The 72,089-nt window shown below is 44.1% G+C and overlaps 2 protein-coding genes across 7 annotated transcripts; one reads left to right on the forward strand and one right to left on the reverse strand.

Annotated features, from left to right (window-relative positions):
• Nucleotides 1-6,506: 6,506 nt before the first annotated feature.
• LOC115548206 (uncharacterized) lies at nt 6,507-59,925 on the reverse strand. Of its 4 annotated transcripts, none has more exons than XM_030362676.1 (4): nt 59,658-59,728; nt 11,530-11,600; nt 9,705-9,775; nt 6,507-9,402 (listed from the first exon to the last, which is right to left on the reverse strand). In XM_030362676.1, exon 4 carries the CDS (start codon nt 9,239-9,241, stop codon nt 7,523-7,525), a length of 1,719 nt encoding a protein of 572 aa, XP_030218536.1. In that variant the 5' UTR covers nt 9,242-9,402; nt 9,705-9,775; nt 11,530-11,600; nt 59,658-59,728; the 3' UTR covers nt 6,507-7,522. The 4 variants fall into 4 exon arrangements, with proteins under 4 accessions (XP_030218536.1, XP_030218537.1, XP_030218538.1 ...); XM_030362677.1 differs by lacking the exon at nt 59,658-59,728 and adding an exon at nt 11,767-11,785; XM_030362678.1 differs by lacking the exon at nt 9,705-9,775.
• LOC115548212 (uncharacterized) lies at nt 19,241-27,294 on the forward strand. Of its 3 annotated transcripts, XM_030362687.1 has the most exons (5): nt 19,241-19,397; nt 19,578-19,648; nt 23,377-23,462; nt 23,740-23,772; nt 24,617-27,294. In XM_030362687.1, exon 5 carries the CDS (start codon nt 24,753-24,755, stop codon nt 26,436-26,438), a length of 1,686 nt encoding a protein of 561 aa, XP_030218547.1. In that variant the 5' UTR covers nt 19,241-19,397; nt 19,578-19,648; nt 23,377-23,462; nt 23,740-23,772; nt 24,617-24,752; the 3' UTR covers nt 26,439-27,294. The 3 variants fall into 3 exon arrangements, with proteins under 3 accessions (XP_030218547.1, XP_030218546.1, XP_030218548.1); XM_030362686.1 differs by lacking the exon at nt 23,740-23,772; XM_030362688.1 differs by lacking the exons at nt 19,241-19,397; nt 23,377-23,462; nt 23,740-23,772.
• Nucleotides 59,926-72,089: the final 12,164 nt, after the last annotated feature.

The following is a 72,089-nucleotide window of genomic DNA, read 5'->3' on the forward strand; positions in this document are numbered from 1 at the left end:
ACTCGTCTCCACACCGGTATTACCGAGTATAAACGGTATACACTTTGAAACTAGGTCAACCGCCACACAAGCATCGGTTTTTAGACCCTTCTCGTCCTTCAGTTGCCGCCAACGTTCGAAAGCAGCGCCTAGGATTATTCTTGATTTCAGTTTTTCTCTTTCAGCGTTTTTATTATCAATTACTCTCTGAAAAAGAGTTTTCCTTCTCTTTGCTGGTGGTGGTGGTGGTGGTGGGGATGGTGGCGTCTTGTCTGCCATGGAAATTGTCTTCTACTGCTAGGTCCAAATGTGGATTAACTAGTTCCAGTAGCTACCGCAGGATAACAACAAACAGGAGCTTGCTCTGGGTCACGAGCTCTGGGTCACGAGTACTGCACGAAGGGGTCGCGCGCGGGGCGCGGGGGAGGGGGAGTGCAGTACGACCGTTTGATTGACGTACTTACTGTCCAATGCAACTCGGTGGCAATGGAAATGATTGGCTGGAGTTTTTCGAGCCCTGCCCGTTCCACAGATGATTGACTTGTTTAATTTTCATGTCAGTACTTCTAACTCAGTGGCTGTAAGCGGGTTATGATAAGGATTTCAAGTAATTTTGCAAAAATGGCCAAAAAAGCAAATCACCTATACAACCTTTAAGGTTTTGGACCTTTTGGATTGGTTCCATGTTTTGTTTTATGTTAACACTATTCAACATCCCCACAGCACACTTTCCACTGCCCATATAGGCTAGTCGAAAGAATTGTGTGTTTGGTCAGTAGTTCAGTTGGTTGGTCACATGTTGGTTTGCTGTTCAGGTTTGGTTTGTTGCATTTTGTTTGGGTATTTCCAACATGGTAAAGATGGTTTGTTGTTCCCAGTATTTGTTTTGTCTGTCTGGGTAAGTTTCCTCCGTTCTGGCTCGGTCGGTCCTTGTGATTTTGGTACTGGTTTTCTGTCCAAACCATATAATCGCACATTTCTAATCTTCCATACTCTACTAATCCCTTTACAGATTTCATGATACTTACTTTATTCTAATAAATAATTGTATCCCTTATCATGTGTGGATCCCGATCTTTGCTCTGACCCGAGCCTCGTCTTAATGCAGCCAAGGAGATGGATATCAACACAATGGGAGAGTATTATCAATAATTATTCGATGATTGTGTTGTACAATAAAACACAGTGAAGATTCAATATGAATGGCAAAATAAAGAATAAGAATAAAATATGTGTTGGGCAAATTATACAGAAGATGAGATTATAGATTTCATATCAAAAGGTGAAGGGCTGAAAAAATTTAAGAAATATATTTAAGAAATATAGGCCTACTCAAAGCCCAAATCATTAATATCATAACCTATCCAATATTAAAGAAATTTGAATTTGAATGGTAACAATTCCGTCTGGTGTTAAATCCTCGTTCTCGTTTTGAACGTCTCACTCATGGCCGATCACAGTGTGTTCTTTCTGATTAGCTCTTATTGAGATCACCTGCCACGCACCCCTTTATTAAAGCTGAACGCAATGGGTTTGGTTTACTTTGCATCGGCCTGTGTCAATCGAGGTTGAGTTTAGGGAGTGTTGAAAGTTTTCGATCTAGTTTGCAGATCAGAAGCATGCGTTGTTGCGTGTTTGTTTTTGTGGGCATTTGACTGAGCAGCCCAGACCAATATTGCTACCAGCATGGCACTTCGAAACAGACCACCGCAGTGAGTAAAAGTTATTTTCCTTTATTAAATGTTGAAGTTTTTGGGCTGTCTCCTCGGACACAAGCCATCAGTAACCCTGCTCTCTGCACCTTGACATGCATGTTGCCGCTGTTTGTTAACCTAGCTTTGCTGATTTGTATCTTGTGATGTGTGTGTGTTTTTCTTAACAGGTGTTGAATGACTGACTGACAAGAGCTATGGGGGGGCCCCCTTTGGGCCCCCCCATACCAACTTAGTCTTCAAAGGAATCTAGTACCATGGGACTCCAGTGTCTTCAAAACATCCTCGGAATACATGTGTATGAATGGTCCACCGAAGGGTTGATCTGGAAGCCGTCTTTCGGTCTTGGTCAGGATTTGTTACAGTTGCCCTTCAATGTAGCAGGCTACGGGTTTCTGAAGAAGCCTGCTTTACGTAGCATTGGAGTACAAATATTGCGCAAAATGCTCATGTAATTGCACTAGCACTAGTAACTGTAGATTAGCTTAGTTTAACGTCATTCCGTGCTGTCTCTGTCAAATGTGTGGCTTACTTTAAGTCCACAAGGCCCTCTGGTAAACCACGTTGGAACACCCCTGGACAAGGTGATTAGTCACTGGGTGTGTGCTAAAGTTTTGTTCCATTTTTCACTAGTTGGTTAAGGTTTGGTAGAATTGTTTAGATGCTAGCGACGTGATGGCGTATGTACAAGAGCCTACCGTGGCCAGGCCACAGTTACGACGGTCACGGCCAGATGGCCTAGTGTGAGTGCAACCTTGATTGCATATGTATACTGTTTACCATTGGATGTTTATGCAATTTGGCTTAATTCATCCGCAGTAAAGCTGCATTTGACTATTCCAGGGTCGTTTTGTGCAGGCTTTCAATTGACCATGTTGACTAGTTTGTGGTTATTTTTTTTTTTTTTTACCCTTGCTTACAATCCAACGGTTGTGACCACTTATGCAACTGGGCTGTGAACCTTGCAATTCTAGTTGCATATTTCTACACGCAAGCTTGTCCATTTCTATCGCCATCACAAACACTAGCTTCAGCATTTCCTTGTAGGCCATTAGCTGACTTGTGTATTGGAGCGATGATTTGTGTATTTTAAGATGCTTGAAAGCCTAAAATAAAGCTAAATGCGTGTCTGGTGTGCAAGAGCCAATTTGTTGGCTTGCAGTAGTCGAGGAGTTGCCGTAGGTCGTAAGCCATCTGGAGGTTGTGGCAATGGAGGCTTGTGGTAGATCTGCCATCCAAGAGAGGTTAATTCTTCTGAAGCATGATTAATAGTTTAGTAAATTGAATCTATTCATATAGAACTATAAAATCCAAGACTGCAGCCAGTAACTTGGATCGCAATATGTGGAAAATATTAGTCTTCATTTGTAACAGAATAATTAACATGACTAACTGGGTTTCTTCCATTTTCTAACTAGGGGGACTTGACTGGTGAGTCTACTGGATTAATCAGTAGCGGTACTTTGCCCAACAGATTTGATGGCATGACTACAGGGTGACAAAGACAATTATTCTCTGCCTATCAAAAGAGACTTCTAAAACATATCTGCTAGAACAGTTCCTATACTTTTTGTATAATTTGGTCATGCTGCAAATTTACTTTTTGAAGTTGCTCCATATTTAGTTCTTTGACAGCCTCGCCTGCTAGAAAAGTCTATTCAAATCGGCTAAATATAATGAACTAAATTAATAGCCATGAAATGTTGTCACTCATACTAATGGAAAATCCCCTCTTTCAGTTGGTGGTTCAACACTGATGTCTCTCTAGGCTTGAGGGAGAGCTCACAAGGAAATTACACAAATGTCCTGGAGCAATTGGGAATACACTTTTATTTAGTCTACCTGACCAGGGACATCTTTGAACTATAGGTCACCTAACCCAAACTTTTCACTCTTGTTTGGTTGTCCTTTTCTCTTGTTTTTAACCCGAAAGGGCTGAAATATAAACATTTCAGGTATCCTTTTTGGATAATGTGCAAAACTTGTGGCTTCACTAATAAAAAAAATTAACGAATGTATTTTTCTTAATGTGGCTAAACTATTTAAAGATTTGTATGCAAAATATTTCTTTGTGGTCAATGAAAATCTGAAATTTTTTAATTTGATAAAACAGAACTATGGGTTAAAGGTATTTGCTTTGGGCATCTTTTGATATTTTTAGAATCTAGCTCCATTGCCGTTAGAAATGGTGTCTCAGTACTGCAAAGTGCTTCCACAAGTTTAAAAAAGAATGAGCAGAAAAGGAACTGCCAACTATATCTATTTAACATGGGTAGAAAGTTTCCATGGAAGCGCTTGGCTGCTGGTTCCCAACACAGCTCCACTGTTAGCCTGTGACCTCGTTTAACTTTTTTCGACTTTTGGTGACTTTCACAAAAGAGAAATGAACTGGTTAATACAATAAACAAGACATTTCATGGTACCATTTTGAACTGTTTGTGGATATTGCATTAAATCCATATGCTTGAAACTTTTCAATAATGCATATCAACGAAACAATGGAATGAAATAAATAGTTCAAGCAATTTGTGGGACTTGGCTGTTTTACACTATTACTCATTTTGGGGGTTATTTCAGTCTCCAACCTGCAGGTCGTGCGAAGAATCATGTGAATGGGAATATTCTGTAAATGTCATATCATCTTTCGTCTCAACACTTCTGCTGCAGCCGCTGTTGAAGCGTATGAGTCCTTTGAGACCCCCTTTGATAAAAGGGGTTCTTTTATCAAAGGGGGCGCCTGTAAATCACTTCTGTATGTTACCCTGCGCCACTGAGCAGTTTGTATAGGAATGAATGGGCGGCCATTTTCCAGTCTGTGGTCCATCCTTTATGTCCATGTTCGATCCACACTTCAGGATTAGCCCGTTTTGAGTACTGCATCCGGGTCCTTGAAGTATACTTCTTTTCGCCGGATCTTACTCAAATTTTGGCTAGTAAGTACGGACAGTACGGGTATGGGAACACGGCACAGGTTCGAGCGTGTGCATGGGTTGAATTGCGTGTGTCTCACGCCGAATGCATGAGACATGAGAGCCCTGTACTTACGTGACACAAACCAGCACCGCAAACGTTCTCTCCCGCTTGAGATGACGTCTTTCTTTATAGGTTCATGGGTCTGATTCGCCGATTTCCCATGCTGATATCCCCGAAGATTCTCGGGCATCTTCGACAATTTGGCTATAGATTGTCTCATTACAAGCTAAATAATATAATTATAGCCTAATTATATATATAGCCTATACATATATATAGGCAATATATATAATTAGGCAATATACACATAGGCTAGCATTTGTGGTTTTGGCATAAACATAACTAGGGTGCACTGTACTATCTGCGCACACCCTTTCTGAAGCCTCTCTCTCGCTCTCTCTCTCTGTCCCTCCCTCTCTCTCTCTCTCTCTCGTACCGTTTTGTGGAGCACGTTAATTGTCTTAGAACACTCCCATTCAGAATGCATTGGTTTACATTTCGTTCTGTGTAACACGCAAAAAGTCGGACTATCGTGCTCTGGAACACGCTTCAATAGATTAACGTTTGTGCGCAGGAGCACGCAATCACGTGATACCGGGTTGTATCAGCAGCTCGTGGATTTCACTTTCTCTCAAGTTAACTGCTCATGATCATATCGCTGCGTTGTCTCTGTGGAGACAGCGCAACCCAACCCCACTGCCCAAGCCCCCCCCCCCCCACCCTGGAACCGCGGAGCCATCGCATTTACAACAGAAAGAAACCCAATAAACCATCAATGTGTGCAGGGTCCTCCGGGAGGGTAAATCGGGCCCGGGGTTCTAGCTCAAGCAGGATATTTACCTCGGGGAGTGTATACGCGCGGACCGTGCCGCAAAAAAGGCGTGCGTAAAACGGCCTATTTGGTAGTGTAAAAACGCTCAGTGAGAGAGGGCTGTATCTGAGTAGAATGGCTCCAAATAAGCAACAAAGTCAGTTAAAGGGTAATTCCGGTGTAAAATGGATTTGAGATATGTTTTGTATGATAACGAGTTGAAACGTTCGTTTTGGAGCACAAAAACCGCATATAGACGCTTTCTTCAGTTGGCTGTTTTTAGCCAAATCTATCAAAACGCTATAAACTTGGAACTATGTGGCAGTGGTTATGGCAAAAACTGAATCGCTATTTTAAACCACTTAAAAGGCTAGAAGTAGCCCGACACTTCTTTGGTAGTATGATAAGGGTCTTAACATATGAAACGAGCTATTGAGAACTTTGTAAGTGTACAGATTGTTTATTAAAAATGACATTTTATACACACAATACCATCAGATCACCCGTCTACATCATTTTGTTTTCAAGACTCGATAGGTAGATTGACAACAAAGAGATTGTGACAGCTGTCGGCAACACGCAAGTTCTGTGTTTGCCAATCTACTTATCGAGTCTTAAAAACAAGCGATTTAGTTTTTGCCATGACCAATAATCAATTAAATCAAAACCAAAACGTATTGAGCCTTCTTTTTATGTCCATGATTGAGCCCCGTTTATAAACAACCCTTCTGGGTTTGTCCGTTGGCTTGTGTCGATACTTCAAGTGTCGATACGTCATCTGTAAGCGCAGGACCTGGCAGCCGAGTCAATCTGACACCCTATGCTGACACCCACAACGGTACAGATGTCCTAGTGGGTGTGCCTTTATACAGAGTTAACACAAAACCCTCTCTGACTGTCGCCCCCTGCTGGTGGTTTCATGACCTCACTAAAACTGACCAGAAGGGGCAGCCTGCAAAGGATAACTTTAAACAAATATTGGAGAATATACAATGGGCATCAATCAAATAAAAAGGTTTAAAGTCAAAACAGATAATTGTAATCATCTTTAATTCTTTTAGGTAACGCATGATTCAACATGATTATACTTTAGTAAATATTGTTTTAGAGCCTTGGTTCTTGTCCTCTAATACAGGGGTTCTAAACATTTTCACTTCAAGACCAAAAGGAGAAATATGTGTCTCCCGGGACCCAAACTTATAAATATTGCATCATGAATTGCCATAACATCTACATTGATAAACTACTGATGAAGAACGCAACAAACCATGAATTAAAAAATAATGAGAAATGTATTAATCTCATGACAAAAGTACATCACAGTCATAATCCAATGTGCTGAAGTGTGTGTTACGTACACATACGAATTTGCACAATTAACTTGAAAAATTAGGACACAGAAGCACTAAATCAATACACTTAGTGACTCAGTTTTCCAGCTGGAGTGGAGTATGTGGCCAAGCATATAAAGTACACAGAACAACAGAAAGGAAATCAAAATCATGGTAATAAACTCAAAAATAGGGGAATAAAATCAGGGGAATACATTTATTTGTTCATTTCAACATCGCGATCTAGACTGAGCGAATCACAGAAGTCTCGCTTCAATGTAACCTCAGCCAGAGAGTGAACAGGTTGTGGGGGGGCTCCAAACCCAGCATCTAGGCTAAACAAACCAGTGAAGCAAGGAAGAACGCTCCTCTATCTGAATTAGGAAAATGCATTCACACATCAATTTACAAAATACCCAATAAGAAAGACAGATTAAAAACATTTCTATAAATTTCATTACTCAGTTAATTCTCATCAAGAGCATCCATGTAATTAAATCAAATTGAGTATAGATTATCGGAAAATAAGCCCTCACAGGGCTAACCCGACACCGACGCGGTAAATTGCCAAAAAATAATTGACCGCCGGAAGTCGGGAAGGCCCATGCAAGTGAACAGAACATTCTACAGCATTGACAAGAGCTGCGTATTAAGAGCCTATATTAACTTCTTTTTTGGGGGTTTGTGCTGGGAGAGTTACTAACCAGTGGACTGTCCTACCGCAAAATTGAGTCGGCCGTGGCCCCACTAGCAACCTCCCCCGTGGTAATGGCCTTTTTCTTCAGCTCCATGAGTTTACAGATGCGCTCCAGGTAGCCAGGCTTGGCCTCTGACTTCTCTCCCTCTATCAGCAGGTCGATGTATTCAGGTGTTGAGATTGGATCGGGCCTCAGAGCGATCTCCTTCAGGGTGTTGAGACACTTGGCTGAGCGCTCCATCAGCCCGACCACCTCATCCTCTAGGTGGTCGTACTCCAGCTCCATCTGTTTGATGATGTCACCAACGGACATGGCTTTCTTAGAGGCCCTCTCATACTGTTTGTTCAGCTCCTCGTAGGTTCGTTTTTCTTTCACCGTCTCGGAACCCCAGTAGAAAGCCTCCAGGGCATGCTTCGTTGTAGGGCACTCGCCTTTGCATTCTTTGCATTTACCAGCCCAGGTAAAGATCTCACAAAAATAATTTGTCACGGGAGTTGGAATTGTGGGAAGAAACGTTACCACAGTCTTAACCAGGTCGATACCCTGCCTTACCCAGCATGATTTGTGACAAGTGACGTTACATTCCTCACAGTTCATTGAGTATTCTTCGGTTTTAACTTTAACAGGCCTTGTGACGCTGACCTCATAATCAAATTCCTTACTGTCTGCGATAGCTGACTCGTGTGCTTGGAGAATTTGAGATTCTTTTTTAATCTCCTCAAGTTTAGTTAAGGCCAATTTCACCTTATTCTCGATATTATCAATGGAGATCTCCAGCTGAGCTCTCTGTCTGAGCACCTCCTTGGTTAAGGTCAAGCTCTTGGTCTCAATGACTTTCAGATCAGAAAATAAGTTTTTCATGTTTTTGGTTCCCATGTCCCAACACTTTTTAAGGCCTTCTTCTCCCTCATCATCATCATCATCCTCATCATTGTTTCCATCTTCTTCAATGTCACCCCCCTCATTTTCGTTGTATGCACCAGGTATAGAGTTATTGAATTTGAAGTGAATTGGTAAACCATTTTTCGTTTTAGGACATGGGACCCCGAATTCATTGATCGCCCCGAGAACCAGAGGTTTTGTGTTATCTGCAAATGTCACCAGAATCCGGATGTTCTCTGCCACATCTTTGCCAAATATGCGGAGCACCGAATCAAAGACGTATTTCTGTGTAGTTGTAAGCCGAGCTAGAGACGCTTGGGCCACGAAGCAGATGGCATCAATCTCGCTGATTCCACCTTTAGCCGAGAATAAATTTTCTAGCTGACTCATAATCAACTTATCTCTCTCTATGCCTCTCGTGTCTCCAAAACCCGGCGTGTCCACAATAGTCAGGGAGTAGTCGATCTGGAAGCCCTCTCGGTGGTTGAGCTTGTACACGGTGACTTCAGAGGTCTGGCTGTGAGCCTGAGACTTGGCCGTGCCTTCGTCTACCAACTTGAATCTAAAGGTATCGTCCCCTGTGACACCCAAGATGTAGTTGATCATCCTGTTGACCAGGGTGGACTTGCCCGCCCCAGTGGCTCCTAGAACCATGATGGTGCGGTTCTTTCTACCAAAGTCTTTTCCAAACATGAAGCATTTGCATCCCTCTATCTCCATGGACTGGGCTTCCAGAGGAAGAGTGTAAACGTCCAGAGTACCTGAACGTCCTTTAATCTTCTTGCCTTCTATCTTAACAGCTTCTGCCAACCGCATAGGGCGGGGCAAAACCACTGTTTTAAAAGGATTAAACATTGTAGCAATATTTGTTAACTTCTCAGAATTCTGACCAATTCAAACGGTTGTAAGATCTTCTGAGGAGTTGAGAAGATAGCAGGAATGTCAGCCCTGACAATCAACAGTTTGTTCCCCGTCTGAAACCAGATTGATCCTCGTAGAAATATCCCTGATGTGATCTGAAAATGAGACACAAACAGGTCAGGAAAACCTCTGCATGTTTGTGTGTGTGTGTGTGTGTGTGTGTGTGTGTGTGTGTGTGTGTGTGTGTGTGTGTGTGTGTGTGTGTGTGTGTGTGTGTGTGTGTGTGTGTGTGTGTGTGTGTGTGTGTGTGTGTTAAACAAAATGTAATGTTCCAAAACGAATGTTAACTTAAATACATATAGGCCTAACTGTTTTAATCTGGTGCTGTAGCAGGTCAATAAAGGTTTAATCATGGCAGCTGTGAGGTGGCCTATACTTTACAATGACGTGAACGCACCTGCTTGTATCGGTCTGGCCCAGGCCCAGGTTCAGCCTTCAACACAGAGATAAGACCAGCTCCGGGTAGACCTAATGAAATGCTCAGTGTTAAATACCGCAATTGTTATAATATGAATCACAATGAAACGCCCATCCATTCCGTCCACTCGAGTGATAACGTTCCAAACAGGGTCACCAAATCAGTACCACCCGCAACAACTTTATTGTGTTAGGTGTCAATATAACTGATCAAAGCACGTTTCTGTCCTACCTTGGCTGTCCCGGCTGAGAGCAGGATGAGAGCTCAGTCTCTCTACGGTGCCTCTTAAAGCTGAGCTGGGTGGGCTACACCCAGGAGGGGGGTGGCTAGCTCATTATTTGATGTCACACCATTTCTAAGAAATGCTCCGATTACTTTCCCCCCACACACTGTAGATGAACCAGGCAAGTGCATAAAAGCTGGAGTCGGTACCTGAACGCTTCACTGTGACTGTCTAATGGGTTCATGCAGAATTGTGCATTCTCCACGGGGCTCAATAAAGTGTGATCTTCTTAATCCCCCAAATAATGTTAAATATGACATGCAATGCAAATGGATTAGCCTATAAGCCTTCATGTTTATACGCACATCCTCTCTCTCTCTCTCTCTCTCTCTCTCTCTCTCTCTCTCTCTCAGCCTCTCTCTCTCTCTCTCTCTCTCTCTCTCTCTCTCTCTCTCTCTCTCTCTCTCCAAACACGTACACACACAGAGACACACAGAGACAGTTCACAGGCGCAACATATACACGCATGTATCATAGGTAGCAAATTCATGTTTTGGTTTGTATATTTGTCCACATAGCGGTATTTCTATATCTCATATTTTTTTGGAGAAAGAGTTCAGTTACAGTACACACACTTATTTCACACATGCGTTACATACAAACTCTCTCTCACACAAACACACACACAGAGAGACACACACACACACACACACACACACACACACACCCACCGACAGCACAGCTCACAGACATTTTGTACGCCCTAAACAGTATAGTGGCCTGCGAAACTATTAAGTCCACGTGAGCGCGAATATTCATGATACGTATATCTCTGAACCAATCAGAAGGCAGGATTTTACTGGGAAAAAAAGATTTGCAGCCCGGTTTATGTTCATGTTATTCTAGGTTTGTTGATAGATATGACAGTGTATATTCAGAACTATCTGTATACTTAATTCTATATGTTATGTTTATACTGCAACCAGGTCTGGTTATTGGAAACCTATTTTACGACAACACCCTAAATGTACTCTCCACGGTGATTTGAATACTCCCATCATGCCTTGAAATCATTTAACTTTCATTTAGTGATACAGCTCTGACTTTGAGCTGACAAATCTGTACCTAAAAGTTTTAACCCTTCTTTTATTGTGCAACATTCATTTTTAGATTTAAATACTTTTGACGCCGGCACATGCATGGGCACTAATGTCCTTGTGCGTGAAGGTGCATATAGACCTATTGTCCGGTGAACCGGACAGCATGCATCTAGAGATAGTTTGACTTCAAATAATGAAAGAGCCAGTAGAGAGTGAGTGAGTGTGTGTGTGTGTGTGTGTTTGTGTGTGTGTGTGTGTGTGTGTGTGTGTGTGTGTGTGTGTGTGTGTGTGTGTGTGTGTGTGTGTGTGTGTGTGTGTGTGTGTGTGTGTGTGTGTGTGTAACAAAACGTAATGTTCCAAAACTAATGTTAACTTAAATACATATAACTGTTTTATTCTGGTGCTGTAGCAGGTCGATAAAGGTTTAATCATAGCAGTTGTGAGGTGGCCTATTCTTTACAATACAATGACGTGAACGCACCTGGTTGTATCGGTCTGGCCCAGGTCCAGGTTCAGCCTTCAACACAGAGATAAGACCAGCTCCGGGTAGACCTAATGAAATGCTCAGTTGTTATAATATGAATCACTATGAAACGCCCATCCATTCCGTCCACTCGAGTGATAACGTTCCAAACGGGGGCACCAAATCAGTATCTCCCGCAACAACTTTATGGTATTCGGTGTCAATATAACTGATCAAAGCACGTTTCTGTCCTACCTTGGCTGTCCCGGCTGAGAGCAGGATGAGAGCTCAGTCTCTCTACGGCGCCTCTTAAAGCTGAGCTGGGTGGGCTACACCCAGGAGGGGGGGTGGCTAGCTCATTATTTGAAGTCACACCATTTCTAAGAAATGCTCCGGTTTCCCCCCCACCCTGTGGATGAACAAGGTAAGTGCACAAGAGCTGGAGTCGGTACCTGAACGCTTCACTGTGACTGTCTGATGGGTTCATGCAGAATCGTGCATTTCTCCACGGGGCTCAATAAAGTATCTTCTTCTTAATCCCCTTAATAATGTTAAATATGACATGCATATGGATTAGCCTATAAGCCTTCATGTTTATACACACATCCCCTCTCTCTCTCTCTCTCTCTCTTTCTCTCTCTCCAAACACACACACACACACACACACACACACACACACACACACACACACACACACACACACACACACACACACACACACACACACACACACACACACACACACACACACACACACAGTTCACATGCGCAACATATACACGCATGTACCGTAGGTAGCAAATTCATGTTTTGGTTTGTATACTTTTCCACATAGATATTATTTCACAAATGCGCTACATACAAACTCTCTCCCTCACAAACACACACACACACACACTGGCAGTGATATGCGTACAATACTTTCTCGATTGCATGTCATATTTAACATTATTAGGAGGATTAGGAGGAAAGAAACAGGCCTTCCTAAACTTCCCCGAGGCCCCTGCTGTCTCTGGACCGCCAATCAGGAGCCTCATAATAGACCCCACAGAGTGGTTGTTATGAGGTCCCTGACCAATCAGGAGCCTCAGGATCTCTGGACCGTCCAATCAGAGTGGGTGTTATGAGGTCCCAGTGACCAATAGGAGCCTCAGGATTTTCAGGTCGTAAAATTGCAGAAGTAATTTAAGTATTTTGTTTTAGATAAAATGTAATTTAAAAGTTGCTTTTTTAGTGGAGATGATAGATGATAAAATATGTAAGTTGTTGTTCACTAATAAACTAGGCAATCACGATGGAAAATTAAGTTGAAAGTTGAAATAATAACAATTCCTAGTTGTTTAAAATAGATCTATTTTGACGCCCACCTCCAGCATTTAATGAACCCGGGGTCAAGCAATGGTCACGAGTTGTGGTGGGGGTGACATGGCAGAGTCAGGATCCGAGGTGGAGATGGATAGGGACCCCTTATCAGGGCCAGTCTGTCAGCCTGGGGTCCGAGGTGGAGATGGTAGGGACACCTTATCAGGGCCAGTCTGTCAGCCTGGGGTCACAGTTCAGCAGGGCCATCATGCTATCAGAGGCTGGGATCGAATGTGTGGAAGGAAGGATTAATGGGTTACACTCCTCCAGCCTTCACTTGATATATGATATATATATAAGATTATACAACGGGGGACCTAAATCCAGCGATCTGATTGGTTCCCAACTGTTGTATAATGAGCGTATACATAACTGCTATGACGCCCGATCATTTTGTGAAAGTTTGCATATCACTCCACGCCTGGAAAAAACAGTTACAAAGTAAAACATGTGTTGGATGATGGAGAGGGTGTAAATGTTGTTACTCCGGGAGTGAGCAAGGCGATGGAGAGACTAACGATAGCTTAGGCACACGGCGAGTGAACTGCTCCATGGGATAAATTGCCGGCGAACCGCTCTATCGGAGCCTTCTCTCGGAGGGACGCTAAAGTGTGTTGCATAGCGACCGTCGATGCATAGCGGCAGCCAGGAGGGACTACTTTTTTGTATTCTTTAATAAAACGGCTACTTTGACTTTCTTTGTTTCTTTTTAAATGTCTTAACAGTGGTATAATGACGCCTTATCATTTTGTGAAAGTATCACTCCGCGCCTTGAAGTGGAAAGTGTCAAAGAATACAACCGTATTTTTACTAGTGTGTGTGTGTGAAGTCATTTAAGGGGGTCGCCGGCCCTCCGCTGCGCGTCGGGGCCGGACAACGCCCCTTAATAACAGTGGTATAATGAGCACATACCACAGCCTGGCGTGATCTATTGCTTAAGTATATATCCTTGGAATAGAATAGATGAATGGATAGCTAGCTGGGCAAATTAATAGATAAATAAATAAATAAATAAATACATATGTAAATAAAAATGAAAGTACATACTGTGATGGAAAGTCTACATGTTACGTTTTTCTTTATGAACTCAGGGTTTGTATATCTGGTTAACAAAGGCTTTTGGTTTATTGGGGGCCCGCTGCCCTCAAGGATCCGATCTAAGTGTATAAAAACTCCTGACTTTAGTCACTCAGAGGACTTTGCCGAGCGTACCTTTAGAGTATGAAGTAAGACGCAGGGCGAACTCCCATCTGAGGCCTCAGATTATTGTAGTGTATGCCTGTTATGTTGTTTGTTGATGCATGTTGTGATGCATCTTTGTTCGTACTTTTATTACAAATATATATGACCACCAATTGTCTACAGGTATTGTGTGCTTATTGCATCTAAATATCTCATCTGTCTTAGACGCAAATTCTGATAGAGAAATTGCCACGACAATACAAAAGTACATGCGTTGAGGATTTAAAACTGCCTTTTTGTAAGCCTTCTAAATGTTGCTTTTTTTTTATTGTTCAGCTCTTCTGCGTGACCTGTTGGTTAACCAACAAATCCTGATGGACCAGCAAAAGACCAAGATACGCATGATCCCAGTCCCCCACAGACCCACCAGGGAGCTCAGAGGACGTCCACCACCTCAAGGCATACTGCCTGTTGTCATGATCCCAGACCCCCACAGACCCACCAGGGAGCTCAGAGGACGTCCACCACCTCAAGGCATACTGCCTGTTGTCATGATCCCAGTCCCCCACAGACCCATGGAGCTCAGAGGACGTCCACCACCTCAAGGCATACTGCCTGTTGTCATGATCCCAGACCCCCACAGACCCACCAGGGAGCTCAGAGGACGTCCACCACCTCAAGGCATACTGCCTGTTGTCATGATCCCAGTCCCCCACAGACCCATGGAGCTCAGAGGACGTCCACCACCTCAAGGCATACTGCCTGTTGTCATGATCCCAGTCCCCTACAGACCCACCAGGGAGGTCAGAGGACGTCCACCACCTCAAGGCATACTGCCTGTTCTCCTCTAGGGGATAAACTGTCTCTGGAGGTCCTGGAGGGCGACCTGGCGAGCCAGCGGGACCTTCGTCAGGAAGTGGTGTGCTGCTTTTGATTTCCTTTGTTTCCCATACATAGACCAATGTGTGGCGCAGCGCCACAGGATCAACACCGAGCGCCAAATTGATTCTCTCTCTCTCCCCAAACCGGATGTAAGCTTGCTCTGAAAGCCCCCTAACAGACCTAACCTCTTACAGCATTTCGTGGAAATGGTTTGACTTCAAATAATGAAAGAGCCAGCAGAGTGTGTGTGTGTGCGTGCGTGCGTGCGTGCGTGCGTGCGTGCGTGCGTGCGTGCGTGCGACCTGACCGGGCTTTATGGCCTGTTGCATATTTGAAAATAAACTCGTCGAATATGAACTCTCATGTAACGAGAGGGTCTGTTTATAGGTCGGAAATTGGCGCACGTGACTTTCCACGCCAAGGTTCTGATCTATAAATAACTAACTTGACGGGAGAATGTGTGCAGCCCTAAGAAAACTCTGACCAATGCGTACACACACACACACACACACACACACACACACACACACACACACACACACACACACACACACACACTGCTGGTTCTTTCATTATTTGAAATCAAACCATTTCCAAGAAATGCTGTTGCCATCCCATCTCAGCTTTAAGAGGCGTGGTAGAGAGTGTGTCTAAAGTATGTCAATCTAAAGATGAATGTTACACAATAAAAGATGCGTTAAGCTTATAAGTACCGATTTGTCAGGTCAAAGTCAGAGTTTTACCACTAAATGAAAGTTAAATGATTTCAAGGCGTTATGGGAGCAATGAAATCACCGTGGAGAGTCCATTTAGGGTGTTGTCGTAAAATAGGTTTCCAATAACCAGACCTGGTTGCAGTATAAGCATAAAAATATATAATTAAGTATACAGATAGTTCTTAATATACACACCCTCTGTCATATCTATCAACAAACCTAGAATAACATAAACATAAGGATGTGTTTGTGTGTGTGTGTGTGTGTGTGTGTGTGTGTGTGTGTGTGTGTGTGTGTGTGTGTGTGTGTGTGTGTGTGTGTGTGTAGCGCATGTGTGAAATAAGGATGTGTACTGTAAGTGAACTCTTTGTCAAGAAAAATATACAAACCAAAACATGAATTTGCTACCTACGGTACATGCGTGTATATGCTGCGCATGTGAACTGTTTGTGGGGAAAATGGGCGAGGGGCAACACGCGAACACACCAACTTGTATAGACCAATTCACACAACACAACTTACACTCACAAACGTTCACCGGAAAAAACACAAATTTACATAAACACACTGACACACACCCACACGTGTGTACGAACACATAAGCAACACATGCACAGACCTGTCAGGAGTACACAATAGGCACACACAATGTTTATGAATGATCTTTATCAGGATGGTACTTGAGGACAGGAGATGGTTGGGTGCGGGTGAAAGCGACCGTGCATGAGTGTTGTAGTTTCCGCCTTTGCTGACAACACACCGTAAACAACTTTGGAGTAATCGCTCGATCGAGCTCCGCACGCATGTCCACGCGCATGCGTAATACTACCTTTGTTGCTCAGCTCATGAATATAATATATATATATATATATATATATATATATATATATATATATATATATATATATATATATATATATATATATATATATATATATATATATATATAAATATATAATATAATATTTATGAGATTTTCGTAAACCTACGGAACGTCTTAGGGGTACCCATCAGACATTCTTCGGACTACTCTGCATACTGTCCGGTGTTGTGCCGAATTTCGACCCCCTCGCATATTACAACCCCCCTTCGCGTGAACGCGCATTCGCTTATTGTCAACGCCCGATACTTTCATTTAGTTCGAGGCGCTCTTCCTTCTGACAATATTAGTCACAATTAGTGTTTATATTATATCACAACATCACAAGTTGAGCAATTTATCACAGAAAGTGATGGCATATTTTAGGTTGTAAGTTTTAAGACGAACACATCGCAATGGAACCTCAGACGACCCATGTACTTAAATACGTTAAAAGTAATACATTTATGCATTATGTTATTTGCTCATTGTTAGCAGAGATGGTTTGCTCAATGGTCCTGGTGTGCATACCCAGTGCTAGGCCGAATAAAATAAATGTAGAAATAACACACAGTGGAGCATCAGTGCTGTTTGACTGGAACTAACCATTGTTTATTAGAGCGCGCGCTCACTTGACCTCTCCTAGGTCACATGTCTATTCAGGGACGCTGGATGCAGGATGCCGCTGTACACACAACACTGCATACAGCATATTATGTATAACAAAGGAAATGCAACAGATTGTGACAATGGAGGGCATATACTGTGTGTCAACACTCATATTATTTTTTTCTTGGTAGCCTACCCTAGAAAGCACATACAGTGACAGTTAACAGTGACTGATCCAAAACTAAGAAAATCCTTTACTATGTACAGACTCAGTGAGCACAACATGAATTGGCTGTCAGAATACAACTCCCCCCCCCCCCCCCCACCTGCCAAATGTCCCCTGTTATGACTACACGTCTGAGTGTCTACACGTCTTTCCACAGTCACATCCAGTGGCCTATGATGTAACCCCAAAAAATGTGAAGTGTCTCAGACTTCGCAAACAAGGAATAGGAGGGGGGGTTGTAATACGGCAGGCTAAATTGGCTGGATATTGAATATATCCAGTATATATATATATTCAATGTATCCAAAATATATATTGGATAGGATATTCAATATATATTGAATATATCCAATATCCTTCACAGGCCACCACAGGCCTGTGAACTGTCACTCACCAAAACTCTCGTGATAATTGGAGAAAGGTCACCTGAAGTTCAAAGCCGAAGACTTCATAATGAAGAAAATGTTGTCTTTTCAGTAACACTCAACACTCAACCATCAATACGTTTCTCAGACTTTGCAAACAAGAAATAGGAGAGGGGTGATGAATATGGCAGGCTAAATTGGCTGGATATTGAATATATTCAGTTCAATATATCGAAAATATATATTGGATATATTCAATTTATATTCAATATCGAATATATCCAATATCCTTCACTCACTCGAAGGCGAGGCTGTGCTCACTGAGTCTGTGCATAGTAAAGGATTTCCTTCGTTTTGGATCAGTCACAGTTAAATGTGCTTTCCAGGGTAGGCTACCAAGAGGTTGTCAAAATTAATATGAGCAAATAACTTAATGCATAAATGTATTACTTTTAACTATTAACCCTGCGTTCACACCAAAAGATGCAAAAAGTTGACGCGCGTCGTGATCCCATACAAAGTGAATGTAGAGACGCGTTGCTGCTTTACTGCCGCAGCATTTGCTGCCGAGAAAACGGGCAGCAAAACTTGATTTGCGGCGCGTCAAAATCTGATTTGCGGCGCGGCATGCCCGTGCCCGTTGCCGGGCACGGGCGAAGGGCGCGTTCACGTATTTTGCGGCGCGTCAAATGCTGCTCGAGTTGAAATATTTCAACTTTTGACGCGCCGCAAAAACTTTGATGCGCCGCAAAACTTTTGACGCGCCGCAAAACTCAGGCGTCAACGCGTTCGGGCAGCAAATGCATCTTTTGGTGTGAACGCAGGGTTACGTATTTAAGTGCTCTCGTAGTTCATTATCGTGAATGTTGTATCGTACATGGGTCGTCGGAGGTTCCATTGCGATGTGTTCGTCTTCAAACTTACAACCTAAAATATGCCATCGCTTTCTGTGATAAGTTGCTCAACTTGTGATGTTGTGATATAATATAAACACTAATTTAGACTAATATTGTCGGAAGGAAGAGCGCCTCGAACTAAATGAAAGTATGGGGCGTTGACAATAAGCGAATGCGCGTTCACGCGAAGGGGGGTCGTAATATGCGGGGGGGGGGGGGGTCGAAATTCGGCACAACACCTGTTAATGTCCACAAGGCAATATGCATATGGAAAATTAGTGCCTATACGCGGTGTCAAAAGTAGATAATCTCCCCAAACAACTTTACACATTACACAATACAAGATGTTTCATCCAGGTAAAGGGTATCGATTCTATGGATAACCTATTTCGATTTTGCGATATTGAAAATCTAGAAACTAGAAAATTGTGTAATGTCTAAGTTGTTTGGAGAGATTTAGCTATTTTTGGCCCTAATAGGGGTAACCAACAGACATTATTGAGACTCCTCTACTGTCCGGTTAATGTCCACAAGGCAAGATGCATATTGGCAATTAGTGCTGTCGCGTTTTTGAAGAAAGTAGTTCAATCCGGGTCGCTTTTAACTCACTTTATTTGTTAAAGTATTTCGGTATGGTGGGGGGGAAACCAGAGCATTTCTTAGAAATGGTGTTACTTCAAATAATGAGCTATAGCCACCCCCCTCCTGGGTGTAGCCCACCCAGCTCAGCTTTAAGAGGCGCCGTAGAGAAACTGAGCTCTCATCCTGCTCTCAGCCGGGACAGCCAAGGTAGGAAAGAAACGTGCTTTGATCAGTTATATTGACACCTAACACAATGAAGTTGTTGCGGGTCGACTGATTTGGTGCCCCCGTTTGGAACGTTAACACTCGAGTGGACGGAATGGATGGGCGTTTCATTGTGATTTATATTATAACAAGTGCGGTATTTAACACTGAGCATTTCATTAGGTCTATCCGGAGCTGGTCTTATCTCTGTGTTGAAGGCTGAACCTGGACCTGGGCCAGACCGATACAACCAGGTGCGTTCACGTCATTGTATTGTAAAGTATAGGCCGCTTCTCAACTGCTATGATTAAACCTTTATTGACCAGCTACAGCACCAGAATAAAACAGTTATATGTATTTAAGTTAACATTAGTTATGGAACATTACATTTTGTTTAACACACACACACACGCACACGCACACGCACACACACACACACACACACACACACACACACACACACACACACACACACACAACCTGCTGCTCTTTCATTATTTGAAGTCAAACCATTTCCAAGAAATGCTGTTACCATCCCAGCTCAGCTTTAAGAGGTGCGGTAGAGCAGATTTCAAAGAAATGGTAGAAATAGGGCCGTCTAACCGACAGACATTCTTCAGAATACTGTAGTGTCCGGTTCACCGGACAGTAGGCTAGGTCTCCCATGCATGTGCCGGTGTCAAAAGTATTTAAATCTAAAGATGAATGTTGCACAATAAAAGAGGAGTTAAAGCTTTTAGGTACCGATTTGTCAGCTCAAAGTCAGAGTTGTATCACTAAATGAAAGTTAAATGATTTCAAGGCGTGATGGGAGTAGTATTCAAATCACCGTGGAGAGTCCATTTAGGGTGTTGTCGTAAAATAGGTTTCCAATAACCAGACCTGGTTGCAGTATAAACATAACACATAGAATTAAGTATACAGATAGTTCTGAATATACACTGTCATATGTCATATCTATCAACAAACCTAGAATAACATGAACATAAACCGAGCTGCAAATCTTTTTTTCCCAGTAAAATCCTGCCTCCTGATTGGTTCAGAGACGTATCATGTGTGTGTGTGTGTGTGTGTGTGTGTGTGTGTGTGTGTGTGTGTGTGTGTGTGTGTGTGTGTGTGTGTGTGTGTGTGTGTGTGTGTGTGTGTGTGTGTGTGTGTGTGTTATAACATTCATATTAACACCATTCATATTATAACAAGTGCGGTATTTAACACTGAGCATTTCATTAGGTCTACCCTGAGGTGCATTGTAAAAAAAAAAAATCGTAAAAAACCGGTAATTTTCTGGCAGCTGGGGTGCCAGAAAAATACTGTGAAACAGATAATTTCTTTCTCATAAAAATACGGTTATTTTCCATAATTAAAATACAGTTTGTAGTTGTAATTTTAACAATATTTTGCCTTTTTTTCCATGTTGTTTTTAATGTTTAATTAGAAACATTCACATTTTAAAACAATGAAATTACCTAGAAATATGGTAAATAAATGTTGTAGGCTATTACGAATAATACTGCATACATTGACAGAAATGTGCTGTTCTTAGCTGTTTTTTAATGGAAAAAGGTTGTATAATAATTTATATTTGATGTAATATAACAGTATATGGACACAAAATAATGTGATTCAACTTTCAAAACATGTAAAAAAATGTTGAAAAACATTATCTTGGCTTTACAATTGCAATAATTTACTGTTATTTTTATATCACAAATTAATATTCAGTTATTTTACAGTTGTTTAACATTTACTTGAACATTTTGTTTTAAAACAATGAAATTACCCACACTGAAAAAAAATGTGTTGGATATGCATGAAAAGAGTGTGTACATCGGTTGCACACATTAAAATCATTTTCACTAACTATTTCATTTAGAAAAATAGACAGAATTATTTTTGGTCATGCAAACATGACTTGTTAGTTATTATTTTTATGTTGAACATACTTAATTACCCCATGTTAAACCAACATGACTTAATTTTATTTTGCATATATTTTACATGCTCAGTATAATCAATTATAACCTGTTTAAGAAACATTATTTTTCTATTTAAATTGGTGTTGTCATGATAAATCTACCTAACCTGCTCAAGTAAGTATGAGAGTAAATAAGGCACAAATAACCAACTTTCTATTGTATTTCTTTCAAATACTACATTTAACACAGAAATCCCAAAGCTTGAAATCCCAATACAACATTTAACACTGAAATCCCATTACTTTGCTCGATTAAAATGAAAATAAAATAAAATAGCACAGCCAGTGTTAGGCATGTGTAACTTATAGCTGACTCTGGAGAATGCTTGTCCTTCCTACAAATTGCATGTCCAACAATCTTTTTGAAAACACTAGACATTTTTAACACTGAAATCCCAAAACATGTTAGTTTTCTTTTTTTTCTTTTACTTTGCACCAGTAACATTCTAATTAAATAATTAAATAAAATAGCACAGCCAGTGTTATGCATGTGTAACCGAGTTAACGACTCTGGAGAATGAATGTCCTGCGTACAAATTGCATGTCCAAACTATTGGCATTTGAAGGTGAAGCCAGCGATTAAGGGGAAAGTTTGTTGTCAAAATCAGTGAATATCTCCTCATGATCCACTACCTACCAGAATCCATCGTTAATACACAGCCTATAGGCTCTGGAAATGTGATAGGGTAGGTCCTTGGTTTACAGAGCCTAGGCTGAGCACTAACAAAGGATATAGCACATAAGTATGGACAGGTAGTGGATCATAAAGAGATATTCACTGATTTTGACAACAAGAATTCCCCTTAATCGCTGACTCCACCTTCAAATGCCAATAGTTTGGACATGCAATTTGTACGCAGTACAGCAGGACCCAATCAGGAGAAAACAGTAAACATCCACAACTGCTACAATCGAACAATTGTGCCAAATTAACAATCTTTTTGAAAACACTAGACATTTTTAACACTGAAATCCCAAAACAACATGTTAGGTTGCATTATGTTTTTTTTTACTTTGCATAAAATTCTAATAAAATAATAAAATAAAAAGTACTGCCAGTGTTTTGAATGAATCACTGCACAACAAACAATGAGTAGACCTAGACAAACATCATTAATCCTACGACAAATGTAAATCTTACAAGAATCTAAATACTGCAAAAAGAATACAGGAAAAACTAAAGCTGCATGAGTGCATGTCAAAAGAAAAGTGCATTCACAGAGCAAACATGGTCCATGGCAACAGCTCATTCAGCAGCTTTTAAGAGAAAACAGCAAATCCGAATCACATTTTGGGAATGCATAAGCTCCAGAAAAAACATTAATTTGATAATACAGTAGTCATGATGTATGTAATGTGTAACGCAGCAAATCTGGCTGCATACTTAGCATCCACCTATAGAGGGCGACATGTGCCCCTCTAGACTGCAATATCAAAGGCACTGTCGTAGTTTATTTTACAAAGTTTCGCTTTTTGATCAGCCGCGGCAATCATTTAATTGAATAATCATTTTGGTTGTCAATTACAGCTGTGTGAAATGCAACAATTCTATATGGCTGAGAAACTCAGGGAGGGAGAAGGTTGTTTAGTTTCAAAATCGTTCTATTCCCCTCACTCACTCACTCACTCAGTCTTTCTCTCTCTCTCTCTCTCTCTCTCTCTCTCGCTCTCTCTCTCTCTCTCCCTCTCTCAAGCACACGCACACACACGCACACACACACACACACACACACACACACACACACACACACACACACACACACACACACACACACACACACACACACACACACACACACACACACACACACAATGGGAGTGTTCCAAGTGTTATGTAGATCTGTTGCTTAAATGACACACAGAGGACCAATCGACAGATGAATAGATCCAGGCTATTTTCTTTATTATTCTCCACATTCGCATATGCATCATAGGCTAATACGTTTAGCCTACTTGTTACACTTTCATGTTTTTCTGATTAAAAATGTTACGCCATCTTTTTCATAGAAAATCTACGGAAACGTGCGACAAACCTTCATTGCATCTGCTCAACCCCCCATCCCGCCAACTGACTAACCAGAGGAACAAATGTGGTGAGAACAATTGGAAGCATTTTATGAATTAGGTTTGCTTTCTTGTGTGGTGGATACAATGCAATACTTTAACACTTTCAGAAAATAGGAGAGGTAGAGAAAGCCGGACTTTGAAAGATAAAGACTTCATTATCACTTGCACTGAAGTAATAACGAAAAAACATGAGTTGGTTTGCCAAAGAACTCAGGGGAGTTCAGCAAATAACATCATAAAGGATCAACCTCTTAAACAGTTGCATTATGATTATTGTACTAACAACGTTTTTGTTGATTTAAGATTTTCAGTAGAGATCTCGAGTTCTCTCAATAGGTGGGTTTCCCGTCTAAAAACATGTTGGCTGCATGCGCAGCCAAAGGCAATAAACCGTTTTGTTTACATAAACTGCTGTGCTCACACTAGCAACCACAGCATTGTAATCAATGAATCAACAGCATTGTATTGCCATTTTCCTTTGAAGCCTGATAATGGAATAATTAAATTCTTTTCCCAGAGGTAAATGTAGGGTAATGTTTGTAGTATCATCAGAATATCACTGACTCAAAGACTGTAATTTGACTGCATGAATCAGTTAGAGAAATTCCCTCATGTATCCCGAAGAAATTAAAGTAGCTTTAGTTAACTGAGTAACAAATGCATTATGAACTTGGCTTTCGCAGTTTAATTTTGAATGAATACAGTTTAGAGTATTCATTAGATGGATGCAGAACAGCAGCCAATATTATCTCTATAGGCCTATGTAGACCTAAACTACGTTTTACATCAATCATTTGTGAGACAAAGAAGTAATTCTACATAAATGTTAGAAAAATAAGTATTCCCATAAAACCTCATCTAGATTATTTGTTTGGACCACAAAACATGTCACTGGATGTTCTGTGCATTTCCCGCCCTATTTTGGTCTTTTCCCAGTTCCTCCCTGTTATGCTTACAGGCTTATTCCAATAGTTCCATAATAGTTCTCTATGTTTGTCCTCTCCAATTGCACACACACATACACACACACACACACACACACACACACACACACACACACACACACACACACACACACACACACACACACACACACACACACACACACACACACACACACACACATGAATATACACAAACATGCAGAGGTTTTCCTGACATTTTTGTGTCTCATTTGCAGATCACATCAGGGATATTTCTACGAGAATCAACCTGGTTTCAGACAGGGAACAAAGTTGATTGTCAGGGCTGACATTCCTGCTATCTTCTCAACTCCTCAGAAGAACTTACAACCGTTTGAATTAGTCAGAACAAATATGGAAAGAACATTTCAGCAGAAGCAGTTGGCAGAAGCTGTTAAGAAAGAAGGCAGTAAGATTAAAGGACCTTCAGGTACTCTGGACGTTTACACTCTTCCTCTGAAAACCCAGTCCATGAAGATAGAGGGATGCAAATGCTTCATATTTGGAAAAGAAAACCGTGGTAAAAAGAACCGCACCATCATGGTTCTAGGAGCCACTGGGGCGGGCAAGTCCACCCTGGTCAACAGGATGATCAACTACATCCTGGGGGTCACATGGGACAATAAATTTAGATTCAAGTTGGTAGACGAAGGCACGGCCAAGTCTCAGGCTCACAGCCAGACCTCTGAAGTCACCGTGTACAAGCTCAACCACCGAGAGGGCTTCCAGATCAACTACTCCCTGACTATTGTGGACACGCCGGGTTTCGGAGACACGAGAGGCATAGATAGAGATGGGTTGATTATGAGTCAGCTAGAAAATTTATTCTCGGCTAAAAGTGGAATCAGCGAGATTGATGCCATTTGCTTCGTGGCCCAAGCGTCTCTAGCTCGGCTTACAACGACACAGAAGTACGTCTTTGATTCGGTGCTCCGCATATTTGGCAAAGATGTGGCAGAGAACATCCAGATTCTGGTGACATTTGCAGATAACACAATACCTCTGGTTCTCGGGGCGATCAAAGAGTTTGGGGTCCCATGTCCTAAAACTACAAAAGGTTTACCAATTCACTTCAAGTTCAATAACTCTGACAAAATAATACCTGGTGCAAAAAACGAAGATGAGAGCAATGATGAGGATGATGATGATGATGATGATGATGATGAAGAAGGCTTTGATAAAAAGCGTTGGGACATGGGAACCAAAAACATGAAGAAATTCTTTTCTGCTCTAAACGTCATTAAGACCAAGAGCTTGACCTTAACCAAGGAGGTGCTCAGACAGAGAGCTCAGCTGGAGATCTCCATTGAGAATATCCAGATGAAGGTGAAATTGGCCTTAACTAAACTTGAGGAGGTTAATCAAGAATCTCAAATTCTCAAAACACACAAATCAGCGATCAAAGAAAATGGGAAATTTGATTATGAGGTCAGCGTCACAAGGCCTGTTAAAGTTCAAGCCGAAGAATCCTCATTGAACTGTGAGAAATGTGATGTAACTTGCCACAAATCCTGCGGGGTAATTCTTGGTGCCACTTATTTTTGTGAGGTCTTTACCTGGGGGGGTTCCTGCAAAGAATGCAAAGGCGAGTGCGGTGTGACGAAGCATGTCCTCGAGGCTTTCTACTGGGATTCCGAGACGGTGAACGAGAAACGAACCTACGAGGAGCTGAAAAAAAAGTATGAGAAAGCCTCTAAGAAAGCCATGTCCATTGAGGACATCATCAAACAGATGAAGCTGGAGTACCGCCAACTAGAGGAAGAGGTGGTCAGGCTGATGGAGTGCTCAGCCCAGTGTCTCAACACCCTGAAGGAGATCGCTCTGAGGCCCGATCCAATCTCAACACCTGAATACATCGACATGCTGATAGAGGGAGAGAAGTCAGAGGCCAAGCCTGGCTACCTGAAGCGCATCAATAAACTCCAGGATCTGAAGAAAAAGGCCATTACCATTGGGGAGGTTGCTAGTGGGGCCACAGTAGACTCAATTTTGCGGCCGGACAGTCCAGTGGTTAGCGCAAACCCCCCGGAAAAGATGTAAATATAGGTTATTATTACACGGCTCTTCTCAATGCTGTAGAATTTTCCGTTCACTTGCATGGGATTTATTTACAAGGATGCTCTTGATGAGAATTAACGGAGCAATGAAATTGATAGAAATTAAACATGTAGTTAAAATTGTTTTCTTTTTAATTTTTCTTTCTTGCTGGGTTTTGTCAGAGTTAATTGCTTAAAAACATTATGATATGTGAATGCATTTGTGCGCGTTCTTACTTGCTTCACTGGTTTGTTTAGCTCAGATGCTGTGTGTGGAACCCCTCTTCTAGTTATTCTGGACCTGACAACCTGTTGGCTCTCTGGCTGAGGTAACATAGAGTGAGACCCCTGTGATTCGCTCAGTCTAGATCACGATGTTGAAATGAAAAAAATTAGGAGTTTATTCCCCTGATTTTGATTTTGTTTCTCTTGTTCTGTGTACTTTATATGCTTGGCAGCAGTCACTGAGTGTTGACTTAATGACTTAATGCTTCTTTGTCCTAACTTTTCAAGTTAATTGTGAAAATTCCTATGTGTACGTAACACACACTTCAGCACATTAGATTATGGCTGTGATGTGCTTTCATCATAAGATAAATACATTTCTTATTATTCTTTAATTCATGGTTTGTTTAATTCTTTATACGCTTATGAATGTAGATGTTATGGCAATTCATGATGCATTACTTTTAAGTTTGGATCCCAGGGAGACACAAATTTATCCTTTGGGTCTCGAAGTGAAAATGTTTAGAACCCCTGTATTAGAGGACAAGAACCAAGGCTCTAAAACAATATTTACTAAAGTATAATCATGTTGAATCATGCGTTACCTAAAAGAGAATTAAAGATGATTACAATGATCTGTGTTGACTTTCAACCTTTTTATTTGATTAATGCCCATTGTATATTCTCCTATATTAGTTTAAAGTTATCCTTTGCAGGCTGCCCCTTCTGGTCAGTTTTAATGAGGTCATGAAACCACCAGCAGGGGGCGACAGTCAGAGATGGGTTTTGTGTTAACTTTGAATAACAGACGCTGACATTTATCGCCCCCAGTCACAGCCCTTGATTTTATGTCAACAGAATGTAACATTTCCCAATTGATAAAACACTGTGCGTGTTCCTAACACAACATTAATCAAACAGTGTAAAATATCCAATACAATATATTCTCTGGAGCAAAAATATTTAACAAATATAAATTACAAAATGGGACTCCTTAAATGAAAAAAACCTTATGTGGAACATTAATTGGTTTTGTTCTCCTCACCCGCCAAATTCATTTCCCAGTCCCCATACTTGGTCTACCTATCGTTAGTAAGAATGTTTGATTGACTAGGCATACTCTGTCCAGGGCAATCGCTCTCAAACATTTTCTACTAATATATTCTAGTGTAATTCCATGTGTTTCAATAGGCTGACAGTATGAATGCATTACAGGATCATGTAGCCTAACATATTAATAGGCTACTGTCCATAGTCCATGTCATAGAGGAATGTGTGATGTTCGAGGCAAGTGTATCGCTTATCAGTTCAATTTTCAATTTCAAAACTTAAAAATAGGATGAATTGAATTGCCGGGGAAGCCAAACCCCGAGCATTTGCATGAAGTCACTAGCCTGGTAATACCAGACTCTGACATGGTCAAATTAAATTAAAAATTAATTAAATTGGGCGGGAAGCACGTAGCTGGTTTAGAGCTAGGCCTACGCGTTTCCCAATGTGAGGGGAAGCATGCTCAGCGGCTGCCCTTTTAAGGACACTACGTCATGGAATGTCCTTATTTTTGAGAATTCCAAGATTTTTCAAGGATGCATCGATGGATCCTCAACGAGCCAAAATACCCACAATCCTTTGCGTTCACGCTGCGCGGGATATAAAAAAATTGTGTATAGAAAGCAAGACACATTGCTTTACACAAGTGAAGTAATTTGAACGTTTCAGAAATGTTTTGTGGCGTATTGCTTTTTATAGAATCAACTAAATGCAAAATATTAACCTGTGCGATTTCTTTCAAACGTTTTTACAAAGTAATGGTAGGCTGTATTTTGCATGGATTGATTTTTTTAATTAGTGCTGTCAAACGATTCAAATATTTAATCGCGATTAATCACATTAATGTCATAGTTAACTCACGATTAAACGCAATTTATTTTCTGCACAAGAGTCAATGTCAAAGGCAGGGGCGTAGGAACGTGTTTAACATTGGAGGGGACACATATCGGAAACCTGACAGATTCATTGATGGTTCGAAGAGAAATATGTCATAAATGAACTACACTGCAAAACATTCACAAATGTATTTTATTATTCTAAAAATATACATTTGTAAAGGAAAACACATTTTGAATGGCAGTATTGAACTGAAACATATCAAATCAATTATTTAATTGCAGGCCTTATCATACAGTTTTGTAGACTGATAAATAACATGTGAAAAATATTGATCTAAATTTGAATTCGTATTTTCTGAATACCTTTTCTTTTCTTAGTTGTAGCCTATCTTATGCCTCAATGAACACACAGGCAAAGGTTAAGGTTAAAGGGAAAAACAGCATCAATAATTTTAACATATACACCAACGGTTCTATCAACATCCTTTCTGTACCGACAGCGATATATTGATGCACTTCTTATGACAAATGTACTTATTGTAAGTAGCTTTGGATAAAAGCGGCTGCTAAATGCCCTAAATGTAAACGTAAATGTAACTTGTTTTTAATCTCGAGTAGGCCTATGTGATATTATTCGAACATTTCCACTAACTGATTGGTGTGTGAAGGCAAACGAAAACGACATTAGAATGGATGTAATGAACTGATAAATGTAAATTAGTGTGTAGAACTGATACAAATAAAAGCTAGATAGCACTGTAGTGTAATCCAACAGTGTCAAACGTGCCGTGACACACAAAAGGTTGAAAAACTATGGCCTAGGCAAAAGAGCCAAAATGTTTTCTTCTCCTGTCATTTGCCGCCACGAAATGCTTGCAAATTGACTTCTTGTCAGTAAGTCAAGTCTATCCTGATGGACATGACAGACAGCAACATGGTTGAGTCTGTTTTGAGACATTGTGGACCGGAGCCAGGTTTTGAGCCTGCGGAGGACACTAAAACTTCTCTGCTATTCTACTGCCGTCTTTTCATTTTAACAGCTCTAACCTGTTGCGTTAGCTGCAGACACCCGCATCTCAAACAGTCTGAGCCGTTGATGGGATGCGGCAGCTTATGGCTGTCTTGCGAGACAGCCGTATTCACGCGAGATCACGAGATCACGCGATTAGAGTTGCAGGCTGGCAGCGATCAGCAGCGGTGACAGCGGCGCTTACGTCCCCGATGGAAAGCAGGCAACTATTCTTCTAGGCAGCGATTCGAAGGCGTTTCCAGCCTGAAGTCCTTAGCCTGAACTTCCAACCGCCCCCAACCCTACGCGCTGCCATACATGTGGCAGGTGACAAGACGCTGTATTGCGCTTTCAAAATAAAAGCGAGTAAAATATAAAAAAAATATATATATATTTATAATATATATATATATAATTTTTGGGGGGGACAAATGCGCCTGTCTCGAAAATTGGAGGGGACACGTCCCCTCCGTCCCCCCCGGTTCCTACGCCCTTGGTCAAAGGTGCTGCTCACAATTTCTGTGGCAGTGTCCGTATGTGTAACACATTGCTGTTGTTTCAGTTCATTTACCACCTCCTCTATGACATTAAAGCCAATGATGGGGTCTTCTGCCACATTGGGGTCGCTGGAAACAAGTACTGGCAATAGCAGACTAGAACTAGCAGTGTCAGACATGCTTAGTTTGAATTCTACAGGTACCCACCCCATAAATGGTATCTCTGTCTGATTGGCAGCAAGTCCATTTAGTGGTACTGGCCCTAAGAGTTCATCTGTTGCTCTGATAGTCTATTCGGCAGATGCTCAACTCGCCATTCGTCATTTATCACAGTTGCTTTAGTGCCTGTATCCCACAATGCTTTCACTGGCACATTATCAAATGTACATTTTACCATTTTACATTCCCCAATTAGTTGGATAAGCTTTTTACCTTGTTTTGCTGAGAGGTAATTAACTTTAGCGATTTCTGGTAATTTGTTTCTTTGTGCCTCTTCCCCCGCTAGGTGTTGCTCAACTTAACTGTTTTACACAGGGCTATGTGTTCCTGCCAGTGATGCTTCTGACATACCTTAGAGCAATAGACTGTAGCTGAACAACCTGTACATAACTGTTAGCCTACCTTCTATTGGTGCCTTCTTCCTGCAGACAGAAATGGCACCGTCGGGACTCTGATGATCCTGGCTGGGTCACTGCCGGTCCCTCAGCAGATAATCCTGGTCATTTCCCTGCGCCTGGCATGGAACTCTGCATCCTCTGGAGATGTGGCCTAGCTCTCCACACCTGAAGCAGTGACTGCAGCGGTCTCCTCCTTTGTCCTGGCACGTCCCGCAGCCTCTACTCTGACGCGTGTCCCTGTTGTCTGCCGTTGTCTGCTTTGAGTTTGTTGGTCTCACAGCACTCATGAAGGAAAGCATCATCCGTTTCATTTCAGCTACCTCCGTCTGAAGCCCTCTCAGCAAGATGTTACCTCAGGCTCCGATGGATGCCGAGCTGCTTTTGTTTTTTCCTTGGAGGGCTCTTTGGTGTTCTTCTCTAGCTGAACCTGTTAGTTCTTCAGGTGATGTTGAAGAGCTGACCGTGTGGCATAGTCACCTGCTGCTCCCCCCTGCTGCCACCGACGGCTGTAGTGCGCCCCATGCTGGCCGCCGGCAGCCACTGCAACCCGAGTGCCGGTTGGTCGTCGAAGCCACGGGGAAAACCTTGTTTTTTTTGGTTTCTTTAAAGGTGACATGTACCACCAGGTGTGAGTGTGATTAGCCGTGACAAGCCCTTTGGAAATTCTGCCTCTTCTGACAACACAAGTTGGCGTGTCCACCTGTATGAAGGATAGATGAGCAACGTTTGCTACAGTCCACTGGGTAGGCTGGTAGACTGATCTATCCAGCACACATCTAGGTGGATTCACCCAAGGAATGTAACGGCTAATCACACTCACACCTGGTGGTCAATATGTCACATTTGACGTCTGGTCTTTGGGCTTTCCTTCAAAACGGGACATGGTGGTTGTTGTTCTCCGTCGCAGAGCACAAATCGTTTTTTTCATTGCTGCTGTTCCAAAATAAAGCAGTCACCCTGGTGACCTTTGACCCCCAGATGCCAGAGATGCTGCACAACAACGCGGGCGAGCAGGGCGTGGGCCACTGCGGCTTCTTCCTGCTTCAGAACGCCGGCATCCTGCTGGGCTTCGCCATCATGCTGCTCATCGCCGTGTTCGAACACAAGATCCAGCTGGACCTGGGTTACTGAGTCCGGCTCCGGTGTTAGTCTGCTCCAGTCCACATCTCCCTGCCCCCCCCCCCCCCCCCCCTCCCTCCCCTCCGGCTCCTCCCCTATGCCTTGTTTTAAGTTCATTTATTTTATTTATGTTTTTTAGCTTGTGTCCCCCGTTCTCTGCTCCATCGCTGGCCGCTGGCGTTCTGCACGCTCTCAGGAGGTTCTGGAAGAGTCTCCCTGCCGGCGGTCAGAAGCCCAGCTGTGCTAGAACGATAGACCCTACCTGAGCGGACGCCAGCTCCAGTGGACCTTTGATACTGATACGGGAACAGTGGTCCAATTGTAATGCTAAACATTACACATGGACAAAGTTCGCAACTTACACTGCACTGTAGAGCCAGTCGATCCAGTACAGGTAGAACCCGGTACTCGTTAAGTACTGGAGACCCGGTACATGTAGAACCCGGTACTCGTCAAGTACTGGAGACGGATTACATGTAGAACCCGGTGCTCGTCAAGTACTGGAGACGGATTACAGGTAGAACCCGTTACTCTTCAAGTCTTGTAGAGCCAGTACAGTTACAACCCGGTACACAAAGTACTATAGACCCAGTACAGAACTGCTGTAAAACTATGTGTAGTCCTCTTCCCTAGACGGGTCCAGTAGGGTACATCTTGAAGCCGATACAGTACCTTCGGGCCGGTACAGGTTCATACTGGTGCCGTGCTGTGATTTCATGTCATGTCAAAACGTGTTACATTTTTATGTACATTAAGATCGCCAAATGTTTTTTGTTACAGCGTAATTTCTTTTTTAATAGTCATACAAAGGTCATGTTTTTTTAGTAGTGTTGCAATACTTTAACCATTCTGTTTGGATTGAAACAATTGTCTACAAGGACGTATTTGATGGTATAAAGGTGTATTTAATATGATTGATTATTCAACCATTAATCGATATCCTTGATGCCCCCAGAGCGAGTCAACTGACCTGTGTTGGGTATGAAGACCTTTTCCAGGACCAGTATTTAAATGTTGTAAAACTGCTCGTCTTCATTTAATTAAATGAAGAAGATGGCGCAGAATAAACTGTATTTTCTTTCTTCTTCTCAGTTTGATCCAACTGGTTTTAGTTCCTTTAGGGTCTGCTGAGGTGGGGACTGTTCGGGTCTCTAGGTTCAAGTTGTAAACACTGTCGCTGATTCACTGCACTGTGTTGCTTGTTACTGCTTGAAATTTTTGTTGAAAAATGGAACTGCATCTCATCGGAACAATGGCAGGGCATGTCAGAAATTACTGTATAGGGCTTATTCTTATTTGAAGAAATTACAGACTTGCATTTGGCCATGCATGGCTCGCTAATGTACAAATACAAAAGTAAGTGGCTTGGTGTCTAAACTTTAATCAAAGGTAACATTTCAATCTTCCAATATCCTCCTTCCCCCAACATGCACTACTGAGTTGTTCTTCAAATTCAAACTGAACTTGAGGGACGTTGGTCACGGTTGAGCCAGTGCCATTATGTTTTAGAGGTCTTTTTATTTGATCATGTCTTGCCTTCTGACTGCTGTTAGGGCTCCACTGTGATAGCCTAACTGAACGCTCCACTCCTACCCCATAACCAGTATAATTAAGGTACCTTATCATTTTTTTTACTTTGCTTCTCATGCCCACTGTTGATCGTACGGTTTCGTACCAGGTCTTTGGGCCGCTTGGTGTGTTTCTGTGTTTGTGACGCTCCAGAACAGAATAAAGCTGCTTACCCGAGCATGGCTCCGCTTTTATGAGCTGATATGACCTAATAACGGAACCCTAAAGCCGTGGTTCTCAAATGGGGCTACGTGTACCTCTAGGGATACCGTGGAGTACTGCAAGGGATTCTCCGATTTTATTTTTTAATATTTAAAAAAAGGTAACTTATTTTTTTCATCCTGAGCAAGTTTAAATTCGGAAATAAACATTCTGTCCCTATAAACTTGACGGCATGCGTTTCAAGTTGGTGCGATAGTGAAGGCGAGTTTTTGATCAAAAATACCCCATTCGTCACGGCGCGGGCTTTCTTGGTTCACTGGAGAAGGCGGGGCTGCGCACGGAGTCGAAACATTTTTAGGAATGAAGACACCCGCATGCAAGATTACGTTCACGTCTGAGTGTAGGCCACAAACGCGACTAAGTATTTACAAGTGCAAAAACGCCAACGTATTCTGCTGACCACTTGTTTTTTATAAAAGTCTCGGACAGTTCCTCTGCGTCTCTCTCGTAGATCGCCCCATCTTTCAACGTCTTTGTTTAATACGACCGCATCACGTCCTTCTCTCACATTATCAGCCACACACACACACACACACACACACACACACACACACACACACACACACACACACACACACACACACACACACACACACACACACACACACACACACACACACAACCTCTTGCAGGCAGACTCAGAATCTTGAGCCCATTTATTAGGGAACAGGTGTTATCGGGATTCCATCACTGCATTCCCAGAATCCTGCATTGTAAAAGTCTTCCCTTTTTTTTTTTTAAATGTACAATGGCATTTTATTCTACATACAAAACAACCATAGTATTTTTCAGGAGTCCACGACCACCCTGCCCGTTTTGACACACAAAAGTAATTTGACACTTCTGGGATGAGCCAATGATTCATCTGTTTGGAAGGTTTTGTTGGAGACAAACAAAGAATCTTCAGGCAACAGATGTGACAGCTGTGACTGCTCTCTCTCTCCTTCGTCTGCTGGGTCCTCTGAGTTTGCCTACCTGCTACAGGTAGCCATTGGGCGGGGCTGAGAGGCTTGTCAGCTGATGAGGTGCACCTGTGCAGGTCTGCCACGCAGGCTTTAGCCAGTCTCTCTCTCTTTCCACAGAGGCAGGTGGGCTTGGGTTCTGTTTAGGGTGGTTCCTTAAGGTTTTGGACCTTTGGATTGGTTCCATGTTTTGTTTTATGTTAACACTATTCAACATCCCCACAGCACACTTTCCACTGCCCATATACATAGGCTAGTCGAAATAATTGTGTGTTTGGTCAGTAGTTCAGTTGGTTGGTCACATATGTTGGTTTGCTGTTCAGGTTTGGTTTGTTGCATTTTGTTTGGGTATTTCCAACATGGTAAAGATGGTTTGTTGTTCCCAGTATTTGTTTTGTCTGTCTGGGGTTTCCTCCGTTCTGGCTCGGTCGGTCCTTGTGATTTTGGTACTGGTTTTCTGTCCAAACCATATAATCGCACATTTTCTAATCTTCCATACGCTACACTAATCCCTTTACAGATTTCATGATACTTACTTTATTCTAATAAATAACTATCCCTTATCATGTGTGGATCCCGATCTTTGCTCTGACCCGAGCCTCGTCTTAATGCAGCCAAGGAGATGGATATCAACACAATGGGAGAGTATTATCAATAATTATTCGATGATTGTGTTGTACAATAAAACACAGTAAAGATTCAATATGAATGGCAAAATAAAGAATAAGAATAAAATATGTGTTGGGCAAATTATACAGAAGATGAGATTATAGATTTCATATCAAAAGGTGAAGGGCTGAAAAAATGTAAGAAATATATTGAAGAAATATAGGCCTACTCAAAGCATTGATATCATAACCTATCCAATATTAAAGAAATTTGAATTTGAATGGTAACAATTCCGTCTGGTGTTAAATCCTCGTTCTCGTTTTGAACGTCTCACTCATGGCCGATCACAGTGTGTTCTCTCTGATTAGCTCTTATTGAGATCACCTGCCACGCACCCCTTTATTAAAGGTGAACGCAATGGGTTTGGTTTACTTTGCATCGGCCTGTGTCAATCGAGGTTGAGTTTAGGGAGTGTTGAAAGTTTTCGATCTAGTTTGCAGATCAGAAGCATGCGTTGTTGCGTGTTTGTTTTTGTGGGCATTTGACTGAGCAGCCCAGACCAATATTGCTACCAGCATGGCACTTCGAAACAGACCACCGCAGTGAGTAAAAGTTATTTTCCTTTATTAAATGTTGAAGTTTTTGGGCTGTCTCCTCGGACACAAGCCATCAGTAACCCTGCTATTTGCACCTTGACATGCATGTTGCCGCTGTTTGTTAACCTAGCTTTGCTGATTTGTATCTTGTGATGTGTGTGTGTGTGTTTTTCTTAACAGGTGTTGAATGACTGACTGACAAGATCTATGGGGGGGCCCCCTTTGGGCCCCCCCATACCAACTTAGTCTTCAAAGGAATCTAGTACCATGGGACTCCAGTGTCTTCAAAACATCCTCGGAATACATGTGTATGAATGGTCCACCGAAGGCTTGATCTGGAAGCCACCACGGTCCACGCAGTAATGTGCTGCGTGGGCCGTAGTGGCTTCCAGAGCCATCTTTCGGTCTTGGTCAGGATTTGTTACAGTTGCCCTTCAATGTAGCAGGCTACGGGTTTCTGAAGAAGCCTGCTTTACGTAGCATTGGAGTACAAATATTGTGCAAAATGCTCATGTAATTGCACTAGCACTAGTAACCTGTAGATTAGCTTAGTTTAACGTCATTCCGTGCTGTCTCTGTCAAATGTGTGGCTTACTTTAAGTCCACAAGGCCCTCTGGTAAACCACGTTGGAACACCCCTGGACAAGGTGATTAGTCACTGGGTGTGTGCTAAAGTTTTGTTCCATTTTTCACTAGTTGGTTAAGGTTTGGTAAAATTGTTTGGATGTTAGCGACGTGATGGCGTATGTACAAGAGCCTACCGTGGCCAGGCCAGTTACGACGGTCACGGCCAGATGGCCTAGTGAGTGCAACCTTGATTGCATATGTATACTGTTTACCATTGGATGTTTATGCAATTTGGCTTAATTAATCCGCAGTAAAGCTGCATTTGACTATTCCAGGGTAGTTTTGTGCAGGCTTTCAATTGACCATGTTGACTAGTTTGTGGGACGTTTTTTTTTTTTTTACCCTTGCTTACAATCCAACGGTTGTGACCACTTATGCAACTGGGCTGTGAACCTTGCAATTCTAGTTGCGTATTTGTACACGCAAGCTTGTCCATTTCTATCGCCATCACAAACACTAGCTTCAGCATTTCCTTGTAGGCCATTAGCTGACTTGTGTATTGGAGCGATGATTTGGGTATTTTAAGATGCTTGAAAACCTAAAATAAAGCAAAATGCGTGTCTGGTGTGCAAGAGCCAATTTGTTGGCTTGCAGTAGTCGAGGAGTTGCCGTAGGTCGTAAGCCATCTGGAGGTTGTGGCAATGGAGGCTTGTGGTAGATCTGCCATCCAAGAGAGGTTAATTCTTCTGAAGCATGATTAATAGTTTAGTAAATTGAATCTATTCATATAGAACTATAAAATCCAAGACTGCAGCCAGTAACTTGGATCGCAATATGTGGATAGTATTAGTCTTCATTTGTAACAGAATAATTAACATGACTAACTGGGTTTCTTCCATTTTCTAACTAGGGGGACTTGACTGGTGAGTCTACTGGATTAATCAGTAGTGGTACTTTGCCCAACAGATTTGATGGCATGACTACAGGGTGACAAAGACAATTATTCCCTGCCTATCAAAAGAGACTTCTAAAACATATCTGCTAGAACAGTTCCTATACTTTTTGTATAATTTGGTCATGCTGCAAATTTACTTTTTGAAGTTGCTCCATATTTAGTTCTTTGACAGCCTCACCTGCTAGAAAAGTCTATTCAAATCGGCTAAATATAATGAACTAAATTAATAGCCATGAAATGTTGTCACTCATACTAATGGCAAATACCCTCTTTCAGTTGGTGGTTCAACACTGATCTCTAGGCTTGAGGGAGAGCTCACAAGTAAATTACACGAATGTCCTGGAGCAATTGGGAATACACTTTTATTTAGTCTACCTGACCAGGGACATCTTGGAACTATAGGTCACCTAACCCAAACTTTTCACTCTTGTTAGGTTGTCCTTTTCTCTTGTTTTTTAACGCGAAAGGGCTGAAATATCAACATTTCAGGTATTCTGTTTGGATAATGTGCAAAACTTGTGGCTTCACTAATAAAAAAAAATTAACGAATGTATTTTTCTAAATGTGGTTAAACTATTTAAAGATTTGTATGCAAAATATTTCTGCTCAATTTGTGGTCAATGAAACTCTGAAATTTTTTAATTTGATAAAACACAACTATGGGTTAAAGGTATTTGCTTTGGCCATCTTTTGATATGTTTAGAATCTAGCTCCATTGCCGTTAGAAATGGTGTCTCCCGGTACTGCAAAGTACTTCCACAAGTTTAAAAAAGAATGGGCAGAAAAGGAACTGCCAACTAAATATATTTAACATGGGTAGAAAGTTTCAATGGAAGCTCTTGGCTGTTGGCGGTTAATACAATAAACAAGACATTTCATGGTACCATTTTGAACAGTTTGTGGATATTGCATTAAATCCATATGCTTGAAACTTATCAATAATGCATATCAACGAAACAATGGAATGAAATAAATAGTACAAGCAATTTGTGGGACTTGGCTGCTTTTACATTATTACTCATTTTGGGGGTTATTTCAGTCTCTCCAACCTGCAGGTCGTGCGAAGAATCATGTGAATGGGAATATTCTATAAATGTCTTGATCATCTTTCGTCTCAACACTTCTGCTGCAGCCGCTGTTGAGTGAGTCCTTTGAGACCCCCTTTGATAAAAGGGGTTCTTTTATCAAAGGGGGCTCCTGTAAATCGCTCCTGTATGTTATTCTGCGCCACTGAGCAGTTTGTATAGGAATGAATGGGCGGCCATTTTCCAGTCTGTGGTCCATCCTTTATTATGTCCATGTTCGATCCACACTTCAGGATTAGCCCGTTTTGAGTACGGCATCCGGGTCCTTGAAGTATACTTCTTTTCGCCGGATCTTACTCAAATTTTGGCTAGTAAGTACGGACAGTACGGGTATTGCAACCCAGTCGCCAAGAAAATACGTCCACGGTGTACATTTCCATGAACACTGGATACGTAGCATTTCAACGTAAAAAATAGCGTGTTATACCTACAGTATCCACGTGTGCCGCTGTGGAGGCGGGTTTCGGGGTTTGGGTTTCACGGCTTTCGTGGCAAATTGTGGAGGGGAGGGGGGGCGGGGAGACACGTTTGTTGAGGGGGGGGGAAACACAATTGTAGGGGGGGGGGCACGCTCGACAACGAGAGTTGGTTTTTATTGAACGCTCGACAACGAGAGTTGGTTTTTATTGAACGAGACTTCAACAGGGAACAGCTGCACGAAACGATGGTCACGTCACTCTCGGTGACGGTGTCGACAATAATGAACACACGAACAATGTTAATAGAACAACACACAACCACATAACATCCCGAACCCATTAACCCCACTTAATCCTAACAACAAAACAAGTTAACAAAAGCCCCATTTGTCAACTGAGAACCCCAATTCCCAGAATCCCCCGCGGCTCCGGAACACGGCGTAGATTATATTAATCTTTATTATCTGAATGGGAAATGCAATATTTTAGGACAGATACACCATTAAACGCGTTTCTAATGACATTTCTAGCGAGAAATGTACATTTTCCTTACATAATCTTCAGTCAGTGAATGTGTATGATCTTTATTAATCTTTATTATCTGAATGGGAAATGCAATATTTTAGGACCGATTCACCGTTAAACGTGTTTCTAATAACATTTCTAGCGAGAAATGTACTTTTTACTTGCATAATCTTCAGTCAGTGATTGTGTCTGATCTTTAGTTTTATAGTTATTAGGATTTGATCGGCTCGCTCGCATGTTTCAACGACGTCAGGTTGCTTTCGCTAAACTAGCAGCTCACGTGCTTCCTGCGTTTGTGTTATTAAACTGTTACTTTATGTAACTTTTAATGATATCATCTTGTTAGAAACACGTATATCTGAGAGCCAACCCAGTCGCCAAAAGCATACCTACGTTGACAGTGTACGTTTCGTGAACACTGGATTACGTCGCATTTCAACATAAAATAGCGTGTTATACACACACACGCACGCACACGCACAGACACACACACACACAAGCACACACACGCACGCACAGACACACACACACACACACACACACACACACACACACACACACACACACACACACACGCACACGGTGCATTTCGCTGCTAAAACAACAACAAAAAAATATTCCCTCAAATATTATTACTTTCAAAACGTTGGCCAAAATGGCCAATAATATCATTTTTTATTTGGGATGCTTCTAGGACATTTTGGGTGAATTATGAACGGTATGTGGGGGGCACGTTTTTTGCAGGACCTGGCAACCCTGCGCTGTTGCCCGAGATCTGGATCCACCCCGGCGTGGTGCAGTCTCCTTTTGACCTTTTGACCCCAGACTTCTGGGGGAATAGCTGAATCAATTCATTAGTCAATCAGAAGCATGTAAATATCTTCCTGGTGGCGTAAGAGGACGAACAAGGTGTCCTTCAACGTCTACGCTTCCAGGCGATTGCAACGCTGCCACACATGAGCATATTCGAACATGTTTAATGGTAGTAATTAGCTGTCGAAATTGGAGGCCTTAATCAATACTGAGCAGCTATTGATTTGCTTCCAGGTAAAGATTTGTCACAAATGACATGTTATTTAGCATCTACACGTTGAGCTGAGTCCAATGACACCAAGAACGACACTCTAGCTAATGGTAACATGTATTTTACATGGTACACCTAGGTCTAGGACATGATCTCGGTGTAGCAAGAGGCCGAGCTTGATCTCATTGGACTCAGCTTAACGTGTAGATGCTAATTAACATGTAATTTGTCAAAAATCTCCATCGGGAAGCAAATCTATAGCTGGTCATTATTGATAAAGGCCTCCAAAATCGACAGCTAATTACTACCCCGAAACATATTCAAACATGATCATGTGTGGCACTGTTGCAATCGTCTCGAAACATAGATGTCAAAGGACACCTTGTTTGCTCTGTTGCACCACCGGGAAGATATTTTCATACTTCTAATGGATTGATTCATATTTTAAGGTTCTCGGAGTGAGACTTTAAGTGGCTGCAGCAGAAGTGTTGAGACGAAAGATGATATCAAGAGATTTATAGAATATTCCCATTCACATTATGATTCTTCGTCGTAACATCCGACCAAACATCCTTTACATTCACAGAGCGAAGATTATGAAAGTCCAGGCCCCCCCTTCCTGCACTCGGGGTCCGACCGGGCCAAGTTTCGGTGCGGGGGTCCCAGTTAGGCCCTAGAATATGGTATTCAAATTTCAGGGCGGTAGGACCTTCCTATCTCAAAAACTTTTTTTCCACCACATTCTGAACCATTAGGTCTCGCAGGCCACACTTCTGAAGGGGCTTTGTCCAAATGACAGTCCATTTGGGAAAACTTTTTTTCTCGATGGGCTAGAACTACAAATCTTGCATATGTCGTTCTCGGGGCCCCGGGAAATGTGTGTCAACATTTTAGCATCCCTAGCTATCTCGAAAAGGCTGGATAAGGGGCGTGACCTCCCAACAGTACAGTCAATGTACATAAGACAGAGGTTAGTTTCTAGGCCCCATATTTTGCGGGATGGAGGTGTACATTTGTGGCTTAATGTGTGTAGACACCGCTGGCCTGTGGCCACGTCTTTGAAGTCTGGGGTCAAAAGGTCAAAAGGAGCCGGCACCACGCCGCTTATGAGATAACAAAAAGTGAATCTGTATTTCTCTCATTACATTTTGTCATTATTGAAGAGAGGCCTGATTCTCAGATATGCATATTGGACTGTTAGGGTATAGGTCTGGGAAGAACTTCAGGCCAAAATCTTGCAAGCGAGCCGCTGGGTGCAGGTGCAACGAGATGGAGCACTTGCTGAGCCTGGACTTTCATAATCTTCGCTCTGTGAATGTAAAGGATGTTTGGTCGGATGTTACGACGAAGAATCATAATGTGAATAGGAATATTCTATAAATCTCTTGATATCATCTTTCGTCTCAACACTTCTGCTGCAGCCACTTAAAGTCTCACTCCGAGAACCTTAAAATATGAATCAATCCATTAGAAGTATGAAAATATCTTCCCGGTGGTGCAACAGAGCAAACAAGGTGTCCTTTGACATCTACGTTTCGAGACGATTGCAACAGTGCCACACATGATCATATTTGAATATGTTTCGGGGTAGTAATTAGCTGTCGATTTTGGAGGCCTTTATCAATAATGACCAGCTATAGATTTGCTTCCCGATGGAGATTTTTGACAAATTACATGTTAATTAGCATCTACACGTTAAGCTGAGTCCAATGAGATCAAGCTCGGCCTCTTGCTACACCGAGATCATGTCCTAGACCTAGGTGTACCATGTAAAATACATGTTACCATTAGCTAGAGTGTCGTTCTTGGTGTCATTGGACTCAGCTCAACGTGTAGATGCTAAATAACATGTCATTTGTGACAAATCTTTACCTGGAAGCAAATCAATAGCTACTCAGTATTGATTAAGGCCTCCAATTTCGACAGCTAATTACTACCATTAAACATGTTCGAATATGCTCATGTGTGGCACCGTTGCAATCGCCTGGAAGCGTAGATGTTGAAGGACACCTTGTTCCTCCTCTTACGCCACCGGGAAGGTATTTACATGCTTCTGATTGACTAATGAATTGATTCAGCTATTCCCCCAGAAGTCTGGGGTCAAAAGGTCAAAAGGAGACGGCACCACGCCGGGGTGGATCCAGATCTCGGGCAACAGCGCAGGGTTGCCAGGTCCTGCAAAAAACGTGCCCCCCACATACCGTTCAAAATCCACCCAAAATGTCCTAGAAGCATCCCAAATAAAAAATGATATTATTGGCCATTTTGGCCAACGTTTTGAAAGTAATAATATTTGAGGGAATATTTTTTTGTTGTTGTTTTAGCAGCGAAATGCACCGTGTGCGTGTGTGCGTGTCTGTGTGTCTGTGTGTCTGTGCGTGCGTGTGTGTGCTTGTGTGTGCTTGTGTGTGTGTGTCTGTGCGTGTGCGTGCGTGTGTGTGTGTGTAGTATAACACGCTATTTTATGTTGAAATGCGACGTAATCCAGTGTTCACGAAACGTACACTGTCAACATAGGTATGCTTTTGGCGACTGGGTTGGCTCTCAGATATACGTGTTTCTAACAAGATGATATCATTAAAAGTTACATAAAGTAACAGTTTAATAACACAAACGCAGGAAGCACGTGAGCTGCTAGTTTAGCGAAAGCAACCTGACGTCGTTGAAACATGCGAGCGAGCCGATCAAATCCTAATAACTATAAAACTAAAGATCAGACACAATCACTGACTGAAGATTATGCAAGTAAAAAGTATATTTCTCGCTAGAAATGTTATTAAAAACACGTTTAACGGTGAATCGGTCCTAAAATATTGCATTTCCCATTCAGAAAATAAAGATTAATAAAGATCATACACATTCACTGACTGAAGATTATGTAAGGAAAATGTACATTTCTCGCTAGAAATGTCATTAGAAACGCGTTTAATGGTGTATCTGTCCTAAAATATTGCATTTCCCATTCAGATAATAAAGATTAATATAAGCTACGCCGTGTTCCGGAGCCGCGGGGGATTCTGGGAATTGGGGTTCTCAGTTGACAAATGGGGCTTTTGTTAACTTGTTTTGTTGTTAGGATTAAGTGGGGTGAATGGGTTCGGGATGTTATGTGGTTGTGTGTTGTTCTATTAACATTGTTCGTGTGTTCATTATTGTCGACACCGTCACCGAGAGTGACGTGACCATCGTTTCGTGCAGCTGTTCCGTGTTGAAGTCTCGTTCAATAAAAACCAACTCTCGTTGTCGAGCGTTCAATAAAAACCAACTCTCGTTGTCGAGCGTGCCCCCCCCCTACAAACGTGTCTCCCCCCCCCTCAACAAACGTGTCCCCCCCCCCCCCCCCCCCCCCCCCCCCCCTTCAACTAACGTGTCCCCCCCCCCCCCCCCCCTACAATCGTGTGTCCCCCCCCCCTCAACAAACGTGTCTCCCCGCCCCCCTCCCCCCTCCCCGGTCAACAACAGTCTCCCCCCCCCCCCCCCCCCCCCCCCCTAAACAATCGTGTCCACAATTTGCCGCGAAAGCCGTGAAACCCAAACCCCGAAACCCGCCTCCACAGCGGCACACGTGGATACTGTAGGTATAACACGCTATTTTTTACGTTGAAATGCTACGTATCCAGTGTTCATGGAAACGTACACCGTGGACGTATTTTCTTGGCGACTGGGTTGGGTATTGGAACACGGCACAGGTTTGAGCGTGTGCATGGGTTGAATTGCGTGTGTCTCACGCCGAATGCATGAGACATGAGAGCCCTGTACTTACGTGACACAAACCAGCACCGCAAACGTTCTCTCCCGCTTGAGATGACGTCTTTCTTTATAGGTTCATGGGTCTGATTCGCCGATTTCCCATGCTGATATCCCCGAAGATTCTCGGGCATCTTCGACAATTTGGCTATAGATTGTCTCATTACACGCTAAATAATATAATTATAGCCTAATTATATATATAGCCTATACATATATATAGGCAATATATATAATTAGGCAATATATATATATATATACATATAGGCTAGCATTTGTGGTTTTGCCATAAACATAACTAGGGTGCACTGTACTATCTGCGCACACCCTTTCTGAAGCCTCTCTCTCGCTCTCTCTCTCTCTGTCCCTCCCTCTCTCTCTTTCTCTCTCTCTCGTACCGTTTTGTGGAGCACGTTAATTGTCTTAGGACACTCCCATTCAGAATGCATTGGTTTACATTTCGTTCTGTGTAACACGCAAAAAGTCGGACTATCGTGCTCTGGAACACGCTTCAATAGATTAATGTTCGTGCGCAGGAGCACGCAATCGCGCGATACCGGGTTGTATCAGCAGCTCGTGGATTTCACTTTCTCTCAAGTTAACTGCTCATGATCATATCGCTGCGTTGTCTCTGTGGAGACAGCGCAGCCCAACACCACTACCCAAGCCCCCCCCCCCCCCCCCCCCCCCCACCCTGGAACCGTGGAGCCATCGCATTTACAACAGAATGAAACCCAATAAACCATCAATGTGTGCAGGGTCCTCCGGGAGGGTAAATCGGGCCCGGGGTTCTAGCTCAAGCAGGATATTTACCTCGGGGAGTGTAAACGCGCGGACCGTGCCGCAAAAAAGGCATGCGTAAAACGGCCTATTTGGTAGTGTAAAAACGCTCAGTGAGAGAGGGCTGTATCTGAGTAGAACGGCTCCAAATAAGCAACAAAGTCAGTTAAAGGGTAATTCCGGTGTAAAATGGATTTGAGATATGTTTTGTATGATAACGAGTTGAAACGTTCGTTTTGGAGCACAAAAAACGCATATAGACGCTTTCTTCAGTTGGCTGTTTTTAGCCAAATCTATCAAAACGCTATAAACTTGGAACTATGGGGCAGTGGTTATGGCAAAAACTGAATCGCTATTTTAAACCACTTAAAAGGCTAGAAGTAGCCCGACACTTCTTTGGTAGTATGATACGGGTCTTAACATATGAAACGAGGCATTGAGAACTTTGTAAGTGTACAGATTGTTTATTAAAAATGACATTTTATACACACAATACCATCAGATCACCCGTCGACATCATTTTGTTTTCAAGACTCGATAGGTAGATTGACGAACAAAGAGATTGTGACAGCTGTCGGCAACAAGCAAGCTCTGTGTTTGCCAATCTACTTATCGAGTCTTAAAAACAAGCGATTTAGTTTTTGCCATAACCAATAATCAATTAAATCAAAACCAAAACGGATTGAGCCTTCTTTTTATGTCCATGATTGAGCCCCGTTTATAAACAACCCTTCTGGGTTTGTCCGTTGGCTTGTGTCGATACTTCAAGTGTCGATACGTCATCTGTAAGCGCAGGACCTGGCAGCCGAGTCAATCTGACACCCACAACTGTACAGATGGCCTAGTGGGTGTGCCTTTATACAGAGTTAACACAAAACCCTCTCTGACTGTCGCCCCCTGCTGGTGGTTTTATGACCTCATTAAAACTGACCAGAAGGGGCAGCCTGCAAAGGATAACTTTAAACAAATATTGGAGAATATACAATGGGCATCAATCAAATAAAAAGGTTTAAAGTCAAAACAGATAATTGTAATCATCTTTAATTATTTTAGGTAACGCATGATTCAACATGATTATACTTTAGTAAATATTGTTTTAGAGCCTTGGTTCTTGTCCTCTAATACAGGGGTTCTAAACATTTTCACTTCAAGACCAAAAGGAGAAATATGTGTCTCCCGGGACCCAAACTTATAAATATTGCCTCATGAATTGCCATAACATCTACATTGATAAACTACTGATGAAGAACGCAACAAACCATGAATTAAAAAATAATGAGAAATGTATTAATCTCATGACAAAAGTGCATCACAGTCATAATCCAATGTGCTGAAGTGTGTGTTACGTACACATATGAACTTGCACAATTAACTTGAAAAATTAGGACACAGAAGCAGTAAGTCAATACACTCAGTGACTCAGTGTTCCAGCTGGAGTAGAGTATGTGGCCAAGCATATAAAGTACACAGAACAACAGAAATGAAATCAAAATCAGGGTAATAAACTCAAAAATAGGGGAATAAAATCAGGGGAATACATTTATTTGTTCATTTCAACATCGCGATCTAGACTGAGCGAATCACAGAAGTCTCGCTTCAATGTAACCTCAGCCAGAGAGTGAACAGGTTGTGGGGGGGCTCCAAACCCAGCATCTAGGCTAAACAGACCAGTGAAGCAAGGAAGAACACTCCTCTATCTGAATTAGGAAAATGCATTCACACATCAATTTACTCTGCAAATACCCAATAAGAAAGAAAAACATTTAAAAACATTTCTATCAATTTCATTACTCTGTTAATTCTCATCAAGAGCATCCATGTAATTAAATCAAATCGAGTATAGATTATCGGAAAATAAGTCCTGACAGGGCGAACCCGACACCGACGCGGTAAATTGTCAAAAAAAAATTGACCGCCGGAAGTCGGGAAGGCCCATGCAAGTGAACAGAACATTCTGCAGCATTGACAAGAGCCGTGAATTAAGAGCCTATATTAACTTCTTTTTCGGGGGGTTTGCGCTGGGAGAGGTACTAACCAATGGACTGTCCGGCCGCAAAATTGAGTCTGCTGTGTATTGAGTCAACCTCCCCCGTGGTAATAGCCTTTTTCTTCAGCTCCATGAGTTTACAGATGCGCTCCAGGTAGCCAGGCTTGGCCTCTAACTTCTCTCCCTCTATCAGCAGGTCGATGTAATCAGCTGTTGACAGTGGATCGGGCCTCAGAGCGATCTCCTTCAGGGTGTTGAGACACTGGGCTGAGCGCTCCATCAGCCCGACCACCTCTTCCTCTAGGTGGTCGTACTCCAGCTCCATCTGTTTGATGATGTCACCAACGGACATGGCTTTCTTAAAGGCCCTCTCATACTTTTTTTTCAGCATGCCTGCGAAAGCTGACCTGTGTGCTTGGAGAATTTGAGATTCTTTTTTATTCTCCTCAAGTTTAGTTAAGGCCAATTTCACCTTAATCTCGATATTCTCAATGGAGATCTCCAGCTGAGCTCTCTGTCTGAGCACCTCCTTGGTTAAGGTCAAGCTCTTGGTCTCAATGACTTTCAGATCAGAAAATAATTTTTTCATGTTTTTGGTTCCCATGTCCCAACGCTTTTTAATGCCTCCTTCTTCCTCCTCCTCATCATCATCATCATCATCATCATCATCATTGAATGCACCAAGTATAGAGTTATTGAATTTGAAGTGAATTGGTAAACCATTTTTCGTTTTAGGACATGGGACCCCGAACTCATTGATCGCCCCGAGAACCAGAGGTTTTGTGTTATCTGCAAATGTCACCAGAATCCGGATGTTCTCTGCCACATCTTTGCCAAATATGCAGAGCACCGAATCAAAGACGTATTTCTGTGTCGTTGTAAGCCGAGCTAAAGATGCTTGGATCACGAAGCAGATGGCATCAATCTCGCTGATTCCACTTTTAGCAGATAATAATTTTTCTAGCTGACTCATAATCAGCCTATCTCTTTCTATGCCTCTCGTGTCTCCGAAACCCGGCGTGTCCACAATAGTCAGGGAGTAGTCGATCTTGAAGCCCTCTCGGTGGTTGAGCTTGTACACGGTTATTTCAGAGGTCTGGCTGTTAGCCTGAGATTTGGCCGTGCCTTCGTCCACCAACTTGAATCTAAAGGTATCGTCCCATGTGACACCCAAGATGTAGTTGATCATCCTGTTGACCATGGTGGACTTGCCCGCCCCAGTGGCTCCTAGAACCATGATGGTGCGGTTCTTTTTACCGAGGTTATTTCCAAATATGAAGCATTTGCATCCCTCTATCTCCATGGACTGGGCTTCCAGAGGAAGTGTGTAAACGTCCAGAGTACCTGAACGTCCTTCAATCTTCTTGCCTTCTATCTTAACAGCTTCTGCCAACCGCCTAGGGCGGGGCGAAACCGCTGTTTTAAAAGGATGAAACATTGTAGCAATATTTGTTAACTTCTCAGAATTCTGACCAATTCAAACGGTTGTAAGTTCTTCTGAGGAGTTGAGAAGATAGCAGGAATGTCAGCCCTGACAATCAACGTTTGTTCCCCGTCTGAAACCAGGTTGATCCTCGTAGAAATATCCTTGGTGTGATCTGAAATGAGACACAAACAAAACCTCTGCATGTTTGTGCATTTACATATATAAGAGAGAGAGAGAGAGAGAGAGAGAGAGAGAGAGAGAGAGAGAGAGAGAGAGAGAGAGAGAGAGAGAGAGAGAGAGAGAGAGAGAGACTTCTCCCTCCCTGAGTTTCTCAGCCATTTAGAATTGTTGCATTTCACACAGCTGTTATTGACAGCCAAAATCATTATTAAATTAAATGATTACCGTGGCTGATCCGTAAAATAAAAAGGTCTGCAAAAAGCTAAACTTTGTAAAATAAACTACGACACTGCCTTTGAAATAGCCTTGGCGATATTGTAGTAACTAGGTGCACATGTCGCCCTCCATAGGTGGATGCTAAGTATGCAGCCAGATTTGCTGCGGTACACATTGGAACACAAACTCGACGAGATCCACACATGCGTAGGCCTACAGGCGAGTTCACATGTCCTAACCTGTTTTGAAAGTGAGTGTGGGGATAGCATTTTACCAAACACGTGAAAAAAGGTAAATTATGTGTATTCGTGCATCGTGACATATTCGTGTGGATATACTTTTACAATGTCGTTGGACACGTTGGGTCTCATGAACCAATAAACGACGGGCATTCCGACGTCTCTCCCTCTTCCACAACAGGTAAAGACATGCAATGCTCGTAATGTCGGCCATGGTTGTGAATGAATTCTGAAGCACCGCGGGCAAAACTTGCCGCGCAACAAAACTGCGGCGCAGCAAAACTTTTGCGGCGCAGCAAAACCTTTGCCGCGCTGCAAAAGTTTTGCTGCGCCGCAAAACTTGATTTGCGGCGCCGCAAAACTTCGGCGGCAACGCGTTCGGGCGGCAAATGCATCTTTTGGTGTGACGCAGGGTTAAGTGTGGACATCATTTTAGCAGCCACAAGTAAAATATTTCTTTGTATGGAAATTGATTGCAAGGCACAAGGAGAAAATTATTGTGGATTGTGGTAGGCCTACACGCAACGTGAATCGTCTTCAGGGTGAGGCCTACGCATAATCAGGTCTTGCGCATTCACATTTTACAGCACAACAGTGTGATATATTGGACAAAAATCCACAAAGAAAAATTAGCAACTCACAAGAGCCATGCGATCCACAAATGTGTAAAAGTGATTGTGGAAACAATTTTACAAGACGGCAGACTATGTGGATCATCATGCTATCAGAGGCTGGAATCGAATGTGTGGAAGGAAGGATTAATGGGTTACACTCCTTCAGCCTTCACTTGATATATGAGGGATATATTCACTATATATAAGAGTATATACCCTTGGAATACAATAGATGAATGGATAGCTAGCTGGGCAAATTAATAGATAAATAAATAAATGCATAAATAAATAAATAAATAAAAATGAATGTACATACTGTGATGGAAAATCTACATGTTACGTTTTTCTTTATGAACTTAGGGTTTGTATATCTGGTTAACAAAGGCTTTTGGTTTATTGGGGGCCCACTGCCCTCAAGGATCCGATCTAAGTGTATAAAAACTCCTGACTTTAGTCACTCAGCGGACTTTGCCGAGCGTACCTTCAGAGTATGAAGTAAGACGCAGGGCGAACTCCCATCTGAGGCCTCAGATTATTGTTATGTTGTTTGTTGATGCATGTTGTGATGCATCTTTGTTCGTACTTTTATTACAAATATATATGACCACCGATTGTCGACAGGTATTGTGTGCTTATTGCATCTAAATATCTCATCTGTCTTAGGCGCAAATTCTGATAGAGAAATTGCCACGACAATACAAAAGTACATCCGTCGAGGATTTAAAACTGCCTTTTTGTAAGCCTACTAAATGTTGCTTTTTTATTTTTCAGCCCTTCTGCGTGACCTGTTGGTTAACCAACAAATCCTGATGGACCAGCAAAAGACCACGATACGCATGATCCCAGTCCCCCACAGACCCACCAGGGAGCTCAGAGGACGTCCACCACCTCAAGGCATACTGCCTGTTGTCATGATCCCAGTCCCCCACAGACCCACCAGGGAGCTCAGAGGACGTCCACCACCTCAAGGCATACTGCCTGTTGTCATGATCCTAGACCCCCACAGACCCACCACCAGGGAGGTCAGAGGACGTCCACCACCTCAAGGCATACTGCCTGTTGTCATGATCCCAGACCCCCACAGACCCACCACCAGGGAGGTCAGAGGACGTCCACCACCTCAAGGCATACTGCCTGTTGTCATGATCCCAGTCCCCCACAGACCCACCAGGGAGGTCAGAGGACGTCCACCACCTCAAGGCATACTGCCTGTTGTCATGATCCCAGTCCCCCACAGACCCATCAGGGAGGTCAGAGGACGTCCACCACCTCAAGGCATACTGCCTTTTGTAAATTCCCTATTAGTTTGTAATATCGCATTGTGTATATATAATGTATATAGCGTTATTTCTATTCAGGCACTTTGGGCAGCCCAGGTAGCGCCGTAGGGTCCTAGAGTAACGAGTTGTACCAGATGTCTAATATGAGGAGAATGGGCACTCGCTGGTTAGTTCCGGTTTTCTGGACTGGTTGCAGTAATAATCTCTGTCCACGCGGGGCGCTCGCAGGCGAGTCCAGAATGAATGGGAGCCTATGGGGTTTTATCCTCAGAATCCACTTTTCTCACGATGTAATTTTTTGTCAAGTAATTTGAAAGTTGCGTTCAAAAGGAGGGGCTAAGATAATAAACTCAGGTGAATATTGCATTTTTTAAGGTCACGTATCTGTTCTAAAAAGGCGTTAAAAACATGCGATGACGTCACACATTGTCATACTGTCAGAGGTACTGCTTTACGGCAGTTTCTTAAGCACTTCGGCACTTCCGCATTTCCCCGCAACGATAACACCAGCTGTTGGAGGTAAGGCTTTTTTTTGCCTAATACACTAGTTACAGAGTTTTAGTGAGCTAATGTAAAAAAAAGGAATGCGCGAATGTTTTACATATGTATGTTACTTACAGAGTGTTTTTTTTAATCCTCACTAGTGCCGATGATAAAGCTTTTTTTTTAGTAACGATTATGAGCTATTTCTTTCTCCTGAAATAGAAACCTGTGGCCGTATTCACAAAGGATTTTAGGGCAAAAAGTAGGTCCTAACTGGCGAATTTAGGAGTAACTCCTAAAAATAATGGGCGTGTCACTCTTAAATTTAGGCCTCCTAACTTTTTTCACTAAGAGCAATTCACAAAGTATTTTAGGCCTAAAAGTAGCACCTAAGTCTAGGAGAGCTTAAAAGTCCTCAAGAGGACTCCTGACTCAGTAAGACCTATTCACAAAGAATCGTAAATGCCTGCGAGACGAAATGTTAGGGTATTAAACTTGTTGTGGAGTTAATCGCAATGCAATAACATCCCAGACTAACAGGAATAATCAGATTAGTCCCGAAATAAAATGTTTGGCCACACTACGTTATTTAGCAACAGGGGCAATGCAACTTTGCAATGCCGACGATTTAAAACTATCGCAACCATCAGTCAGCCGTGCCATAAACTTTCCTTTGGACATTCAACAATTACACAGGATCAAAGCCAACTTCATGGCAATTGCAGGTATGCCCGGTGTGGTCGGTGCTATTGACGGGACGCACATAAAAATAATTGCGCCATCAAAAGACGAGGACGTGTTCGTCAATAGGAAGAAAGTGCATTCCATCAACACGCAGGTTGTTTTTGATGCAAATTTTAACATAGCCTACTGGATGTTCTTGCAAAGTGGCCTGGATCTTCAGCTACCCATGATTCGCGCAATTTAATGGAGAGCGGTCTGAGGTAGCTTTTTGAGATGTACCAGTTGGGTGTCACTTGCTCGGAGACAGTGACTATCCATGCAGGACGTGGCTCTAGACACCCGACCTCAATCCACAACCGGGAGCACATTTAAAGTATAACATGTAAGTGATTACGCAGATTACGCTTTGTCCTACGTGTAAAACACATCGTATTGGCTCTTTGACGCCTTTTATTTGTTGAATCCATATTTATTATTGTTTACTGATTTCTTCCATATATGCTAGAGCACACAAACATACACGAAATGTTGTGGAGAGAGGAATTGGGCAGATGAAACGTCGGTTCATGTCCTCCACGGCGAAATACGCCTCACCCCAGAGAGGGCAAGCACAGTAATCACTGTATGTGCCATTCTACACAACCTCTGCAAGCGGAGGAACATTCCACAGCCAGACGATAGGGCGATAGGACGATAGGACTAAGCGTAATCTGCGTAATCACTTACATGTTATACTTTAACTGTGCTCCCGGTTGTGGATTGAGGTAGGGTGTCTAGAGCCATGTCTTGCATGGATAGTCACTGTCACCCAGCAAGTGACACCCAACTGGTACATCTCAAAAAGCTGCCTCAGACCGCTCACCATTAAAATGCGCGAATCATGAGTAGCTGAAGATCCAGGCCACTTTGCAACAACATCCAGTAGGCTATGTTAAAATTTGCATCAACTTAGTTTACATCAATAAACAATCTACTAGAGAGCAGTGTTCCGTTGTACTCCTCCTCATGTCTCTTCCTTTCTTGATCTCTACAGCTGGACCTTGATGCTGTGACAACGGACAAGTCTTCTTCCTCTTTCCTTTTTCTCTGCCTCTGTTCAGTATGTTCAGTTTTGTTAAATCTTTTGTAAAACTCTTTATTTTTTATTATTTACTATTAGTTGCTGTTCTTATTGTGTTCTTGTTAGTGTGATGTTTGAATAAACTGGCCTGTTGAAATGTTGGTATAATGTTTGTATAATTACTGTTATACAACTGTTACTGTTTCAATGTGACCCAGACCATATTTCTCATTTAACAAACATGTGTAGCTTATAATGTGTTGCAGGGCAGAGCAATTATATTAAATGGCTTAAAACTAACCCATTTGTAAAGATCAGTGAATGCATAGAAATCAATGACAGGTGGTGTAGATGGTTTTCCCTCTGTGCAAGGTCATTAGCCCAAGTCCTACAAAAAAATAACGACTGTAATAGCAGATGTTGAAGCTGTTAAATCGTTAACTTACCATTTGTATGGAACAATCGGTTAAGGTAAGTTTAGTGCTTGAGTCTCGACACTTTAGAGAATGTCTAGCGCGCAACTTGAATAAGCCATGTGCGATTTTACCCGAGCTCCAGCAAAACTTTGCTTACCAGGTGCAGCCAGCCTCAGGTAGCCTAGGACCATTCATACAGGAGCAAGCGAGAACGTTACCTTTTTCTGTCCTTATCCGTTTCCACTGTTGCTGCAGTTTATCATGGCACATTTACGAGGCATTTCTTTTTTAAACTGTCTTTATCTTCGAAAAATAGACACTGACGGAAGAAATGATGACTTGAGCACGGTACAGGTGTGAAGCGGACTTTGGCACGGGCTGTTTCCCAATGTGAAGGCTGCAGCCTTGCTAGGACGCGTCCTTGCTAGTCGCGTCCTATGGAGATGAGACTAGAGTGCTAGGTCGAGTTCTTCCTAGCGTTTGTAACGTTCAGACTTTGTAACGACTTGCTAGTGTGGAAGCTTTTTAATACTGCGTGTCCGCTTGTAAACACATGTGCGCTTATGAATAAAACATGGCAGCAATCAAGCTGATCGATATTTATTTGACTTTTGTCTGTTATGAATGCGGTCATGTCTCCTTCGCATGGAGCCTCTTTGATGAAGTCACAAAAGCTTTGTTGCGGTTGATAAAAATCGTCTTTGTTAGAAAAAAAATCATTACATTTTTATAAAACTAAGTGAATTTGTCTAAGAGCTTAATTCATGCATCACATTTACAGTATGGTTGATTACTATTATGCAGGGGAATAAAGACGAAGATTGTGATGATAAACATGTATTTATTTGGCTGGATTATTTAACTGATCTAATTCATTCATTCATATATACCTACAATCTACCAGTGCTTTGAACACATAAGTATATAAAATACAATTATATACGTTCATTACAAATTTCAAACATTGCAAATGATCGGTGGTGCATTTATTTGACAACATGTTTGTGAGTCACCCTAAGGTGCACAAAAGCCTCGGTTTGCTGGGCTGACCCTACAAATACATAAAGGTATAAATAAATTATGTAATCTTGTGAGCGAGTAAATTTACATTGGTGACAGTGGTGTTTAACACCAGCTACATCCATGCAAAATATAGCAACGTATCATTAAGTTGCAAAGCTGTTGCACAGGTCTTTGAGCTTGATTATTTGCATTAACATGATGAATCTATTAAAACCCATACGGCACAAAATATAATATAACTTCACTTTCATTTGAACGTGCACTGCTTTCCCTCTGCCATTTTTAATATCCTGTGCAGCGTGTGAACGCAGAGGATTGTGGGTAGTTTTGGCTCGTCTAGGATCCAGCGATGCATCCTTGAAAAATCTCGGAATTCTCAAAAACAAAGGACGCAAAAATGGCGCCAATTTCGAGTGTCCTCAACATTGGAACAGTGCTTGTCGGCGTTCTATGACGTAGCGTCCTTAAAAGGGCGGCCGTTGAGCATGCTTCCTTCACATTGGGAAACACCCACGGTGTGGGTGTCAGATTGACTCGGCTGCCAGATCGACTCGGGGTCCTAGATGCGCAATAATGACGCACTTCCTGTAAACGCTGTCTTTTAAATGCGCATGCGCGTTTCATTCATTCCTATGTTATCCCCAAGTATTAACAATCTCCTTTTGTTTTCTAATCTATGAATAATAATCGAATGTACAAATTATTGATGCATATACTTGGGTTATATGTAAAAGAAGAATCGGCTAATTCCGTTCACTGAACGGGGCGATCCACTTTATTTCCAGCGCTCCCAACACGGAGTCAAAACAGCGACCCACACGCAGACACTTCTGTTCTCCTCCTTCAGAATAAGAGTCCCTAACAGGAACTGGGTTACATATGCATTCATCAGTGCTTTTAGATGGCTTTGTTGTGCGAAAGAACGGGCTGCGTTCAATGAAATCAAAACTAAAACCGATTGAGCCTTCTTTTTATGTCCATGATTGAGCCCCGTTTATAAACAACCCTTCTGGGTTTGTCCGTTGGCTTGTGTCGATACTTCAAGTGTCGATACGTCATCTGTAAGCGCAGGACCTGGCAGCCGAGTCAATCTGACACCCACAACGGTACAGATGGCCTAGTGTGAGTGGGCCTTTATACAAAGTTAACACAAAACCCATCTCTGACTGTCTCCCCCTGCTGGTGGTTTCATGACCTCGTTAAAACTGACCAGAAGGGACAGCCTGTAATAGAATAACTTTAAACAAATATTGGAGAATATACAATGGGCATCGATCAAATAAAAAGGTTTAAAGTCAACACAGATCATTGTATTCATCTTTAATTCTCTTTTAGGTAACGCATGATTCAACATGATTATACTTTAGTAAATATTGTTTTACAGCCTTGGTTCTTGTTCTCTAATACAGGGGTTCTAAACATTTTCACTTCAAGACCCAAAGGAGAAATATGTGTCTCCCGGGACCGAAACTTAAAAAATAATGCATCATGAATTGCCATAACATCTACATTGATAAACTACTGATGAAGAACGCAACAAACCATGAATTAAAAAATAATAAGAAATGTATTTATCTCATGATTAAAGTACACCACAGTCATAATCAAAAATTAGGACACAGAAGCAGTAAGTCAATACACTCAATGACTCAGTGTTCCAACTGGAGTGGGGTATGCGGCCAAGCGTATAAAGTACACAGAACAACATAAATTAAGTCAAAATCAGGGTAATAAACTCAAAAATAGGGTAATAAAATCAGGGGAATTAACTTATTTGTTCATTTCAACATTGTGATCTAGAGACTGAGCGTATCACCGAAGTCTCACTTCAATGTTACCTCAGCCAGAGAGTGAACAGGTTGTCAGGTCCAGATTAATGAGAAGAGAGGGGGTTTGTGCTGGGAGAGGTACTAACCACTGGACTGTCCTGGCTCCACATTGAGTCGGCCGTGGCCCCACAAGCAACCTCCCCTGAGGTAATGGCCTTTTTTTTCAGATCCTGGAGTTTATTGATGCGCTCCTTGAAGCCAGGCTTGCCCTCTGACTTCTCTCCCTCTATCAGCATGTCGATGTATGCAGCTGTTGAGAGTGGATCGGGCCTCAGAGCGATCTCCTTCAGGGTGTTGAGACACTGGGCTGAGCGCTCCATCAGCCTGACCACCTCGTCCTCTAGGTGGTCGTACTCCAGCTCCATCTGTTTGATGATGTCAGCAACGGACATGGCTTTCTTAGAGGCCCTCTCATACTGTTTTTTCAGCTCCTTGTAGGTTCGTTTCTCTTTCACCGTCTCGGAACCCCAGTAGAAAGCCTTGAGGGTATGCTTCGTTGTAGGGCACTCGCCTTTGCATTCTTTGCATTTACCAGACCAGGTAAAGATCTCACAAAAATAATTTGTCACGGAAGTTGGAATTGTGGAAAGAAACGGTACCAAAGCCTTAACCAGGTCAATACCCTGCCTTACCCAGCATGATTTGTGGCAAGTGACATTACATTCCTCACAGTTCATTGAGTATTCTTCGGTTTTAACTTTAACAGGCCTTGTGACGCTGACCTCATAATCAAATTCCTTATTGTCTGCTATAGCTGACTCGTGTGCTTGGAGAATTTGAGATTCTTTTTTAATCTCCTCAAGTTTAGTTAAGGCCAATTTCACCTTAATCTGGATATTCTCAATGGAGATCTCCAGCTGAGCTCTCTGTCTGAGCACCTCCTTGGTTAAGGTCAAGCTCTTGGTCTCAATGACTTTCAGATCAGAAAATAATTTTTTCATGTTTTTGGTTCCCATGTCCCAACGCTTTTTGATGCCTTCTTCCTCCTCCTCATCATCATCATCCTCATCATTGTTTCCATCTTCTTCAATGTCACCCCCCTCATTTTCGTTGCATATACCAGGTATAAAGTTATTGAATTTGAAGTGAATTGGTAAACCATTTTTCGTTTTAGGACATGGGACCCCAAACTCATTGATCGCCCCGAGAACCAGAGGAGTTGTGTTGTCTGCAAATGTCACCAGAATCCGGATGTTCTCTGCCACATCTTTGCCAAATATGCGGAGCACTGAATCAAAGACGTATTTCTGTGTCGTTGTAAGCCGAGCTAAAGATGCTTGGACCACGAAGCAGATGGCATCAATCTGGCTGATTCCACTTTTAGCCGAGAATAAATTTTCTAGCTGACTCATAATCAACCCATCTCTTTCTATGCCTCTCGTGTCTCCGAAACCCGGTGTGTCCACAATAGTCAGGGAGTAGTCGATCTGGAAGCCCTCTCGGTGGTTGAGCTTGTACACGGTTACTTCAGAGGTCTGGCTGTGAGCCTGAGACTTGGCCGTGCCTTCGTCTACCAACTTGAATTTAAAGGTATCTTCCCATGTGACCCCCAAGATGTAGTTGATCATCCTGTTGACCAGGGTGGACTTGCCCGCCCCAGTGGCTCCTAGAACCATGATGGTGCGGTTCTTTTTACCAAAGTCTTTTCCAAATATGAAGCATTTGCATCCCTCTATCTCCATGGACTGGGCTTCCAGAGGAAGAGTGTAAATGTCCAGAGTACCTGAACGTCCTTCAATCTTATTGCCTTCTATCTTAACAGCTTCTGCCAACCGCTTAGGGGGGGGTTGGCAGGAGGCGGGGCGCGGCGGGGCGAGGGCGGGGTGGGGCAAAAACACTGTTTGCAAAGTATTAAGCATTGTAGCAATATTTGTTAACTTCTCCGATTTCTGACTAATTCAAACGGTTGTAAGATCTTCTGAGGAGTTGAGAAGATAGCAGGAAGGTTAGCCCTGACAATCAACAGTTTGTTCCTTGTCTCAAACCAGGTTGATTCTCATAGAAATATCCCTGATGTGATCTGCAAATAAGACACAAACATGTCAGGAAAACCTCTGCATGATTGTGTAGAGACATTTATATATGAGTTTCTCAGCCATTTAGAATTGTTGCATTTCACACAGCTGTTATTGACAGCCCAAATGATTATTCAATTAAATGATTACCGCGGCTGATCCGCAAATTAAAAAGGTCTGCAAAAAGCTAAACTTTGTAAAATAAACTACGACAGTGCCTTTGAAATAGCCTTGGCGATATTGCAGTCTATAGGTGCACATATTGCCCTCTATAGGTGGATGCTAGTATGCAGCCAGATTTGCTTCGGTACACATTGGAACAAAAATTTGAGCGCATCCACACATGCGTAGGCCTACAGGCGAGTTCACATGTCCTAATCTGTTCTGAAAGTGAGTGTGTGGATAGCATTTTACAAAACACGTAAAAAATGTAAATTATGTGTATTTGTGCATCTTGACATATTCGTGTGGATATCCTTTTACAATGTCGTTGGCCCCGTAATGTGAAGCGTTAGTGTGGATATAATTTTAGCAGCCACAAGTAAAATATTTCTTTGCATGGAAATTGATTGCAAAGCCCAAGGAGAAAACTATTGTGGTAGGCCTACACGCAACGTGAATCGTCTTCTGTGGGTTAGGCCTACGCATAATCAGGTCTTGCGCATTCACATTTTACAGCACAACAGTGTGATATATTGGACAAAAATCCACAAAGAAAAATGAGCGACTCACTAGAGCCATGCGATCCACAAATGGGTAAAAGTGATTGTGGAAACAATTTTATAAGACGGCAGACATGTGGATCGTGCAATATCATTGTGAATAACATTAGGCCACGAAGCACAACTATCAAATATTTGTGGATTGCGGTACACGAAACGCGAATCATCTTCCATGGGTTGCGCATAATAAAGTTTGAGAAAAAAGTCCATAGATTCCCCGAACCAATCATGGAAGAGATGCCCTGATTGTCAGAAATTAACGCCAAAAAACGAAATTGTCTCATTACGGAGGCCGGCGCAGTCTCAACCATAACAGATATTTTCACACACCATATCACTCAGTAGCCTAATAGTTTAAGGTTTGCTAGGGCATTTTTAACAGATACACGCAAATGATAGTTAACCCTTAATTATAGTGTGTGTGTGTGTGTGTGTGTGTGTGTGTGTGTGTGTGTGTGTGTGTGTGTGTGTGTGTGTGTGTGTGTGTGAGAGAAACAAAATGTAATGTTCCAAAACTAATGTTAACTTAATACATATAACTGTTTTACTCTGTTGCTGTAGCAGGTCAATAAAGGTTTAATCATAGCAGTTGTGAGGTGGCCTATACTTTACAATACAATGACGTGAACACACCTGGTTATATCGGTCTGGCCCAGGTCCAGGTTCAGCCTTCAACACAGAGATAGGACCAGCTCCGGGTAGACCTAATGAAATGCTCAGTGTTAAATACCGCACTTGTTATAATATAAATCACAATGAAACGCCCATCCATTCCGTCCACTCGAGTGATAACGTTCCAAACAGGGTCACCGAATCAGTACCACCCGCAACAACTTTATTGTATTAGGTGTCAATATAACTGATCAAAGCACGTTTCTGTCCTACCTTGGCTGTCCCGGCTGAGAGCAGGATGAGAGCTCAGTCTCTCTACGGCGCCTCTTAAAGCTGAGCTGGGTCGGCCACACCCAGGAGGGGGGTTGGCTAGCTCATTTCTTTAAGCCACTCCGTTTCCAAGAAATGCTCCGGTTTCCCCCCACCCTCGATGAACAAGGCAAGTGGAGTCGGTACTTGAACGCTACACTGTCTGATGGGTTCTTGCAGAATTGTGCATTTCTCCACGGGGCTCAATTAAGTATCTTCTTCTTAATCCTCCTAATAATGTTAAATATGACATGCAATTCACATGGATTAGCCTATAAGCCTTAATGTTTACACGCACATTCTCTCTCTCTCTCTCTCTCTCTCTCTCTCTCTCTCTCTCTCTCTCTCTCTCTCTCTCTCTCTCTCTCTCTCCAGACACGCACACACACAGTTCACATGCGTAAAATAAAATTCATGTTTTGGTTTGTATATTTTTCCACATAGATATATTTCTATATCTCATATTTTTATGGACAAAGAGTTAACTTACAGTACACACACTTATCTCACACATGCACTACATACAAACTCTCACACACACACACACACACACACACACACACACACCGCAGCACAGCTCACACACACACACACACACACATTTTGTACCCCCTAAACAGTAAAGTGGCCAACGAAACTATTAAGTCCACGCAAGCGCGAATATTCATGATACGTATACCTCTGGACCAAGATTCAGGAGGCAGGATTCTACAGGGGAAAAAGATTTGCAGCCCGGTTTATGTTTATGTTATTCTAGTTTTGTTGATAGATATGACAGAGGGTGTGTATATTGTAGCGAGCAGTGCGGGAAGGACGAGACGGGAGCCTAGGTTAAACGGCAACTCTCGTGCCTCATACACCGCACAACCCCGAGAGCTGCCTTTATTTAACACACACCCACAACACACAGCGCACCGCACACCCAACCAACGGACATGCAAGTCTCGGTAACGGTGGCGGCAACACTAAACACTATAAACAACAACACACAAACAATAAAGACCCCAAACCCGTTAACCCCACTTAACCTAAGAGAAACAAATTGACAAAAGGCAATAAACCCCTTTTTCCCAACCGGCATCTCGGATCCCCAGAATCCCCGGCGCCACACAGCCCCCACCTTAGAGGTCAGACGTCCCGACGACCCCAACACCCATTGCACGGTCCCGAGTGTTCAGGGGCCGGCGCCGCCGCCTTGGCCCCTGCCAGTGACGGTCCCGTTGCGACGCAGCCTTCCTCCCTGGTTGGGACGCCTGTCTCCAACAGTCTGTAGAGGTCCTGGGGATGTGGTTGGGGACCACCTCTTTCAGGGCCCCCACCAGGTTCTGCTGTAGGGGGCCTCTGGAGCGCCGTTCAGGCCCCCCATTCTCCACCGCCCTCCGACGTCTGGCCTTCCGAAGCCACGCCGGCGGCTGGGACGAGGATGGGTGGCACGCTGCCCCGTCCACCCGCAGTCCTCGACCAGCCCCAGCTGCCGACACTGCTGCGGCTCGAGGTCAGCCCTGTCCTGCCGCCACAGCGCACGGGAAGCCTCAGCCGTCTCGGTGGCGGGAAGGGTGGCCGTCCGGACCCGGCCCTTCCTTTGCCTGGACCCTCACGTTCTTTGTGCCAGCCGCGTCGAGCAGCACAGGTTGCGACAACGGACCATCTCCTTCAGAAACATCAAACATATCAACACCACAGACCTCTCCACCCTGATCAGCTCCTACCCCAACCCTCCCCCAGCTTCCTCCCTGACTGACATGGTGCCTCACTACAATAACTGCCTCTCCTCTTCCTTCACCACCCTGGCCCCCCTGAAAACCCGCTCAGTCTCATTCACCCACACTGCTCCCTTGTTCACTCCTCATCTGCGCCAGCTCAAAGCCACTGGTCGTCGACTGGAGCGACTCTACAATAAGACTCAACTCACTGTGCACCGCCAAATGTATTTGGACCACCTCCATCACTACAAGAATGCCCTCACCACTGCCAAAACCTCATTCTACTCCATCCTCATCAACACTGGTACAGGCAACAGCAGAGTCCTCTTCTCAACAGTCAGCCACTTACTTCAGCCTCCTAAACCCTCCCTCCAGACATTTCCACCACCCAATGCACTGCGTTCCTGGACTTCTTCAGCACTAACATCAACACCATTCACCAACAAATGGCCTCATCTCGCACCCCCTCTGATGACCCACCCTGGATGATCACCTCTGGCCAACCTCTCATCAGCTCCCTCTCTGACTTCACCCCAGTAACAGAACAGACCGTTTCAGAACTCATCCGCAAAGCCAAAACCACCACCTGTCAGCTCGATCCTATTCCCACCTCCCTTGTCAAAGCATGTCTACCGTCCATCTCCCCCATGATCACCAACATAATTAACTCCTCCCTCACTACTGGTACCGTACCCCCCACTCTCAAGCTGGCTGCCATCACTCCCATCCTGAAAAAACCTGGTGCTGACCCAACTGACCTTAACCATTACCGGCCCATCTCCAATCTCCCTTTCATCTCCAAGACACTTGAAAGGGTGGTTGCCGCACAACTACAGTCCCACCTTGACACAAACAATCTCCACGAAACGTTCCAATCTGGCTTCCGTCAAAATCACCAACGACCTCCTCCGTGCAGCCGACTCTGGATTACTCACCATTCTCATCCTCCTCGATCTCAGCGCAGAATTCGACACCATCTCCCACCCTCTGCTCCTGGACCGCCTGACTGGCATTGGGATCACTGGTGCTGCACTCTCCTGGTTTACATCCTACCTCACCGGCCGTCAACGATTTGTTCAACTAAGCAACCACAAGTCTGGGTGTTCAGGTGTCTCACTGGGTGTCCCCCAGGGGTCAGTCTTGGGTCCACTCCGGTTCACCACCTACCTCCTCCCGCTGGGCACACTCCTCCGTCACCATGGGGTCCATTTTCCCTGCTACGCTGACGACACACAGGTCTACATCTCCACCAAACCCACCGCTGCCATCCCCCCCACCTCCCTCATCACGTGCCTGGAAGACATCCGGAGCTGGTTGAGCAGGAACTTCCTGAAACTCAATGGAAACAAGACCGAGGCCCTGCTCATCGGCTCCAAATCCACCCTCACCAAATCACAACACAGCCCAGCTCACAGCCCAGCTCCACTCATAATCATCGATGGATTCCCAGTACCCATCTCCTTCAAAGTCAAGAGCCTCTGTGTCATCCTGGACAACACCCTCTCATTCGCATCCGATATTCGCAACATCACCCGGACTGCATTCTTCCACCTCCGCAACATCGCCAGACTCCGCCCATCACTGACCCAATCCAGCACTGAAATCCTAGTTCACTCATTTGTCACATCACGCATAGAAAAAACTCAAACTCATCAACAGACTGCAGATCATTCAGAACTCAGCCGCCCGGATCATCACCCGCACCAAATCATCTGACCACATCACCCCTGTCCTCATCCAACTTCACTGGCTCCCAGTACACTACCGCATCCAATACTAAACCCTACTCCTCACCTACAAAGCTCTCCACAACCTAGCCCCCAGTTACCTCTGCGACCTCCTCCAAGAATACACTCCCTCCCGCTCCCTCCGCTCAACCTCTGCTGGACTACCATGTATCACCACATCACGACTCATGCCCGGTCATTCAGCTGTTCAGCATCAAGGCTCTGGAACTCCCTCCCCCCACACATAAAAAAGTCAGACACCATTACAACCTTCAAGTCACAACTCAAAACTCACCTGTTCAAACTTGCACACAACGTCTAACTGAACACTGTCTTGAATGTTTGTTTGTTTTGTCTTGTTTTTGTTTTATTTTTTTATTTATTTATTATTATTTTTTCCACAATGTCTTGTTTTTAAACGATTTATGATGACTTTATGCTCTGTAAGGTGACCTCTATATTCAATGTATTATTATTATTATTATTATCTTGCCGTATGGCGGCCATGAGGTGTGCGAGGGCTCTCTCGCCGCCCTGCCTGTGTCGGCATTATGCTGCGCTGCCCAGACAGCTGCCCACTGCCGCCGCCATTGCTGAATGGGCCGAAGACTTTACTGTCCCGCTCGACGATGCCCTCTCTCTCCTTGTGAGCTCGGAGTCTGCCGACTCCGACAGCAACGAGGAGGGGGCGTCTCCCCCAGCTTCCCCTCTCCGAATGGAGAGGCCCGGGGCAGCAGCATTGCCCGTCTCTGCCGCCACCTCACTTCCAGTGGTTGGAGCTTTGGTGGCAGAGCTACCGGGTATTATCGCCAGGGCAGCCGCAAACCTTGGCCTTGCGGTGCCCATGCCTCAGGCCCCCCAACGCCCGGACCAGCTCCGTGGCATCTGGGGGCTCGAGGCCGCGACACGCCCCGCCCGTCTCGATCCGATCTGGCCGATGTTTCCCGCCATCAGCCCGTACTTCAGTGGGGCTGCGGCGGAGCCCGGGAGGCTCGGTGCCCCGGTGAAAACATTTATCCAGGTCACGAAGACGGAGGGTCTGACAGACCGGGGTTACAGGACGGTACCGCCGCTGGATCCCGCTCTGTATGCTGTCTTTGGAGTGCCCGGGGCTCAGCGACCGCCGCCCCACTCCCAAAGACCAGCTGACAGCCAAGCTTACAGACAGAGCGCATCGGTGTATGATGCAGCAAGAGGCTGTTATGAATAACATCGCCCTGCTGGCGCATAACATCTCCTCCATGGCGGCTGACCCTCATCGTCTGGCCGAACAGGCAGTCGACGTGGTGAAAACCGCCGGTGTCATCCTCTGCCTCTGCTCCACCGGCGCGGTGGCAGCGGCCCGGAGGGCGGCATGGCAGCACCTCATTCAGAGGAACCTGTGGCTGCAGCAGACCCCGGGCATCCCTGAGCCGATGAGGCGGCAGTTACTGGAGTGCCCCGTCAGCCCGGACGTGCTGTTCGGGCCCCGTCTTTCATCTATGGTGGATGAGATGCAGGCCGCTTCCGAGGAGGCAGAGAAATTCCGGGACACGTTTCCCGCCCTCCGCCTCCACCCGGGCGGCAGCGCTCCGCTCCAAGCCCCCGTCGCCGCCATAGGCCCCCGGCAGTCACTGTCGCGGCGCCACCGGCAGCTCCTCCTCCTGGCCCCCAGGCTTACCAGCCCCGCCCGCCTCCATCGCAGGCTGCGGCGAGCGGCAAGCGAAGGCCCCGGGCAGCGGGCTCATGGGGCTATGTCCCGCCCCACAAGTGCCGGAAGGCAATTACGGCGAGGGAGAAGCGTGTGAGAGCGAGAAACACCTCTTTAGTAAAGACGGCTGTTTTTTCCCCACACAGTTAACGCCAGAGCCTACCGGCCCGACCATAACTGTTTCACACGCATCTCCCACCACATATAGGCAGGCCGTCGATAAACCTTGTATTATTGATCGAGCCAGCCCTTCATTACCTTTACGAAGGCAGCCTCGCCCGGCTTACCGGCCCCGCCCGCCTCCATCGCAGGCTGCGGCGAGTGGCCAGCAAAGGCCTCGGGCAGCGGGCTCATGGGGCGATGTCGCGCCCCACGAGCGCCGGCTATTACGGGGCGAGGGAGAAACGTGTGACAGCGAGAAACACCTCTTTACTAAAGACGGCTGTTATCTCCCCACACAGTTAACGCCGGAGCCTACCGGCCCGGCCATAACTGTTTCACACGCATCTCCCACCACATATAGGCAGGCCGTCAATAAACCTTGTATTATTGATCGAGCCAGCCCTACATTACTTTCCCCTCACCACGTCATACCTGGCATGACACGTGGCGAGACGGCCGCTAAAACAAGCTCTCTGTCTATGAATGACACGCAGCTCGTTCACAGTGTCAGCAGTCTGCTGCCCAGTCACAATGTTATTCCGCCTCGCGTCCCAACGCTCAGGAGAGAGGACTACACTCTTGTCACAAGCTGAGCAGGCAGGGCATGCCTCTGCTAATGACACACACACCCAGCCCTTTCGGGCAGAGCTCCCCATGGGCTGTGAGGAGGACTCCTTCCCTCGCAGCGGCGGCAGGGGCTCAAGCGTGGCTCGTTTCCATGACAGCCGCATCAAAACAAGAGGCTGCACAGCCGCTTTCAGAGCATTACTCAGAATGGCTGAACGCATGCACCCTGGCCAAATGGATGGACAGGCTGATCAGCAAGGGTCACACCCTGCAGTTCACCTCCGTCCCGCCGCGATTCAACGGGATTGTGGAAACAACGCTGTCATCCAAGGATCAACAGCTGTCACTTTTGGTGGAGCTCCAGCAGCTTCTAGCGAAATAAGTGATTTCCACGGTCCCGAAGGGAGAGGGAATGCAGGGATTCTATTCCCGTTATTACCTGGTACCGCGGAGAGGCCGGTTCACATGTTAACAATCAGACGAGTGTTACAGTGTGTAAAGCCGGGCGACTGGTTCACCTCAATAGATTTGAAGGACGCCTACTTCCACTTCACAGTGATCCCCAAACACAGGAAATTCCTGCGTTTCTCGTTCGAATGGTCACACTACCAGCACAACCGTCTCCCGTTTGGCTATTCTCTAGCCCCACAAACGTTTTCCAAGTGCGGGAATGAGAGGAATGAGAGTACTGTTCTACTTGGACGATCTGCTTTTGATGGCTCGCTCCAAGGAGGAAGCAGCTATTCAAACAAAAAAGCTGGTGATTCAGCTGTCGAATTTAGGCTTCGCCATAAATTGAAAGAGCTCCCCCCTCCCCTCACAGAGTGTGATGTTTTTGGGGGTAGAGCTGGATTCAGCTGTAATGAGAGCACGGCTCTCACAGCAGAGGATGGAGACGCTGTGGTCTCTCCTCCGTCGCTGTTCCCCGGGCAGCGTTGTGACAGCCCTCTCTGTCATGAGGCTGCTGGGCATGATGTCAGCCGCTCACACAGTGGTGCCGCTGGGGCTGCTTCACATGAGGCCGCTGCAGAGATGGTTTTCTCGCTTCCGCATTGACCCGGTGCGCCAACCGCGGCGCAAAGTGACCATTCCCCTATTAGTGGGCCCCGATTTGACCCACTGGGGCGATCCCCGAACTCTCGCGAGGGGGGTGCCGTTGGGCAGAGAAACGTCACACATCTCGGTGATCCCGGATGCTTCTCTGTCGGACTGGGGAGGAACATGCGAGTTTCACGTAGTGGGCGGCGTTTGGCCCCCCCCAGTGACCATGCATATAAACGCATTGGAGCTCCTCACTGTGTTGAAAGTGGTCCAACACTTTGCCCCATTGTTAAAGAATCAACACGTAATGATTTGCACGGACAACAAGGCGACAGCAGCATACATAAATCGCCAAGGGGGCGTGCGCCCGGCACAGCTGCTGAGCATAGCGAGCCAGCTGTTATGCTGGGCGCACGTGCACTTGCTCTCCATCAGAGCAGCGTACATCCCCGGTGTCCTGAACAGAGGGGCCGACATAATGTCGAGGGGGGGTCCCCAGCCAGGAGACTGGACTCTGCACCATGATCTGATCAATCAGATATGGAGCGAGTTTGGGAAGGCGGAGGTCGACCTATTCGCCATGCGGGAGAACACACAGTGCGAGCTGTGGTTCTCCCTCAGCACGAAGGACAATCCCCCACTCGGGGTGGATGCGTTCGCTCACAGACCGTGGCCGAACACACTCCTGTACGCTTTCCCGCCCGTCCCCTGGATTCCCCAAGTCTTGGACCGAGTCCAAGAGGAGCGGCTGTATATGATTCTCATCATGCGCAACGCACGAGTGCACCGTGGTTTCCCTGCCTCCAGCGTCTGCTCTCGGGGCCGCCGAAGGAACTCCCTTGGCGGCGGGACGCTCTCTCACAGGCAGGGGGAGCAATCATAGATTACCCAGAGATCGGCCAGCGCTTGTGGGCCTGCCCGCTGAACCCGAGCGCCTAGAGCAGGGGTTCTCAAACTATATGGGGCCGGGGACCCCCCCATAGGGCAGAAATTATTTCAAGGACCCCCTCAGAACCGCAACACAAATGTAATCATATAGGCTCATGTCTATTCTTTCTGCTTTGCTTTTGAACTCTTTTATGCTTCAATCATTCAGTGCTAATACCACAATAGTGTTAAATAAGCATTTTATTTTATTTTGGCATAACTTTACAATATGTAAATAGATTTTACTTTTGTATAAATATGTGTATAAAAATTTCGCACACACACACACACACACACACACACACACACACACACACACACACACACACACACACACACACACACACACACACACACACATAATACCCAACCCAAACAAAACCAGCAAAAACATGACACGGCAACATTGCTCAATGTTGTCACAATGGACATGGGACAACGGCAGAGGACATGTTTATTTCCAAATGTCTACAAGGATTGAGAGATAGTAAAGTGGTGCAAAACAGTTAAATTATTCACCCACGTAAACACGTTACCTACTGTTACCAATGGTCCATCGTAACAAATCGCCTGCTCGGCATGCCATGCATATATGGATGAAGCTTTGAAGGGGACGCAAAACACAGCTTTGGCAACGCTGTTGAATGCTGATTGGCTGTCATCACGCGTTTGCTGCCGAAAAGTTGAAATATTTCAACTCGAGCAGCATTTGACACGCCGCAAAATACGTGAACGCGCCTGCAGCGCGGGCTGCGCTGCAAATCAAATCTTGCCGCGCCGCAAATCAAATTTTGCTGCCGGTTTTCTCGGCAGCAAGTGGTCCGGCAGCAAAACCGCAACGCGTCTCTACATTCACTTTGAATGGGATCATGCTGCGCGGCATCTTTTTGCATCTTTTGGTGTGAACGCAGGGCAGACTCGAGCATGCGTTGACAGGTTGTCGCAATGTTAACAGAGTTACTATTGGCCGAAAATTAAAGCAGGGGGAGGGCAGAACACAATGCGCCTGTTTAATTGGCTTTTATTTAGTTATTTAGGTGCGAGATGTGAAGGTAAAGCCTGAGGGAGTTTGACGTAATGTAAAAGCCGAGTGTTCATTGGTTAAACGTTACGCCGACGGGAGTAATGACGGCCGACGAATTGTTTTCCATAAATACCGGTATGTTTTAACAACAAGCTCTTCACGGACCCCCTGGCAACGCGCCGCGGACCCCCGGGGGTCCGGGGACCCCACTTTGAGAACCGAGGGCCTATAGGGTCTTGGCCTCTCCCAGGAGGTCGTACAGACCATCCAGGGTGCCAGAGCTGACTCCACCAGAGCGTGTTACTCTGCTAAATGGGTGGCTTTCCAGAAATGGTGCACGGAGAAGGGTTGTGATCCCATCTCCGGCCCTTTGCCGTGTGTGCTCTCTTTCCTCCAGACACTGATGGAAAGAGGGCTGGCCTTTAGCATGGTTAAGACGTACGCGGCTGTTGTTTCATCATGCCACGAAGGCTTCGGGGATAAAACTGTTTTTAGTCACCCCTTAATGAAGCTCTTCCTAAAAGGTGTGAGGAGAGAGAGACCTGTGACGCGCATTCTCACTCCACAATTGGATTTAACACTGGTGCTGCGTGCACTGGTTAAAGCCCCGTTTGAGCCTCTTGACCGGGGCCCCTCAAGTTTGTGTCAGCCAAGACAGCTTTGCTGCTGGCCCTGACGTCAGCTAAGAGAGTGAGAAACCTGTCTGCACTCTCTGTAGCCCCTTCTTGTCTTAGAATACAAGGGGACGGCAGTTCGGCCATATTACGCCCGAACCCGGCTTTTACACCAAAGAGTATTACTAGCTTGTTCAGATCGAGAGTAATAACACTCAATGGTTTCTCTCTCCCTCCTCATCATTCTGAGGAGGCAACAGCCCATCTCTTGTGCCCCGTACGCGCGCTTGCCTTATGTGAAGCACACTTATGTGAAGCGCACGGAGGCTCTGCGCAAATCTCAACAGTTATTTGTGCATTACAGAGACAGCCAACGGCTGTCGCATTGGCTGTGTGATGCTATCACACAGGCTTATGTGTCAGCGGGGGCAGAGCCGCCTGAGACTATCAGAGCTCACTCGACCAGAGGAATATCGTCCTCTGTCGTTCTGCAAAGAGGGAGGCCTATGGAGGATATCGGCACAGCAGCCTGCTGGGCTTCCCCATACTCTTTTATAAGGTCTTACCTAAGAGACATGTCGCGCCTCTCTATGACACACTCAGTTCTAGGTGCTTTGTCAGAGTGAGTGTGATTGTGTGACTATTCCCCTTGCATATTAAACAATGTGAGGAGGAGTCAAATATTCATGCTGAGAGCTCTTGTGTCTTATCAGACACATTGGAGCTGCTCGGTGATGACGTGCCGTTAGACGCATGACGTATGATATGCTACGTCTGACGCATGATACTAGCGCGTATGCAGCTGTGTTTCTGGTACTGATCGAGAACCAATGAGGCATAGACTATATCGTGCTTCGCCCTTTAACCCAATAGCGATAGCCTTAAAAGGCGAAGCCTATACGCGTTAGAACGATAGTTACGTATTGTAACTAATCTTGGTTCAGAGGTATACGTATCATGAATATTCACGCTTGCGTGGACTTAATAGTTTCGTTGGCCACAATACTGCCACTATACTGTTTAGATTCTATGAGTATAGGCACAGCCTTTTAAGTGTCGGCCTCATTGTGACTGAAGAAAAGCTGTTTATTGGGAGCAGAACGTCCGCCGGCGCCCACCTATATCTGCCTATATCTGCCCGTTGGTCCGATGGTTGGGTGTGCGGTACGCTGTGTGTTTTGGGTGTGTGTTAAATAAAGGCAGCTCTCGCGGTTGTGCGGTGTATGAGGCACGCGTCACCGTTTAACCTAGGCTCCCGTCTCGTCCTTCCCGCACTGCTCGCTACAATATACACACCCTCTGTCATATCTTTCAACAAACCTAGAATAACATAAACATAACCGGGCTGCAAATCTTTTTTCCCCTGTAAAATCCTGCCTCCTGAATCTTGGTTCAGAGGTATACGTATCATGAATATTCGCGCTTGCGTGGACTTAATAGTTTCGTTGGCCACTATACTGTTTAGGGTGTACAAAATGTGTGTGTGCTGTGGTGTGTGTGCTGTGGTGTGTGTGTGTGTGTGTGTGTGTGTGTGTGTGTGTGTGTGTGTGTGTGTGTGTGTGTGTGTGTGTGTGTGTGTGTGTGTGTGTGAGTTTGTATGCAGTGCATGTGTGAAACAAGTGTGTGTACTGTAAGTGAACTCTTTGTCCATAAAAATAAGAGATATAGAAATATATCTATGTGTAAAATTATACAAACCAAAACATGAATTTGTTACCTACGGTACATGCGTGTATATTTTGCGCACGTGAACTGTGTGTGTGTGTGTGTGTCTGGAGAGAGAGAGAGAGAGAGCGAGCAAGTGCGAGAGAGAGAGAGAGAGAGAGAGAGAGAGAGAGAGAGAGAGAGAGAGAGAGAGAGAGAGAGAGAGAGAGAGAGAGAGAGAGAGAGAGAGAGAGAGAGAGAGAGAGAGAGAGAGAGAGAGAGGATGTGCGTATAAACATGAAGGCTTATAGTCTAATCAATGTGCATTGCATGTCATATTTAACATTATCAGGAGGAATAAGAAGAAGATACTTTATTGAGCCCCGTAGAGCCTCGGGGGTCCGCGGCGTGTTGCCAGGGGGTCCGTGAAGAGCTTGTTGTTACAACATAAACCTACCGGTATTTATGGAAAAAAATTTGGGCCGGTCGTCATTACTCCCGTCGGCGTAACGTTTAACCAATGAACACTCGGCTTTTACATTACGTCAAACTCCCTCAGGCTTTACCTTCACATCTCGCACCTAAATAACTAAATAAAAGCCAATTAAACAGGCGCATTGTGTTCTGCCCTCCCCCTGCTTTAATTTTCGGCCAATAGTAACTCTGTTAACATTGCGACAACCTGTCAACGCATGCTCGAGTCTGCCCTGCGTTCACACCAAAAGATGCAAAAAGATGCCGCGCAGCACGATCCCATTCAAAGTGAATGTAGAGACGCGTTGCGGTTTTGCTGCCGAGAAAACCGGCAGCAAAATTTGATTTGCGGCGCGGCAAGATTTGATTTGCAGCGCAGCACGCCCGTGCCCGCGCTGCAGGCGCGTTCACGTATTTTGCGGCGCGTCAAATGCTGCTCGAGTTGAAATATTTCAACTTTTCGGCAGCAAACGCGTGATGACAGCCAATCAGCGTTCAACAGCGTTGCCAAAGCTGTGTTTTGCGTCCCCTTCAAAGCTTCATCCATATATGCATGGCATGCCGAGCAGGC

Source organism: Gadus morhua, chromosome 8 (assembly GCF_902167405.1).
Source record: "Gadus morhua chromosome 8, gadMor3.0, whole genome shotgun sequence".
NCBI lineage: Eukaryota > Metazoa > Chordata > Actinopteri > Gadiformes > Gadidae > Gadus > Gadus morhua.

What these genes read in the sequence shown, in the direction of transcription:
- LOC115548212 (XM_030362687.1), top strand. Translation starts at nt 24,753, where the DNA reads ATGGAAAGAACATTTCAGCAGAAGCAGTTGGCAGAAGCTGTTAAGAAA.
- LOC115548206 (XM_030362674.1), bottom strand. Translation starts at nt 58,146, where the DNA reads ATGCTTAATACTTTGCAAACAGTGTTTTTGCCCCACCCCGCCCTCGCC.